This window comes from Quercus suber, unplaced genomic scaffold (genome assembly GCF_002906115.3).
Source record: "Quercus suber isolate HL8 unplaced genomic scaffold, Cork oak 2.0 scaffold_653, whole genome shotgun sequence".
Classification (NCBI taxonomy): Eukaryota; Viridiplantae; Streptophyta; class Magnoliopsida; order Fagales; family Fagaceae; genus Quercus; species Quercus suber.
Window position 1 is genome coordinate 28559 of NW_027070094.1, and position 51242 is coordinate 79800.

A 51242-nucleotide genomic window follows, 5' to 3' on the forward strand; every position below is an offset into this window, starting at 1 on the left:
TATTTTTTTTTTTTTTGTTTTTTTTTGTTTTTTTTTTTTTTTTTTTTTTTTTTTTTTTTTTTTTTTTTTTTTTTATAAGCTAATGCTAAGTTCTTTGAAAAATTCAAGGGCCATCTTTCTGTGACGATTATTGGGGATTCAAGTCAGTCTAGCATAACTAGAGAACATATAAAACAATGAAAACAAAAATAAAATCTCAGTAATAATCATTGCTTCAGTTCAACTGGAGAACATGTTAAGTGCTTCTTTTTTCTTTTTTCTTTTTGTGTTGCTAGCGACCTAGCCGTAGAGGTGGAAAAGCCGTGGAGGAGATAGAGAAAGGAGCGTGCAAAGATAAAAAGAAAGAGACATGCAATGGAGAGAGTAAATCATCCGTATAAATTTTTTTGGGTTTAGAAATATGTATGAAATGTATTAAATAAGGGATAATAAATGAGATTAATTAAAATATTAACATTAATGATGGTCTTTTTTTAACCGTTGGATGTACTTAAATCCAATGGTTTAAAAAATGCATAACTCTAATGAGGGTGTAACTCTAAAGAGTTACACCTTTTTTAAACCATTGGATTTAAGTAGATTCAACGGTTAAAAAAAGACCATCATTAATGCTAATATTCTAATTAATCTCATTTATTATCCCTTATTTAATACATTCCATGCATATTTCTAAACCCAAAAAAATTAATACAATTGATTTTCTCTCTCCACCGCATGTCTCTTTCTTTTTATCTTTGCACGTTCCTCTCTCTATCTCCTCCACTGCTTTTCCACCTCCACGGCTAGGTCGTCGGCAACCAAATAAAAAAGAAGCACATAACATGTTCTCCAGTTGAACTGAAGTAATGATTATTACTAAGATTTTATTTTTCTTTTCATTGTTTAATATGTTCTCTAGTTATGCTAGACTAACTTGAATCCCCAGTAATCATCACAAAAATATGACCCTTGAATTTTTTCAAAGAACTTAACATTAGCTTATAAAATATATATATATATATATATATAATCACATCAAAGTTATTATAGTCTCCAAATTAAAATTTTGCTTTATAGTCTCCAAATGAAAATTTTGTATTCTCTATTTCTTTAATTAGTACTAACCACAACTCTTTCATTCATCAATATCTTTTATCTCCTGTGACATTTTCTTTTTATGATATGTTCAGCCAACCATGCCACTCTCTTATGGTCATCAGAGTTGTTGCCGACAATCCACTATTTGTCGTTGTCCATATTGTCAATGTTTGTCTTACATGCATATGCAATCCTTGAGCCAACGTTCTTCTATTGGTATCCTCTAGTCAATGGTGCATTGTCCTCCAACCATACTAGTCATCTTTTGGCCCCCATCCATCATTAATTAATAGTTGTCATTTACTATGATCTTGGGCATTTCAATTGATGTCAAGCTCAATCCATTCTACATCTGATTGGGTCATTTATGGTCCGTGGTTAATTTCTTTCTACAAGAACTTTCATTCCAAACTCATGACATCTTCAAACTTTCATCTTGAATTTGAGAGGGGATATTCGAATATATTAGGATGTTATTATAACTATGTAGACCATAGCTTTGTAGAATCCTATGAGCTATTAGGACAATTGAGTTCAAAACTAGCACACGCCCATTCATCAAAAAAAAAAAAAAAAAAAAAGGGCACACAACCTATTGTTTGTGAGATTAAAGCGTGAACCCATCTCATATGAGATTAAACCAAGTGAGATTAAAGTGTAGTTCAGATTAAAGCATAGTTGAGTTTAATTTACATATCAAAAAGAAAGAAAAAAAAACAGCACACAACCAGATAAGATTAATGTAACTAATACTTGTTTGTAGTGGGTTCTTGTTGAAAAAACAACCTTCATGATCATGAGAAAAGATCTAGAGTGTTCATTTTGATGAGGCAAGGAGCATGGTTGTGAGATTGGAATTAAGAGAAGGCAATGAAATTGATTTGGAGAAAAGCAATGGAGGAGAAAGAGAGAGTAGAGAAAAACGTGATGAGAGAGAGAGAGAGAGACGTAGACTTTTTTTTTGGGTTTAGAGATAAGTATAGAATGTATTAAATAAAGGATAATAAATGAGATCAATTAGAATATTAGCATTAATGAGGGTCTTTTTTTAACCATTGAATTTACTTAAATCAAATGATTTAAAAAATGAGTAACTCTTTAGAGTTACACTAAGTGTAACTTGAATCCATATATATATATATATATATATACATATAGACACATACATAAAGAGTAAAGAGAGAGAAACTAAGAGAAAGTAAGGAATAAGTGTGGATAAGAATAAAGGAAATAATGTCCATTGGATTCTTGTTTAAGACCAAAATGCTCATCACTCACAACTTGAACTTAAACCTATATGGACACTGAAAACAGCTTAGATGAAGATGTGACCAAAGCTTTGCTCCACAGAAAAAGTAGGAAGGGATTAAATGACGATGTGACAACTTTTCCATATTTTAATAGAGCATTTATGTATCAGAATGCCGTGGTCCACACAGAAAATTAATTATTGGCATTTTATCTTCAAATGAAACTTTACTTCCTTGTCACATTAAGATTGTGAGTAAGAGCATTCTTATCAAACATGTCAAAAAATATAACATTTAGCATCTCAAAACTCAATTTTATAACATATAACACACTACTTTTCAATATAACATATATCAAAACTTTTATTTTTTTTACCATTTCATTTAAATAATGTTTCTTTATTATTTTTCAATAATTTTTTATTTTTCCTCTCTCCTCTGTCTCTCTCTCTTTCTCATAGCACCGCTAGTGCCACACTACCAACAATCACCACAAAACCCACCACCCACCAAAAACCCACCACCCATACCATAACCACCACTAACAAAAAAAGAAAAAAAAAATCACAACAAAAAGAGACCTCCACATCCACATCCACTCACCACCACCACCAACCACAATAGGCAAAAAAAAAAAAAAAACCCCTCCACCATCACCACCACCAACCCACCACAAACCATACCCATCCAAAACCAAATCACAAACCCACCACCAAAACCAAATCACAAACCCAGCAAAATATGCCCAAATCAGAACCCCTGTACAAACCCATAACCTGCAAATCAGAACCCAAGGCATGAGAGAGAGATAATCATAGATCTAAACCGATGAGGGCAAATCAGAGGTAGCGGCGACGTTGCAACCAAAGAGTAGAGAGATCGAGTGACTGAGAGTAGAGAGATTGGCGACATGCTAGTGACGTTGCAGACGAAGAGTAGAGAGATCGAGTGACTGAGAGCAGAGAAATCAACGACAAGCAGAGACCGGCGATAAGCAGAGATCGGTGTCGTGCAAAAACGGTGACAAGTAGAGATCGGCGACAAGCGCAACAAACCATGAACCACAGAGAGAGAAGAGAGAACAGAAAACAGAGATGAAAGAAGTGAGAGAGGAAAGAGTGAGAAATGAGAAAGAGACGTTGTGAAAAAAAAAACATTTTTTTATTTTACAATACAGCTATAGTGCGCTCTCAAAAATGAGAGTACACTGTAGCAGGATTGTAAATTTTATAACATTTACCAATTTTGATGGAGAGTGTTTTTTGGGATTCAGCTGCTAAAAAATAGGATTTATGACATTTAAGAGGCTTGATAAGAATGCTCTAAAAATGCATGCTCTATGAAAAAAAGGACCCAGACATGGTCAAAACTAAAGAGTTAGGAATTTTTGTCTTGACGACGTAAGCATTCACGTTGGTTATTGTAAATGATATATGTTAAAGGATTTTAGCATCAAAATTATAGAAGTGTGCAAAAGTGTACATTATCTGATATGATAAATGTAAAAAAATTATAATTGTGCTACAATTGCATCTTATTATATGATGCTACTATAACACAATGGTATTCTAAAAAATTATTTTTTAATTGTCTCTCTCCTACTTTTTATTAATAATTCCAACAAAATTTCTCTCTCCTACTTTTTGGGTTATATATTTGATTGTATAAATATATTATTTTAATGTGTTGTATAGGAAAATAAAAGTTGAGATATTGAGTGTGTTACAAAATAGTATTGTGTTATAAAATAGTATGGTATAACTGATAAAGTAAGTTTTGAGATGGTAAAACAGAATTTTTTGAAGAAACTGAATGTGAATGCTCTAGTACGCAGGCTCATGGAGGAAAAGTTATAAATGAATTCTTTTTTTTTTTTTTAAGTATAGTCGAAATGGTATTCCTAATATAGAATTTGTAAATTAAACACTCCTTATGTATTATTTGAAAATGTTTTTGATTTTTATGAGACTTTTTTGGGGGAAGTTTTGTAAATTTTCTTTGATTAACCCCCCATTCCCCCCCCCCCCCTTTTTTTGTATTCTTCCTTTCAATTTTAATCATTTAGTTTTAAAACTCAAAGGAGTTGTAAGCTCATTAGTTGAGATCTCAAATTTAATCCATCATATATTTGATTTATAGTGTTTCAAGGTGTCATATAGGTAAGGAGTAATTAACCACCTCCTTTAAAAAAAAAATCATTTAATTTAAAACACACAATGATGTCTTTTATCTCAATAGATAAGACGAAATTTCTTACGCTAAAAGTAGAGGTGGCAAAATTTGACACAACCCGTAAACATGTCATAACTTGACATGAAATTAGTAAGTTATGGATTGAGACTTAACAAGTTCGTGTCATATTTGGATTGACACAACTGACCCATTTAATAAACGGGTCGGGTTAGTGTCCAACCCATGGAACCCATTTGACTCGTCTGACTTGTTTAATTAAATGATATTTCACCAATATACCCTTCAAAGCCTAGGTATATAAACTTATTAGTTGTTGTGGTTTATTTTCCTTAACATATTATGATTTATTATTTGTGATATGAGATATGTTTTAATTTTAAATGATTATTTTGTGATGCATTTACTCTTTAGTTCTAGATTTTATATATATTTTTTTTTCATAATTAGATCAATTTGGTTAATACTAAACTTTATAATTTTTTCACTTTGATGAAATTTGATAAATGGGTCTACACAACTGATCCGTTTAATAAACAGGTTGTGTTAGGGTTAAGGAATTTTGACCTGTTTAATAAACATGTTAGATTAGTGTTGACCCATATAGTCAAATACTCATTAGTCAACACAACACAAATACAAATTGCTACCCTACACTAAAGAGTGCGTTTGGAATCAGATTTAAGCTTTAGATTAAATCAAATTTTAGCTACACTTTTGGCCATTTCCCTCTCTTTTGTGTGTGTGTATGTTTGTTTCTTAGAAAAAAAAAAAAAAAAGTAATTGTTCCACATTGCTTAAGAGAGTATGTTGTGTGTAGTATAACTTGCTTCACCCCTCCTTAAAAGTTACCATGACTTTTGAGTGGAGTTTATGATGTGTCTTTGTGTTAAAACCTCCTTTCCCTTTCCCTTATGTATGTGTGTTTGTTTCTCAAAAAAATAAATAAATAAATCAACTTTTAGCTTTCTTTGGGTACTATTCATAAGTCTCATTGCATTATTTATGAGCCCATATTGTTGGAAAAAATCAACTTCTTTTGTGTATGTGCATCAGCTATTGTGGTCATGGAAGCTCTCTTCAGTTTCAATGCGACAATGTTTTTGGATACTATTCATAAGTGACAACATTTTTTAATATTATTCATAGGTTTCATTCCTACGGTACTGTTGTTATAATTACCATTCATATTACGGTATTTGTTGTCAAACTCTAGTTGACTGTTGTTATAATTACCATTAACATTATGGCTTTTCGAAAGTCATTTCTTCAAAGGTTAGGATTTGTGTAATTTTCCCTATGATTTTTAAACTTTAAAATTGGGCTTCTTAAGAGGCTATTTGGCACCACTTTTTTCATCACTCAATTTTCATCACTTATCACTCATCACCCATCACTCTAAAATATAACACCCATTTAGCCCCATCACTCAAATACCATCACTCAATATTTTCACACTGTTTGTGAGCCTCATACCTGTCATTGGTGTAGCTTTTTTTTTTTTTTTTTTCAGTACCCAAAAACCTGAACCCAGTGAAAAAAAAAAAAACCAGGTGAAGACCGAACCCATTGAAAGAAGAAAGGAAAAAAAGGAAGAACTGAAGAAGAAGATGAGCTAATCAAAAAAAAAAAAAAAAAAAAAAGGTAGATTGGTCAAAAAGGTGCGGCTGAGTTATGACAAGTGGGTACCCCATGTACGTTTAATTACAAAAATGATATTGAGTTATGAGTTATGGAAACTGAAAATAGTCAAAATGTGTTTTCAGTTTCCATAACTCATAACTCAAAAATCAGATAATTGAGTAATGGAAACAGAGTTACCGTGCAACCAAACGGATATTGAGCTATGAGTCTCACCATTTTTAAGTTATTAGTTATAAAAACTGAGAATTGAAATACAGAAACAAAGCAACCAAACAGCTTCTTAGAATTCAGCTGATTAAAAAAAAAAAAAAATTATTTCCTCCACGTCAGAAGGCAGCCCAAAATGCTGACCCAAGAAATCCCAATAGTTTGGGTCAAATGCAAGTGGACCCAACGGATAACACAACCGGCTTCTCATTAAGCACTTGGGCCCAGCAAAAAAGCCCATAAATCCAAACTCCTATAACTCTCTCTTTTCGTACAATTTTCCCACTCGTTTTCGTTTTCGTTCTCTCTCTGTGAAAGAGAATTAGAATTTGGAGGAGAAAGTATGAAGTAGATCAAGCTGGTAAGCTCTCTTTTTCTCAGATTAGATTTCAACCTTCTATGTCTCTGAATTTTCTCTCATTTTATTCGTAAAGTTCATTTCATGTTCCTCAGCGCTTTCTTCGTAGTATTCAATTCGAAGTAAAATTTGCCGTTTGATTGAATTGTGTTAATCAGAATTCAGATCGCGATTAGGTTTCGGTGAGTCTTTATTTCATTTTCCCGCATTTTCTTGGCAACCAAACGATCTTTTGTGCAATCGTGATTTTATTTTTAAGTTTTTTAAACCGCACCGAGTATTGTTAATTAATTATTATTATTTTTAAGATGATGTTGCAGTTTAATTAAATAAAAATAAAAAAGAAAGATTTTGTGGAGTATAATTCTGCTTTGTCTGATTCAAAATTTCCGAATTAGTTAGATTTTGACAAATTGAATGCTGTTTTGTAAAGCATTAGAGAGTAGACATGACATTGCAATTATATGCTTCTTTATATGATGATGATGATACCACATGCATCTTTTAGTTATTACGATTTTGCTACAGTTGAGCTTTGCGTGCTCTTGATAAATGTATCGGCCCTCTTAAAGAATGTGGATCCCATATAATTGTAGGGTCCATTCATGTGAGAGGAAGATGCATATAACTTATGTATGAAATAATTATTACTATAGTTGAGTTGCGTGTGTGCATTTCCGCGTATAAGAGTTGGTTGTATGATTTGGGTCATAAGCGGTTGTGATTCATGTTGTGATATTTATGAGGTTGACAAGAATGTTTTATTCTTTAGGTGCTAGATGCAAGTACAAGTACAGTGTTAATTGCCTGCCTTTTTCAGCTGGTCTCTGTGGGTTCTCGTTTCCAATCAACCAAGATGGTATGAGTTTTTACTTTATTTTATATATATATATATATCTATATATATACATATTAATCATTTGTTTTTCTCATTTCTGAATGCTGTTGCTTAAAGGAGACAAAACTGAGGAAAGTAAAGAATTTATCATATAATACCAAGATTTAGACTCTCCACTCCATAATCCATATTAATACCCAGTTTATCATTCAAGAAATTATCTGCCCCTAGGTATAGACTGGAAATCAGGAGATGATTTTTATAATACCGTAATTTCATAATGTTTTAAGCATTGACAAATTTTATACTCCCTCTGTACTAAAATGTTGGTCATGTTTAGAAAATCCAAATTTAACCATGCTTATGTTGGTCATGTACAAATTTTCAAAATTGTTCTCATTAATTTAAATTATATAGAAAGAATGACTTTGTCTTTTTAAATAAAGTAAAGCTTAAGATATAAATTTTATTTATTAATTTTGGAAAGAGAACTTCATTACTGGACAATCCCGAAATAAAATGGAGGGCTTACAATTTGGGATGGAGAGAGTAAATTTGAACACCGGTCTTTTATTCGATGACATAAAATTTTACCAGTTGAAATAATTAAAATTTATCTACCTTTTAGAATTAGATCTCTTGGATTGAGAAGATTGAAATTATCTAATCCAAATTAGTCTTTAGAATATGTAGCCCAAAATGCTAGCCCAAGAAATCGCAACCGTCTAGGTACTTGGTCCAAGAAAAAGCACATAAAACCATACTACTATATCTTTCTCCTTTCCTAAAAGTTTTCCACTTGTTTTTCTTGTCACTCTTTCATCTCAGTCTCTTAAGCTCTCTTTCTCAAATCAGATCCCAGCCAACTATATCACTGAATTTTCTTTCATTTTCCTCAGTGCCCTCTTCATAAGTGCAAATAATTAAAGGTCCTTAGGTACCAATAGAATTGACATAGCTTACTTGAATGTAGGAAATGTTTACAGATTATAATCATGAACATGATTCTGTATTGATAATTCTCTACGAGTTTCATTAGTACAAAGTTCTTACCGAGCCTCCAATAATGTAGTTGTTATTTCATTGGTCGAAGATGATTCCTGCTTACTTGAGAAACAATGTGCTGCATTTGAATCTTTTTCCAAGAAGAAACCAGGTTGTTTGGGCTGAGGCAATGCACTCTCACTGCCTAACATCACAATCACAGATGACATGCTAGGCCTATCGTCAGGATGTTGTTGCACACACAAGAGGCTAATATGGATGCAACGGAGAACCTCAGACAATGTGGACGATTGTGCTAAGCATTCATCAGTCAATTCTAATGGCCTTCCCTCATTCCACAATATCCATGCCTAAAAGTTTAAAATTTTCTGTTAGCAATACAAAATTTTCATTGACTTTTTCACGATTACTGAAATAGTCAACAACATATTGTGAAATTGGGTCTCTATAGGCTTAGAATGTAAAAACATGATTTATCACTCATTTGTCCAACATATCTAGATAAGAAATCGTGTGTTAGAAACTTACATATCCAATGAGGTTATGGCTATGGTTTGGATGAAAAAACCCTCTACTTTTCTTCCCGCTTATGATTTCAAGTAACAAAATCCCAAAGCTAAAGACATCAGATTTTGTTGAGAATTGCCCATCAAAAGCATATTCTGGCGCCATATAACCACTACAGGATATCACTAGTTTTACGTGAGAAAGACTAATTAGGAAAGAAAGTAGATTTACATTAAAAGCGTGTCAAGATATACTTACTAAGTTCCAAACACTCTATTTGTGTTTCCTTCTGACTGATCTCCTCCAAAAGTTTTGGCTGCTCCGAAGTCTGAAATTTTAGGATTCATCTCACTATCAAGTAAAACATTACTTGCTTTGAGATCTCTATGTATGATTCTTAATCTGGAATCTTGATGAAGATATTGAAGCCCCCGAGCAATTCCGCATATAATATTAATGCGCATGGACCAATCTAACAGTTTACTTTTTGTTTGATCTGGTAAGTTTCAAATTCAAATTAATTATATATCCTTAAATTTCAATCAAAATTAAAAATTTTCTTTATTTTATAAAAAAGCAAGACTTAAGTACTATTCCTTAAGTTCCCCTTTTAAAATTATGTCATGTGGATTTTTTCTCATGGGATGAAAGTGTAATTTTTAGTCAAGTAGCCACATGTCTAAATCTTAAAAGGGAAACCTAAGTAACAGTACCTAAAATACTATACCTAAATTTTGTCCTTTATGAAATATTGATAACATAGTTACATAAGCTCAACCAAATGTATTAGGTTTAAGGACTCAAACCAAAAAGGAAGGAGTCTAGACTTTTATTGGGCATGTATTCATAAACCAGCATTTTCTCTTCTCCTTGAATGTAACAACCAACAAGCTTTACAAGATTCCGGTGCTGAAGCTTGGCAATCAATCTTACTTCATTTTTGAACTCGTTCAATCCTTGTCCAGAACTCCTTGAAAGCCTCTTGATAGCAATCTCTTGTCCATCTTCTAGTATACCCTGAAATTCTCATATGCAGAAAGATTGCTAAAATCTGTAACAGAAATAAAATAAAAGATTGCCTCATCATCTGTCATTGTTTTTGTACTAGCATATCACAAGTTTACCTTGTACACAGGTCCAAAACCACCTTCACCAAGCTTGTTGTTGAGTGCAAAGTTGTCAGTGGCACCGACTATTGTGGATAGGTCTAAGAAAGGAAGCTCAAGGTCTTCCTTTTGACCTTCATTGTTCTGATGACTTATAATTCCATTCGACTCCTTTTTTACTAAAATAGAAAGGAAAATTAGAAAAAAAAAACAAAACAAAAAACAAAAAACAAAAAACAAAAACAAAAACAAAAGGAAAGAACTGAGATATGAACAAAACATGAAGTAATATATTGAGGATGACAGGGTTTAGTTGAGCTGCAATAATTACCACAATCTCATATTTAAATTTCTATCATAGCAACAATGATAATGACTTATAAACGCAGATTCTTTCTCTCAGAAAGATACTATCGAACTTGAACAGTGAAATTAAAATGAAACTGAATCCTATACATAGTGATATGAGCAAAGTCATGCTTATATAGTGATTTAAAGGAAATCAAGGTACTATTAACCAGAAATAAATAAATAAAAACTATGCTAATCAAACTTGAAAAGCTTCTTTTTTCTTTTTTCTTTTTTTGAGAATAAACTTGAAAAGCTTTTAGAATTCAACTTGTATTAATTAAGACCAAGCCAAGTCTAACAAGCATCTTGCTAATTTAACCATTGCAACTGATATATACTAGAATGAGCACCTTGGCCTATCCATTCAAGAATGTCCACTTGGAAGTTGGAACCGAATATTTTGCCTTTTTCCTTTTGCCAAGTAATTAAGGATAACGGGACGAGTGGATGAAGGCCTTATAGGTGTAAGCCACAAGCCAACCTCAAAAAGAAAAAGAGTACTCTATTCAAGAATGTCCACTTGGAATTCAAGATCGTTAAACGTCTATATCATACCATTCACCAAGCAACAAATTGCCTAAGTTTGCGTAGTTTGATGACACTACACGGCTCAATTTGTGAAATTGTTTTGCAAAGCACCGACAAACTTTGAACAAGATTTTATCATACATCATTATAATCCTAGTTCAAAATATTGTATTATGAGATGGGAATAAGTTAACTTGATTCTGTTTATATTACTAATAGATTCCATTTAAAAAAGCCTTTTAAGTAGTTCCATAACTCATTGTCAAAGTAAAGTTATGTTACCTTTTAAGTTTGTCCTGATTCTGCAAATATAAAAGCCAACTAAGAGTGTGCCTGAAACTACAACAAGGGCAGCAACAACTGACACTGCAATCTTGATCTTAGGACCATGTTTTTCCTCTTCATAATTGAATTTGACACAACAACAGAAATATGGTTAGAATACAGCTAAAAGATATGAAAAGCCAAGGGAAGCATTAAACATAATAAATTTAAAAAGTTAAAACTGTAACAAAATGGTGAATTACATAGCTTAAGCTTAATTATTTAACTATTAACACTCTCCTTCACATGTGGGTCCAACACTTGAGATTTTTAACTTTTTAAATAGAAAATAGAGTGGAGGCAAGGTTCGAACTCAGTTTCATTGAGAAAATTTGCCATTTAACATGATTCTGAAACATTTCCGTTGGTAAGCACATTTTTTAAACTATTTTGTAAACTAGAGCTCTAGTGTTGACATATGTGACGTGGAACTCTATAGAGGCGGAGGAAGAAGAAGAAGAAGAAGAAGAAGTGTGGAGAACGGAAGAAAAGAGGAAGAAAAAGATTTGATAGATTTGGAGAATGGCTGGAACTCGACATGAATTTTTTCTTCCACATTAGATTACCACCACTTGCAACTTAAGTAGTTTTAGAGACTCAAATTTCACATTAAACTTGAGTTTTAGAGTCTCGAGATGCTAGTTTACTAAATAGTTTTACAAACTTGGCAACTAACTAAAACATTCTTGTAAAGTTGTGATTTACAATTATATTTTATGTTGGCTTTATTCTATAAGAAAAAGTGTTGTAATTGTAATAAATTTTTTTTTGTATTTTGTGGGATTTTATTGTATTGGGTTTAGTATTAAGTTAATGAAGAATCAAGCATGCAATGAAAATCAATGTAGTTTCACAATTAGCTCACGAGAAGCTCACAAGTAAAGGTACTCATAAAAAGGTCACATGTGAAGCACATGATTAGAAATTGAAGAGTCATGCCAGCCTATCATTTCGCGAGTACTTCGCGAGAAAGGCCATCTCGCTAAGTACTTGCAAAACTCTCTGTTTGGCCAAAATAAAGTGTGACTTTCCTACCTTTCACTCATACTATATATACCCTCACTAACTAGCAAATTATAAGGAATGTGTTGGCTTTATTCCGTGCCAAATTTGCTTATAATTTAGCAACTAGATACCTTGTATTTAGGTGGGATTTATGTAAGGGTAGTGTGTAAGAGAGTGCGAAGAAAATTCAAGATGTGTGCAATTTAAAGGTGTCTCGTGACTAGATCTCACGACTAGCTTGCGACTGGCAAGTCGCCAAAATGGCACACGTTTGAAGCATATAGGGGAGTTGAAGGGTCACAACAGCTGGAGCACTACAGGACAAAACTTCCAATTTGGCCAAGCAGTTAACTCGTGACTCAGACTCGTGACACGTTCCAGTCGTGAGGTTGAGTCACCAGAATGCCCTATTTGATGAAAACTGACTTTTCGCATTCCTCATACACACTACTATAAATACCTTTATACCCACGAAATATAAAGAACTTCTAGAGAGAATTTTGAGAGAGAAATCCTAGAGAAAAACAAGATTGACTCATCCATAATTTTCATCACTTGATTCTGTAAATTCATCTACTCTCACCCTCTTCATTGACATATCCTTGAGAGATATATTTGCCAAATTCTTATCTTGCCATACCCATATCAGTGAGAAGGTATTTTGGTGCTTAGGAAGCAGTTCAGAAAGGGTCCAATTCATTTGGTTAATGCAATGGGCTTATTATAGGATCCAGTAAGCTAAAGAAGATAAGGTTCAGCGTAACCCTATTCGAGCAAGAAGCTTAGAGAGCTTAGGTGCACTAGGTAGATTAGGCTTGAAGAGTCTTTTACTATTCATTATCCCAACTTCATTCTCTAGTGGATTATTGACCGCTTGGAAGGCGGCGGAGAAGTTTTTCACCGAGTACTTCAGTTTCCTCTTCGATAACACATTGTCGTGTTATCTTTGTGTTTGCATATCTCTTTTCTTTCTTTTTACCTTTTAACTACTGCTATGTTGGTTATTAATTATGGTTTAGAGTGTGTTACAATTTGGATATAGTTTATATTTCATATCGCACATATACTATTTGATTATAAGCTTAAGTTGGTATTTTGTAATTGGGAGTCTAAACATTCATTAGTGTTTTATACGCTTTGAAATTTCATCATGTTTCATCATTAGAAACATGTTTGGTTTATTGGTTATGTATTTTACACACCTTGCCCTACATGTGCATTTCTCGTACTTTGTTCATGCTATACACATAGCCACCTCTTGCACACACCTTTGTTGCCTTAGTCATGCCTAGGTCTATATCTTATTTTTTTCATCCTTAGTATGTCATGTTTACTTTATACTTTGTAGCATTTTGTTTTCATAATGTTTTGTTTTTTGTTTAAGTTTCATTTTCTCATTCATATTGTACCCCTCATGCATCTTTACTCTTGTTCATATCTTCTTTTCTTTTCCTCCTTCCTCTTGATTCATTTGTCTATTCATGACAAAAATGGAGAAAGTATACCGGACTGTATCGTCATTTCTATATGACTCTTGTGCACATCCGTAGGGAAGAAATTCTTAGGGGAGATGCATATACCAAGGGAGAGAAGACATAATTTCTTTTCAAGAAAACCATGCTTTGTTTGTTTTACTCTTTGTTTTTTTTTTTTTCTTTTTTTCTTGTTTTTTCTTTATGGTGCTTTAAGTTATGTTTTTTTATCTATGCTTTGTTGTTCTCATCGCGTCGTGTTTATATGTTAAACATACATACATCCTTATGCTATTGTGCTTTAATGATTGTATGTTCGAATGATCATTTGTTTTGCTATGTGATCATTGTAGTCATTTTCATATGACTATCATGTGTTTGATCAAGTTGCTCATATGTTTCACATCTTGTTTACTTGATCATTTTTTACTTGTTACATTATACTTGTCCTTTTATTACATACTTTACCTTAAAGGTCTAATGTGTTTTGTGCAAGTGTTTCAGGATACAGGTATTTTGTTCCAAGTTATCACAGGTTTTAGATTTAGGTGTGAGTTAGTTTTGCCATTATTCCCAACCTCACATTTAAATCTAGAGTCTGTTATAGGATATTTTTATCATGGAATAGCCAAATGGGGAGATTGTAAAGTTGTGATTTACAACTATGTTTTATGTTGGCTTTATTCCATGACAAAAAGTTTTGTAATTGCAATAAATTATTTTCTTGTATTTTGTGGGATTTTATTGTATTGAGTTTAATATTAAGTTGGTGAAGAATCAAGTATGCAATAAAGATCAGTACAGTTTCGAGATTAGCTTGTGAGAAGCTCGCGAGTAAAGGTATCCGCGAAAAGGCCACGTATGAAGCACATGATTAGAAGTTGAAAAGTCATGCCAGCCTGTCATTTCTTGAGTACTTTGTGAGAAAAGCCATCTTGCGAGGTACCTAAGAAACTCTTTGTTTGGCAAAAATAAAGTGTGACTTTCCTACTCTTCACTCATTCTATATATACATTCATTACTCACAAAATTGTAAGGAGGCTATTTCAGAAGAAAACCCTAGAAAGGTTTCTACAACACACTCACCTTTTAGAGAGAGCTACTTATCCTTTAGTGAGAAATCATTGTACTCTCTTTTCATTCCCTCTTCCATTGTTATATTTTGAGAAGAGATTTGTATCCAAACACAACTCACACTTATTCAGTGTGTAAAAAGTGTTTTGGAACTTAGGAAACATTTGGGATTTGTCAAAAAAAGCCAGTGAGGCTTGGCAGATGCAATTGGGTGGTACTGCAAGATCCGGATAACTAGTGAAGACAAGACTCCGAGAAATCCGTTGATAATAGGAGCTTGGAGGACTCAAATACATTGGGTAAATTAGGATTTGAGGGTTTTTTTGATATTCGTGTACTCTAACTTATTCACTAGTAGATTAATTTCGACTTGGACAGTCGCGGAGAGGTTTTTTGCCGAATTCTTCGATTTCCTCTTCAATAATATGTCTCGGTGTTATTTTGTATTTGCATCTATCCTCCCTACTCTTTAACCTTTACTTTTACTGCTCGTTGTGGTTGCTTATGGCTTAGAGTAGTGTTACCGATTTATTGCGCCTTATTTACTCTTATTCTGCACTTAGATAAGTTAGAGTAAAAGTAATTTAACCGTAATTTAAAATTGGAGGTCTGAACAAATTTTAGTGTATTCACACTAATTGAGCTTTCAATTTCAAAAATAATGTTAAATGCCAAAAAATATCTTAGTTTCTTTGATTCTAATATCCTAATAAATTACTTATTGTCTAAAAAGTTTAAGTTATTAAAACTAATAAAATTTAATAATTTAACTATTATTCTTTTTTTTTTTTCTTTTTTGAGAAAGACACAGGACTGAACACGCACACAGGGGAGTGGAAACCCGAGTTTAATATCACACAACTCACAGCATACAAAAACCGGTAACTCTTGAATGTTGTGTGAAGGCTTTAAATCCATTGGGAGACACATGTGAGACAAACCCACTTGATTGCTTTTTTTGAGAAAGACACAGGACAGAACACACACACAGAGAAGAGTGGAAACCTAGGTTTAATATCACACAACTCACAACATACAAAAGCTGGTAACTCTTGAATAGAAATAAAACAAACAAAATATTCTAACTAAACAAACAAAATAGAAACAGAATGCAAAGCATAATGGAAACAGTAATTTAAATCCAAAAGTAACCCCATACCTAGTAGCTCTGACGCCGACATTCTGATATATAGATCTTGCCCACCTGCCGGAAATTGTCTAATATCCATTAAATCACCAAACCAGATGGCGCAGCCACTACCTCCTCCGCTAATATTCGAGTTTGTATAAGCCATACAGGAGCAGTTTTTCAAGCATTTGACCCTGCATTCTTCAAGGCTCATACTTTTGTTCACCCAAGAATATGTAGTATCTGGCAATTTCAAGTCAACAAATTTAACAAACCCATCTGTATGGCAGCTCAATGGCGTATTGCGGACACAACCTTGAGACCATTCCATTAAGCTCCACAATTCTGGTGATTTAGGCTTGAATGCTTTTAGACATTGGCAGACCGGTGAAGCAGTAAGGACACAATTTCCATTGGCTCCACAAAGGCCATAATTGTCACAGTAGTCCCTAGGTCTCGATGAATAAACCCTCCAAACTTTCTCTGTTTCAATCCATGTATAGCGATCACGGGTATGGCTGGTTTGGTTCACAACTACTCTTGAGATTAGAGACTTATTTCTGAGGGTGTACATGAAGTAAACTTCATTCTCATTAGACACAAAGTTGTAATCATAAACTGGATTGGGGTTTAAATCTGGTGAACCACTGAACCTAAGGCCATTCCATGGACCAGCACGGTAGAACTTTTTGTTGCCTTTCCAAACATAAGCTTCAGGGTATGAATGAATTCCCATTTCTGATAGCCCATGAGTGAAATCTCCAGGAGATGGATCATCTGGTTTTTTCCATGCTGTAAAAAGGCGGTTAATACCTTTCTTTAAGTCCCAGCCGAACTTCATTCCTGGTAAAAAAGTATCAGTCGGATAGTCGAAGCTTTCCCACAAAGAGATTCTTAAATTTTCATCTTTCTCATCTGTTACAGTTAGTACAAGATTTCCAGAGTCTAAGAGCTGTAACAGTGGATTATTAGCTTGTCTTTGTGAACTTGTTGACCAAACAACAGCACTCTTATTGTGACTCATAAGCACAACACTGCCTCCACTACTATTTATCATCAACAAGCCAGAGGAGTCATTGATCGGGTATAGTCGATTTGCAACCCAAACAATAGTTTTAACTGGGATATTCTTGTACCATATTCCCAAGTAACGGTTGTTGGAACTACCAGGACTGAAGAAACCCAGTTCGAAGCTTCCATCTTTGGAAACTAAGGTGTTTGCTTCACTGATAAATTGGGATTGATTAATGCTATCTTGTGCAAAGGAAACTTTGGAGGATAAAAATAGTAAATAAGTAGGGATAAGAACAAAGGAAATAATGTCCATTGGTTTCTTGTTTAAGTCCACCATGCTCATCATCACTCACAACTTAAACTTATATGGACACCAAAAACAGCATAGGTCGTTAAATGAAGATGTGACCAAAGCTTAGCTCCACAGAAAAAGTAGATAGGGATTAGATGAAGATGTGACAACCTTTCCATGTTTAAATAAAGCATTATCAAATTGCCGTGGTCCACACGAAACATTAGGACGAAAATGTAATTTTACATTTTCGCCCTTATATTTTTAAGTGATTCACACATTGATTTTCAGATTTTATTTTTATTGTTTTTAGTCCATATCTTGAAAAAGGTTTTCCGTTATGGTCCCTACCATTACATTAAAGACGAAAAATGCACACGTGACAAACAATAGAATTAAAAATATTTTATTTTATTTTAAAATAAAATAAAATTTTAGTTATCAATAATTTTAAAATAAAAATATAAAAAATTTTAGTTAAAAATAATTGTTTCTTCATGTTCTTCCCCCAAGAATATGGTTGATCAGAAAATAAGAAATTCAAGATTTTCTTCTCTTTTATTTCATTTTCTTAGCATCCAAACAAGCAAAAACATATACAAAACCATGATCAAACTCAGATAAAATACAATCAACTAACCAAGCAAGGTAATAAAATACACCAAAACACAATTATGAGAAATCGGCAATCTCGATGACGTTGATTTGATCGCAGAGAGAGGGAGAGTGAGTGAGTGATTGAAAAAGACAGAAAATGATGTCATCGCACGCGGATCTAGACCGTCAGATCAAGCATCTGATGGAGTGCAAGCCATTGCATGAGGCAAAGGTGAAAACACTTTGCAATCAGGCGAGGGCGATTCTCGTCGAGGAGTGGAACGTACAGCCAGTGAAGTGTCCGGTGATAGTTTGCGATGATATCCACAGCCAGTTCTACGATCTTATCAAGCTCTTTCAGATAGGAGGAAATGCTCCCGATACCAATTATCTCTTTATGGGCAACTATGTAGGTCAGTATGAAACAGTTTTTAGCTTCTTCTTTTTTCCCAATTTTCCTTTGAATTTTGCTTTAGATGCGTTTAATTTATTTGGTTTTTTCTTTTTTCTTTTTTTTGAAAATTTGTTCTTTTTAGCTATTGAAATTTTGAGGAAGAAATGTCTTAGACCTGTTTATGGTTGAATATAAACATATATTTGTGTATAATTATTTGTTTTGTATATATATATATATATAAGTAATTAGATTTAAACCCAGATGGTCACTGTGGTTCTCTGAGATCTAATCTTCTCTCTCTAAACCCAAATAGTCATCGTGGTTTGATCTGGCTAGCTCATAATTGTGTTTTGGGTTTTGTTAGTTGATTGTGTTAGTATCTGAGTTTGATCATGGTTTTGTATATGTTTTTGCTTGTTTGGATACTAAGAAAATGAAATAAAAGAGAAGAAAATCTTGAATTTCTTATTTTTTTTGGGCAACCATGTTCTTAGGGGAAGAACATGAAAAAAAAAAAATTTAACTAAAATTTTTAATATTTTTATTTTAAAATTATTGATAACTAAAATTTTATTTTATTTTATAATAAAATAAAATAAGGGGATTTTTTGACCTAACCCACTATGGTGGGTCAAAAAAAATTTAACCCAACCCAACCCATTACATAAGTCCAACCCAACCCAACCCGGGTTGGGTTGGGTCGGGTTGAACCCATGGGTTAGAAATTTTTTTTTTATTACTATTATTATTAAATTGAGTAGAAAAAAATATATCACACTTGCCACCTGAATTGATAAACAAAATATACATTAATATATAAACTAATATTCCAACTTAGTTGTAAAAAAAGTATATTTAAGTATCCAACTGAGTTGATAAACAAAATATAAATGAACTAGTATCCTAATTCACTTATAAACAAAATATACATGAGTTCCTAACTCAGTTATAAACAAAATATATCTAATTTTTTTTTATTAATTATATAATATATTTAATATATATTAAAAGAACTATTAGGATTTTATATTATATATGATAGTAGGAATCGAGGAAGTGCTCTACAGCTGTTTTTATTTTTATTTTTATTAAATATATAATATATTTTAAACATATATTAAAATATGGGTGGGTCAGGTTGGGTTTGGCGGGTTTGTAATTTTATGACCTAACCCAACCTGACCCGCTATAAAAAAAAAAAAAAAAAAAATTTGTAACCTAACTCAACCCACCAAACCCTAAAAACTGACCCAGCCCAGCGGGTCGGGTTGGGTTTGGTGGGTTTTTTGCACACCCCTAGAATTATTAATAAAAAGTAGGAGAGAGACCATTAAAAAATAATTTTTAAGAATACCATTGTGCTACAGTAGCATCATATAAATAAGATGTTATTGTAGCACAATTGTAAATTTGTTTACATTTACAGTACCGAATAATGTATATGTAGGGACTGAGTTTGAGCACTTCTTCTACTAGATGAGTGGACTTAGACCCAATTAGCCCAATACAATGAATTTGTAGAGAATGGGTTGAAGAACTAAGCCTTATTGAGGGTTACAACAACTAAACATAGTTATGAGTAGACGAATAACCAAGGCGTGGACTAAAGTGTGAAAGTTGTCCTCGGCCCTCCTCTGAGGAGCTTGCTATTCTTATTATTTCTTCAGTGTCTAGTTACAAGGGTTTTGAAGACAATACAAATTGTTGCTGTGTTTTTGTTTCTCGCTCCCCCTTTTTCTTGGAGGATTCCTTATATTATATACCCTCTTCCGTTGATCTTGGCCCTCCATTTGTTTATCATGCAGGTCACTACTCGAGTGTTTGTCCTATCAGCCACCCTACCAAACTTCCTATGAGTTGCAGTAACCAAGGCAGCCTGTTCAGGGATCACTTCCTTATTAATGTTGTCAAGATGTTAGTTGTGGGAATTTAATGCAGAGGTGACAGCTTCTTCTTGAATTGCTCCTCCACCGTGCTCCCATGACTGACCCATTGTACCAGTCCTTTTCCTTGGAATGCTCTAGAAGGTTGCCTTTGATGGCATGCCAATCTTCCTTTTGTGATCTCGATTGGCCGAGGACAGGATCGTCTTCGGCGATATTTCAGGGTACTTTGGACTAGCTTCTTTCATCCTCGGCCATTTCTTCCTCCTCAGCGTAGGCCTTGGGCTTAGTATAAAGTGGGCTGCGGTCCGTAAAGGTGTCAATTCGGGTTAACGTGTCGGGTTCGTGTCGTGTCGAGGTAGGAGTATTCGACTAAATGGCTTAACCTTAACTCGACCCATTTAATAATCATGTCATGATCCTTCAACCCTAACCCGACTTGTTAATAAGGTGGGTTGACCTGACCCAATCTATTTGATATGCTTAATAAACGAGTTGTGTTGGGTTGACATGAATGTAACACACCCATTTCAACTTGCATAATATTAAATATAACATCCATTTAGAAATAAATTTTTTACATCCCAAAAAGTAGTGCATACACTTCAAGTTTTCAACCCATATTCAAAATAATATAGTTCAACAAAAATATAACATTCATCTAGAAAATAAGTTCTTTACACTCCAAAAGAAGTGCACACACTTCAAGCCAAATTCAAAATAACAAAGTTTAACAAAAATAAAATAACATAATTCAACAAAAATATAATATCCTAGGAACTCGCCAAATGCTAAGTATCAATATTGAAAGAATTTGAGCAAACAGTAAACTAATCATGACTATGACCACGATTATCATCCATAAATTCTTTGTTGATGTCCAAATTCATAACATCTTCCACAAACTCATCCAATTTCATTTGTACAAGTTCCATGCCAAAATATTTATATATATATATATATATATTATATATATTAGTAGTTCTAGGGTCTGTAAAGTTTCAATTTCTAATTATATCCCTTGTAAATTTTTGTAATTACTCACTTTTCTTTTTAAATTTAAAATATATATTAGATATAAAAGGTATTTGACAAATGTAAAATAAAATAAATGTTTATTTGTTATACAAGTTAAATAGATTGTGTTAAGTGAGTCATTTTGAGTTGACACAAATAAATTGATATGTCAAACGTGTCTATTGCGAGTTACGCGGGTTGACTTGTTTATGACACATTTCTTATCGTGTCGCTTTCAGGTCGATCCGTTTATGACCCAAACCCATTAAGGCCCAATCCTAACCCGAAAAAACCTGTGTCGGGTTCGTGTTATGTTCACGGGTTGGTCGAACATTGACACCCCTTGCGGTTGCCAAATTCTTTGATCCCACAGTATACTTTTGAACACTTTTATAATTTTAATGCTTAAATCTTCTAACATGTACCTTTTGCAAGATCCAATGTGAATGCTCAGGACAAAAATTCCTAACTCTTGAGTTTTGACCATGCCTGGGTCCTTTTCTAAAAGCATGCATTTTCCTTGGCAAGGAAGTAAAGTTTCATTTGAAGAAAAAATGCCAATAATTAATTTTTGTAGAAATCACATTTTCGTCCCTACATTTTTAGGTGATTTCTACTTTGGTCCATAGATTTTATTTTTACCGTTTTTAGTCCTTATCCTGAAAATGCTTCCCGTTTTGGTTCCTATTGTTACATTAGAGACGGAAAATGCACATGTGGCAAACGGCATAATTAAAAAAATATAAAATATTNAAAAAAAAAAAAAAAAAAACAAAAACAAAAAAAAAAAAAAAAAAAAAAAACAAAAAACAAAAAACAAAAAAAAACAAAAAGTAAAACAAACAAAGCAAGGTTTTCTTGAAAAGAAATTATGTCTTCTCCCCCTTGGTATATGCATCTTCCCTAAGAATTTCTCTTCCTATGAATGTGCACAAGAGTCATATAGAAATGACGATACACTTTGGTATACTCTCTAGTAAAACAAATAAGATGTGAAACATATGAGCAACTTGATTAAACACATGATAGTCATATGAAAATGACTACAATAATCACATAGCAAAGCAAATGATCATTTGAATATGCAATCATTAAAGTACAATAGCATAAGGATGTATGTATGTCCAACATATAAACATGATGCGATAAGAACAACAAAGCATAGATAAAAAATATAACTCAAAGCACCGAAAGAAAAAATAAGAAAACAAACAAAGCAAGATTTTCTTGAAAAGAAATTATGTCTTCTCTCCCTTGGTATATGCATCTCCCTTAAGAATTTCTCCTCTTACGAATGTGTACAAGAGTCATATAAAAATTGCGATACACTCCAATATACTATCTAATATACTCTCCCCCTTTTTGTTACAAATAGAAAAATGAATCAAGGGGAAGGAGGGAAAGAAAAGAAAAGAAAATATGAACAAGGGTAAAAATACATGAGGGTACAAGATGAATGAGAAAATGAAACTCAAACAAAAAACAAAACACTATGAAAACAAAATACTACAAAGCATAAAATAAATATGACATGCTAAGGATGAAGAAACAAGATATAGACCTAGACATGACTAGGGTAGCAAAGGTGTGTGCAAGAGATGGCTATGTGCAAAGCATGAGAAATGCACATGTGGGGCAAGATGTGTAAAATACACAACCAATAAACCAAACATGTTCCTAATGATGAAATGTGAAAAACCTCAAAGTTTGGTACTCATTAGAGTCCAAAAGAGTGAAAAAATACCATAAAGTCATTTTATCAAACACCTAGTATGCACACATGAACAACTAAGAATAGCAATGCATGAACATGGTAAAATCTGCCCTTAATACAAGTTACTTTTGCCACAAAGGGCCAACATCCAAAGCAAATAGATATTTAAAACAAAACCCAATCACTAAGATTGACAAAAATTAAACTTTCTAACCCCTATTTGAAAAAATCCCAACTATAAACATAAAACCCCCCAAAACATAATCTAATGATTAAAATTAATTAAAATTGTTAAAGATTACCTTAGAGATATTTATGGAATGTAAAATGATAGGCCAAAAACGTATTGACCACTTGTGATGGATTAATTGATTAATTACCCAAGTTTATTAATTAATCAAATTACTATGCAAAGTACGTGGTAGCACAAACAAATCAACAATAACTAAAGTATACAGCGGAAAATATATTGACACAGTGATTTGTTTACGAATGGGAAAAACTTACATAGCAAAGACTTCACCGGGTGATTTTAAGGTTACTAGTCCCGAAATTTTACTATTATCACAATAAGTGGTTACAAGTAAAAAGGAATTACAGTACCTTATTCCAACCTACCATTGAACTCTTACCTCAATACCCAATTGGACTTGCTTTGTAGTGACAATTTCTCTTTTTGATGCACGGCTCCCAAGTACGTGACTAACCAATTACGCAGATCCCAGTACGTGACTTCAATAACCAATTAGAGAAAGTTGTTGGCTACAAAGTTCTTCAGTTCATCCACACGATGAAGATCAAGAAGATGCTTAGTTACAAAACCCTACAGTGTACAAACACAACAACTTCTTCAGAATTTTTTTTTTTATCTATGCTTTGTTGTTCTCATTGCATCGTGTTTAAATGTTAGACATACATACATCCTTATGCTATTGTGCTTTAATGATTGCATGTTCGGATGATCATTTGCTTTGCTATGTGATTATTGTAGTCATTTTCATATGACTATCATGTGTTTGATCAAGTTGCTCATATATTTCACATCTTGTTTACTTGATCAATTTTTACTTGTTACATTATACTTGTCCTTTTATTACTTGTTTTACCTTGAGGGTCTAATCTGTTTTGTGCAAGTGTTTCAGGATACAATTATTTTGTTCCAAGTTCATCACAGGTTTTAGATTTAGGTGTGAGTTAGTTTTGCCATTGTTTCCAACCTCATGTTTAAGTCTAGAGTATGTTATATGGTGTTTTTGTCACGGAATAACCAAATGGGGTGTCAAGATACTTGGGTGTGCTAGCTTAGTAGTGTGTATGTTGTGCCTAACAACTGGCTCAATAGTGTGTGTGTGTGTGTGTGTGTGTGTGTGTGTGTGTGTGTGTGAGGTGCCTAACAGCTGGATTAGTAGAGTGTGTGTGTGACGTGCCTAACAGTGTGATGAGGTGTGCCTATTGTGGTGATGATGGGTGCGTGTACTGGTGCTATACAGAGGGCATGTGCAGTTAAGTGATCAGTTAGTGAGAGTTAGTTAAGGAACTGTTAGAGATAGTTACATTTGGGTAGTTACTAAGATTGTAATTGGTTGTAATTGTATATAAGCTCCAATTTTTGAATAATAAAGGACGCCTAGAATTACTCAGTTACTCTCCTTTTCTTGTTCTCCTTTTCTTGTTTTGACTCTGTTTGGAGGTGTTCCCCTTGAAGTGGCCAATATCTCTTCTTCCCCATTTCTCTATTCTTCTCAGTACTTCCTTCCATATTCTAGCTCTTAATAATTGGTATCAGCGCCCTCTTTCTTGCGACCATGACTAAAACCCGTTCTACAGCCTACATCAATGAGTCCATTGCATCCTTACATACTACCACAGACCACCATGCCCACTCTCTTCAAGAAATCACGAAGCAATTGAATGCCAATACCCAACAGTTGAATGCCATCAGCATTGCTTTGCAGAAGTTAATGGAGGCTGAAGAGAAGAGACAACAACCATCATCTCCTAAAACACCATCGTTCCCAGCTATGTCCTTGCCATTACAGAGTTTGGCTAAAAGTGTGAGACTTGAATTTCCAAGATTTAAAGGAGAAGATCCAGCAACTTGGGTATACAAGGCTAACCAGTATTTCAATTTCTATCACACCCCACTGAGTGAGAGGCTTTCAATGGCTTCTTTTCATATGGATGGTGAGGCTCTAGTATGGTTCCAAGATTGTGAAGCATCTGGGGTATTTGTGGCTTGGGAGAGTTTTGTGGAGGCTCTGTTAATTAGGTTTGGTTCGTCTGCTTATGAAGATCCTATGGAGGCTTTGACAAGGTTGAGACAGACCAGTAATGTGATTAATTACAAAGCCCAATTCAAAGCTCTCTCTAACAGAATTAGAGATTTGACTGTAAATCACAAATTGAGCTGTTTCCTTAGTGGCCTTAGAGATGAAATTAGATTGCCTGTAAAAATGTTTAATCCAAAATCTCTTAATGAGGCTTTTGGTTTGGCTAAGATTCAAGAGGAATATGTGATGAGTAGCAAAAAATTTCTAAAATCATCATCACTAGAAGTGACTAACTTCAATTCTTGGACCAAGACCTAATACTAGGCTGGATTCCAAGTTCAAGTTGCCCCTGCAGAAGTTATCACCAGCATAGATGGAAGAGAGAAGGAAGAAAGGACTCTGCTTTAATTGTAATGAGAAATTTCAACCTGGATACCATTGTAAGTCTGCTAAACTCTTTTTATTGGAAGGTCTTTGCCCCTTTCAAGGGCCTAGCTCTAGTGTACAATTGATAGAGCTTAATGAGGGTGATAGTGCATTGACTTATAATTCTAATATGCCTCATCTTGCATTTGTTGAGTCTGAACATAACATGCTTGAACTAGAGATTACATTATATGCCCTTTTAAGTAGCCCTTCGCCCGGTACCATGAGAATTAGGGGCACAATTAATAGTCATTGGGTTATTATTTTGATTGACACTAGCAACACTCATAACTTTCTTGATGCTGCCATTCTTTCCAAGTTACAACTACATTTGGACCTGAATGTTTCATTTGAGGTTAAGGTAGCTAATGGGGAAACAATCAAGACTAAGGATGTTTGTTTAGATGTTAAGGTGGTTATGCAAGGTCATGTCTTCTCTGTGGACTTGAATGTCTTACCCTTAGGAGACTGTGAGTTGGTCTTAGGAACTCAGTGGCTCAGATCTTTGGGTCTGATACAGTGGGATTTTTTGGAATTGTCAATGCAATTCATGCATCTTGGCAGACCTGTTACATTGTTTGGATTGCATCCTACTAATTCCACTCTCTAAGGTGATCACTTCTTTAGGACGCCTGTCACAAAGGGAATGTTTTTGTAGATAGTTTCTTTGGGTTCAGGAACTTCTCCATCTCAGCTAGATTGTGATCCTTTGATTGAGAAGTTGTTGGTGGAGTTTGCATCAGTTTTTGATACACCTACTAGATTGCCTCCTTTTAGAGGGCATGAACACCAAATCCTTTTAAAGGATAGTACTGCTCCAATCTGTCAAAGGCCTTATAGGTACCCACACTTTCAAAAAATTGAAATTGAGAAGATCATTGCTGACTTGTTGGAAGCTGGTTTTATTAGGCTTGGCCACAATCCATTATCTTCTTTAGTTTTGTTGGTAAGGAAGGCAGATGGCTCTTGGAGGATGTGCATTGATTACAGGGCTCTGAATCGAGCTACCATCAAGGATAAGTTCCCTATACCTGTAATTGATGAGTTATTGGATGAGCTTGCTGGTGCTACCATCTTCTCCAAGTTGGATTTGAGATCAGGGTACCATCAAATCCGTATGAAGAAGGAGGATATCTCTAAAACTGCCTTTAAGAACCATGATGGGCATTATGAGTTCTTGGTTATGTCATTTAGTTTAACTAATGCCCCATCTACCTCTCAGTCACTCATGAATGATGTTTTTAGGCCTTATTTGAGAAGGTTTGTACTAGTATTCTTTGATGACATTCTTGTTTTCAGTCCTACCTTGGAGTTTCACCTTCAACATCTTAGATTAGTTTTGGAGTTGTTGTAACATCATCAGTTGTATGCTAAGAAGAGTAAATGTGCATTTGGGTGCTTAGAAGTGGAATATCTTGGGCATATCATCTCTGGCTAAGGTGTGAGCACAGACCCAAGGAAGATTGCAGCAATGGAGGCTTAACCAATTCCTACTTCTGTCAAGGCTTTGAAGGGGGTTTTTGGGCTTGACTAGGTATTATAGGAAATTCATCAAGAACTGTGGACATATTGCTACCCCCCTGACTGCCTTGCTTTGAAAGAATGCCTTTACCTAGTTTGTTGAAGCTAAAACAGTTTTTAACCAACTCAAAGCAACTGTAAGTAAACCCCTTATCCTAGCTCTATCTGATTTAAATCAAACTTTCATTATTTAGTGTGATGCATCAGGTAGTGGTTTAGGGGCTGTTTTGATACAGAATCATATACCAATTGCTTTTCATAGTAAGGTTCTTAAGGGTAAAGCACTATAATTGTCTACCTATGAAAAAGAGTTATTGGCATTGGTCACAACTGAGCATAAATGGAGACCTTATCTATTATGTAGGCCCTTCATTATAAAAACTTACCAAAAAAGTTTGAAGTACATCCTAGAGCAGAGAATTGCTACTCCTGCCCAACAAAAATGGTTAACTAAATTGTTAAGGTATTTGCTTGTGGTGGAGTATAAGCAAGGGTGTGAGAACAAGGTAGCCGATGCCATGTCTAGGAGGTCAGGTGCTAGTTTTAAGGATTCAGTTGTTTCCAACACTGCTATGGTCTCTCCATGTTTGTGTTTAGTTTCTTTCACAAGTCCTTGGATTGAAGAGTTAAAGGCTATCCTCCACTGTGATGCAGCAGCTGCTACAGCAGCTACAATCTAATTCAACCGGTCCTAAGTTCTTTTCTTTGCACAATGGGTTGATTCTGTACAGAGGGAGGGTCTATTTGGATCCACAAAACAATTTGAAGTTCAAGGTGCTTCACTTGGTCCATGACAGTCCTTTAGGTGGCCATTCTGGTTTTCTCAAATCTTTCCATAGATTAAAACAAGATTTTTTTTTTTTTTGGTGGAGATGAAATCAGACTTAAAACTATATATCAGAGAGTGTGGGGTTTGTCAACAAATGAAGCATGAAACTTACAAGCCAGTTGGGTTGTTACAGCCTCTTCCCATTCCTCATAAGCCTTGGACTGCTGTTAGTATGGATTTTGTCAATGGCTTACCCCTTTCTCAAAGGTTGGACAAAGTAATGGTGATTGTGGATAGGCCTACTAAATATGTCCACTTCATTGGATTGTCTCATCCTTATTCTACTGCTAAGGTGGCTGCCTTGTTTACTCCAAATGTCTTCAAATTGCATGGTATGCCAACCTCTATTGTTTCTGATAGGGATCCAGTGTTCACTATTAAATTTTGGGCTGAGCTATTCAAATTACAAGGGTTTAAACTTGCTATGTCCTCAGCATATCATCCATAAATGGATGGCCAGACAAAAGTGGTGAATAAATGCTTAGAGTAGTACTTGAGATCTTTTTCTGTAGATAGACCTACTGAATGGTCTGATTGGCTTTACTTAGCTGAGTATTGGTTTAATACCAATTACCATTCAACTACCAAAGTAACTCCATATGAGGCTATGTATGGATTTCCCCCTCCTTGTTTGTTGGATTACATTCCTGGAACAACTCAAGTGGCAACTGTGGATTCTCTTCTTCAATCTAGGCAGCATATCTTGACCTTACTTAAACAAAATTTGGTAGAGGTCCAAGCTCGTATGAAGCAGCAATGTGACCTTCACAAGTCTGAGAGAGCTTTCAATGTTGGTGACTGGATCTATTTAAGGCTATAGCCTTACAAGCAGCAGTCAGTGGCTCATAGAGCTTCTCATAAGCTCTCTCCTAGGTTCTTTGGACCCTACCAGGTGTTGGAGAAAATTGGAGAGGTTGCCTATAGGTTGTCCTTACCAACTGATGCTGCCATACATCCAGTATTTCATGTTTCTTGCTTGAAAGCTAAGCTTGGACACAATCATGTGGTTGTTGCCTTGCTTCCATCAGTGAACTCTAATGGCATTCTTACACCTAAGCCTGTTGCTGTTCTCCAAACCCGGTCTCACAAGCTTAGGAATAGGCTTATCACTCAACACTTGATTCAGTGGCAGGGAGGAACTACAAATGATGCTACTTGGGAGGATTTGCTTGTCCTTCAACAGCAATTCCCTCATCTTGTGGGCAAGCTGTTTTAAGGAGGGAAGAGTTGTTAAGATACTTGGGTGTGCTGGCTTAGTAGTGTGCATGTTGTGCCTAACAGTTGGCTTGGTAGTGTGTGTGTGTGTGTGTGTGTGTGTGTGAGGTGCCCAACAACTGGATTAGTAGAGTGTGTGTGTGACGTGCCTAACAGTGTGATGAGGTGTGCCTATTGTGGTGATGATGGGTGCGTGTACTGGTGCTATACAAAGGGCATGTGCAGTTAAGTGATCAGTTAGTGAGAGTTAGTTAGGGAACTATTAGAGATAGTTACAGATAGTTACATTTGGGTAGTTACTGAGATTTTAATTGGTTGTAATTGTATATAAGCTCCAATTTTGGAATAATAAAGGAAGCCTAGAATTACTCAATTACTCTCCTTTACTTATTCTGACTCTATTTGGAGGTGGTTCCCTCGAAGTGACCAAATATCTCTTCTTCCCCATTTCTCTATTCTTCTCAGTACTTCCTTCCATATTCTAGCTCTTAATATGGGGAGATTGTGAAGTTGTGATTTATAACTATGTTTTATGTTGGCTTTATTCCATGACAAAAAGAGTTGTAATTGTAATAAATTATTTCCTAGTATTTTGTGGGATTTTATTATATTGGGTTTAGTATTAAGTTAGTGAAGAATCAAGCATGCAATGAAGATCAGTGCAGTTTCATGATTAGTTTGCGAGAAACTCACAAGTAAAGGTATTCGCGAAAAGGCCATGTGTGAAGCACATGATTAGAAGTTGAAAAGTCATGCCAACCTGTCATTTTGCGAATACTTTGTGAGAAAGACCATCTCGTGAGGTACCTGTGAAACTCTCTATTTGGCAAAAATAAAGTGTGACTTTCTTACACTTCTCTCATACTATATATACTCCCATTATCCACAAAATTGTAAAGAGGCTATTTCAGAAGAAAACCCTATAGAGATTTCTACAACACACCAACTTTTTGAGAAAGAGCTACTTATTCTTTAGTGAGAAATCATTGTGGTCTCTTCTCCTTCCTTTTCCCATTGTTATACTTTGAGAGGAGATTTGTACCCAAACACAACTCACACCTATTCAGAGTGTAGAGAGTGTTTTAAAGATTGGAATGCATTTGGAATTTGTCAAAAGAAGCCGGTGAGGCGAGACAAATGCAATTTCGCAATATTACAGGATTCAGATAAGTAGTGAAGATAAGACTCCAAGAAGTCCGTTGGTAGTAAGAGCTTACTTGGAGGGTCGTAGAGATGTTTTTTGCTGAGTTCTTCGATTTCCTCTTTAATAACACATCTCAATGTTATCTTATGTTTACATTTCTTTTCCCTACTCTTTAAACTTTACTTTTATTGCTCGTTGTAGTTATTTATGGCTTAAAGTAGTATTATCAGTTTATTGCGCTTCATTTACTCTTATTCCACATCTAGATAAGTTAGAATTAAAGCAATTTAGCCGTAATTTAAAATTGGGAGTCTAAACAAGTTTTAGTTTTTTCACACTAATTGGGCTTTCAATTTCAAAAATATCTCAGTCTCTTTGATTCTAATATCCTAATAAATTAATTATTGTCTAAAAAGTTTAAGTTATTAAAACTAATAAAATTTAATAATTTAACTATTATTCTAACAAAACAAACAAAATAGAAACTGAATGCAAAGCATGCTGGAAAAAGTAATTTAAAGCCAAAGTAACCCCACACCTAGTAGCTCTGAAGCCGACATTCTGATATATAGATCTTGCCCACCTGCCGGAATTTGTCTAATATCCATTAAATCGCCAAACCAGATGGCGCAGCCACTACCTCCTCCGCTGATATCCGAGTTTGTATAAGCCATACAGGTGCAGTTGTTCAAGCATTTGACCCTGCATTCATCAAGGCTCGTACTTATGTTCACCCAAGAATATGTAGTATCTGGCAATTTCAAGTCAACAAATTTAACAAACCCATCTGTATGGCAGCTCAATGGTTTATTGCGTACACAACCTTGAGACCACTCCATTAAGCTCCACAATTCTGGTGATTTAGGCTTGAATGCTTTTAGACATTGGCAGACCGGTGATGCAGTGAGGACACAATTTCCATTGGCTCCACAAAGGCCATAACTGTCACAGTAGTCCCTAGGTCTTAATGAATAAACCTTCCAAACTTTCTGTGCTTCAATCCATGTATAGCGATCACGGGTATGGGTGGTTTGGTTCACCACTGTTCTTGAGATTAGAGACTTATTTTTGAGGGTGTACGTGTAGTACACTTCATTCTCATTAGAGACAAAGTTGTAATTATAAACTGGATTGGGGTTTAAATCTGGTGAACCACTGAACCTAAGGCCATTCCATGGACCAGTACGGTAGAACTTTTTGTTGCCTTTCCAAATATAAGCTTCAGGATATGAATGAATTCCCATTTCTAATATCCCATAGGTGAAATCTCCAGGAGATGGATCATCTGGTTTCTTCCATGCTGTAAAAGACCAGTTAACGCCTTTCTTTAAGTCCCATCCCAGCTTCATTCCTGGTAAAAATGTATCAGTTGGATAGTCGAAACTTTCCCACAAGGTGATTCTTGAATTTTCGTCTTTCTCATCTGTTACTGTTAGTACAAGATTTCCAGTGTCTAGGAGCTTTAACACTGGATTCTTGGCTTGGTTTTGTGCTTTTGTAGACCAAACAACACCGTTATTCTGACTCATAACCACAACACTGCATGTACTATTGTTTATCATCAACAAGCCAGAGGAGTCATTGATCGGGTTGAGTCGATTTGCAACCCAAACAATGGTTTTAACTGGGATATTCTTGTACCATATTCCCAAGTAGTGATTGTTGGAACTACCAGAACTGAAAAAACCCAGTTCGAAGGTTCCATCTTGGGAAACTAAGGTGTTTTCTTCACTGATAAATTGGGATTGATTAATGCTATCTTGTGCAAAGGAAACTTTGGAGGATAAAAATAGTAAATAAGTGGGGATAAGAATAAAGGAAATAATGTCCATTGGTTTCTTGTTTAAGACCACCATGCTCATCACTCATACCTTAAAAAGTGTTTGGATATAGGTGGAGGACCATATTTCTCTTACCCTACATTCAGATTAGTTTCAATCTATAAAGCTGCTATTGCTTTTACTGTTCTTTTCCTACCTAACTTGCTTTTTTAAGTCTTTGCTCGCCACAAACTAACAAACAATAATTTTTTTTCTTCTTTCTTATTTATTTATTACTATTATTTTAAGTAGCGGTAACCACTTTTAGATTCAAGTTTGGACATGGGCGAGTCTTCTTTTCCTACCTGACTTGCTTTTTTAACGAGTCTTTGCCCGCAACAAACGAGCATAACAGTAACCAATAGTTAGATTCAAGTTTGTTTGTTGTTGGTGTTCGAGCATAACATTAGCTATAGTAACTGTGTATATTTACACGGTTATTGTAGTTCATCTATTTATTAATTTATTATTTGTTTCTTTTTCCTCACCTCACTCTCTCCTTTCAGTTTCTACTCTCACCTCTCTCTCCAGTCCCTCAGTCCCTCAATCTAGCCTTATCGACATGATCAATGCAAGAAGGAGAATCAGAACCACAACGAGCGATGACATCTCGACCTAAGCAATGACATCTCAACCCAGTGAGGCCAATCATGGAGGGCTAAGCTCGTTGCTTGGACAGTTCCAATGCCTCCTCCGGTGCCGTGGGGTTTTTGTGTGGGATCGAGGTCACAAACTCTAGCACCGCCGAGGATTGAGATGATGAGAGTCGTTGATGATGGGGTTTAGGGGTCTCGATTTTTTGTGGTGTTTGGATTTACTGTTTGGATTTTTTGTGGGGTTTGGATTTTTAGTTTGGATTTTCTGTGGGGTGATGGTGGTGTGATGGTGGTGGCTAGGTGGGTGTGGATTGATCTGAAGATGAATATTTTATTTGAATAAATGTGTATAATAAACAAACTGATATGGGTGTTTTGTAAAAATAAAAGTGTAAAATAGAAAATGTAGGTTTTAGATGTGTAAATTTAGAAAATTTTTGCACCCACTGATATGGATGCTCTAAAGAGGTATGTGAAGTAGTTAAAAAAGACAAAAACTAAGTGGTTGTTATGGAAACATTGATGTAATTGATTCAAACCCCCTCCCCCAAACCAATAGAAAGAGTCAAAAAGAGAAGGAAAGAAAATTATAAATATAATGATTGAAAGGGTGATATGTCATTTTAAACATCACATTTTTTTCATCTTTAAAGTTTGGGGGAGTTAAAAAATTTTCCCTAAAGTTTTAAAATTTTGGATCCATGCCGTAATATTATATATCGTTTGGATTTAAGTAATTTTATTTATACGTTATGATAAGGTGTCTGCTAAGTTCTACCTCAACTTAAAATGACATATATAGTTCTATAAATCTAAATTTTAAAATTTTAAGGTGTAAAATCTAAATGATTTGTAATGTTCGGAATTTGAATTCAAAATTTAAAACTTTAAGTAAAGGTGCAAGTTGTAATTTAATCTTTTCTTTTTTAATGGTTAGAAAAAAAAAAAAAAATATCACAATTATGTTTCGTGTATGATCCACACAGCTCATTCCGATGAAACTTTCTTGAAACCACTAATTGAACTCAATATCTTCTTTTGTAACATGCTTCTCATGTATTATAGCTAAAGAGGCTCTTCTCAAAGATTCTGTTGGGATATGGGTGGAGGACTATTTTTTGTACCATACATTATAAGTTCTAATAATCAACAATAAACCTGCTAACGTTTTCATAATTTTTTTTTTTTTTTTTTTTTTTTAAGTCTTCTTTTCCCACATGACTAACTTTTTTATCTTTAAAAAAAGACTTGCTTTTTAGTTTTTTAAGAAGACTTACTTTTTTAGGTCTTGTACTCGCTAGAAACGTGAAACGTGTTACCACTAGATAGATTCAAGTCTTGACGTTGTTGAGTCAATGAGTCTTCTTTCGCTACTTGACTTACCTTTTTAATAGGTCTTTGGTCGTTTCAAACGAGTAACCAATAGTTAGATAACTTAGAGCTTGTTTGGATGGAATGAATTTTGAGTGATATCACTTAATTTTCTGTTTTTATCATCTAAATTGTGTGGGTCCCACGGATGAGCATTTGTTTGGATGAGTTTTGGATCATTGTTTTTATCACATAATTCTTTGATTTTTGAGTGATGAGTTATGAAAATTGAAAACACATTTTAGGTGTTTTCAGTTTCTATAATTCTGTTTTCAATGGCATTTTCGTAATTAAACATACATTAAGGGACCCACTAGTCAAGTCAACTTTTTTCCTCACTGGGTTCGGTGATTTTTTTTTTTTTTTTCACTAGGTTCAGTGATTTTTTTTTTCTCACTAGGTTCGGTAATTTTTTTTTTTTCACCGGGTTTGATGAGTTTGATTTTTTTTTTTTTCCACTAGGTTCGGTGAGTTTGGATATTAGGGGTTGAAGGAAAAAAAAAAAAAAAGTAAAACCTGCGCCAAGTGATAGGTATTGGACCCATAAACAGTTGAAAAATATAGAGTGATGACAAGTGAGTGATGGTGCCAAATGGGTGGGGTGTATGGAGTTGGGGTATTTTAAGTGATGAGTGATGAGTGACAAAAATTGAGTGATGAATGATGAGTGACCATTTTTTTAACCAAACAAGCCCTTAGATTCAAGTTTTGACGTTGGCAGAGCCAGGGTGCTTTTTGTTGGGGTGGATATTGCACTCTCAATCTCTCGTCTTGCCAAAACGAGTAACCAATAGTTCTAATCATAATTATTGATTTGGACCTTCACAAGAATTGCTTTTTTTTTTTTTTAAGTTAGTTACAATATGCTAATTTTGTAGTTCGAATACTTTCCATCTTTTTCTTTTAAACTTCTAAGCACTTTGTGCATAGAAAGATGCCAATTAAAGCTCTTGGCTTCACAAGAACTTGGCATAAATGTATATTTAGTATTTAGAATGAATAATTCTAGTACATGTTGATTCTCCAAAAAAAAAAAAAACTCTAATACACTTTGCCACAACAATTCTACGTGGTAAACTGTGAGTGGTGGAGAATGAAGATTAATGATGAGTCTATATGATAGTAATAGACAACTGATCATAGTCTGTCATGTAAGACAATTGTAGCAAAGTGTGTGGTACTAGAATTATTCAATTAAAATTTCAATCTTGAACAATTATTAAAAAAGAAAATTCTTTTGCTAAATAAAACAACTAATTGATGTGTAACGGTATGGTTTGAATTGAGAAGATTAACCCATCCAAAAAGAAAAAGAAAAAAAAAAGAATTGAGTATATTAAAATTATCTGTTTCCCATTAGATTCTACTCTCTATACTATGTAGCCCATAATGCTGGCCCAAGAAACCCCAACATTTTGGGTTGTATACAAAAGTGTACCCAACTGATTACATAATCGGCTCATTAAGGCACGTGGGTCAGAAAAAAGCCCATAAACCCAATCCCATATATCTTTCCCCTTTCATAAAATTTTCCCACTAGTTTTCGTTGTCACTCTCAATCTCACTGCAAGAGAATTTAGAAGAAGAAGTCATTCAAGCTGGTAAGCTCTCCTTCTAAGATTAGATCTCAACCGTCGATATCACTGATTTTTCTCCCATTTTGTTCATAGATTTCGTTGATTTGTGCTACTCAGATGAGTTTTTCTTTGATTTTCCTGAATTTTCTCGGAAACCAAACGGTCTTTTATGCTATCCGGAAAGTTCCGTCCGCAATTTTTAGCTTCGTGATTTTATTTTTTAAACCACACCGAGTACTGTTTGTAGTATTAATATTGCAATTATTATTATTATATTGAAAATGTTGCAATTTTTTTTTTTTGGTGGACTTTGTGGATTATAATTCTATTTGATCCGGTTCAAAACTTCCGAGTCCGTTAGATTTTGACAAAATTGAGCGCTGTTTTTTAAAGCATTAGAGAGTGGACTTGGCATTGCAACAATTTTCTGCTTTATATGTAATGTTGTGACGATGATATTGATGATGATGATGCCTATAGTTGAAGAAGGTATTTCATTCATCTCTCACATTGTTACGGTCCCACTGCGAGGTTCACACATTGTGAGGGACAAATATCCGTTACGTGAGATAATTATTACTAATTTGCCATAATTGAGCTTTTTGTGCTCTTGGTATATGCATCATCATTCTCAAAGAGTGTGGATCCTATATAAGTAAGGCCCATCCACGCTGAGAAGGAATTATTGCTATAGTTGAGCTTTGTATGTGCGCTTGCACGTGTAAGAGTCGGTTGTATGATTTGGGTAATGATCAGTTGTTATTCATTTTTTTAAATCATGTTGTAATATTTATGAGGTTGACAAGAATGTTTTATTCCTTAGGTGCTAGATACAAGTACAGTGTTACTTTCCTGCCTTTTTCTGCTGGTCTCTGTGGGTTCTCATTTCTGATTAACCAAGATGATAAGAATTTTTACTTTATTATATATATTATAACTGTTTGTTTTTCTCACTTCTGAATGCTGTTGCTTAAAGGAGACAAAACTGAGGAAAGTAGACAATTTATCATATAGTACCAAGATTTAGACTTTCCACTCCATAATCCATATTAATACATATTTTATCACTCAGGAAATGATCTGCCCCTCTAGGCATAGACCGGAGATCAGGAGATGATTTTTTCTTTTGCAACAATACTATTTACCTTTAGGGTCACCTCTAAATCGGTCTGTTGAATATGAAAACTAGTCATTTACACCATTAAGTATTACTACAATGTCAATGTATCCCTTCTATCAGCATTCATTAGAATCTTTGATGTGAACACACCCAAAAACAATGTTGTTTTGAACAAAAAATAGAAAAACAGAGGAAAAAAAGTGATGTTTTTGGGCAGGTTTCATGATGAAAATGTGATGACCGACCATAACAGAAGGGGCTCATGGATATCATTATAGTAGTCAATGGTGTTAATTGCAAGTTTTGAAAGTCGAGGGACCAAAACTTAGAGGTTGTAAACTGCATTTTAGCCATAAATTTTCTATACTTATAACAGACCACCTTTCATGATAAGCATGCATCATTTAATGGCAACACAAACATGTATGAAGATTACAATTCTGTGGGTGGCATTGCAATTGAAAGCAATATTAGGCAGAATGGAGAACTACTACAAATGCAACATCCTGTAAACAGACTCAACTCATTCCAATTAGTGAATTATGGTATAAAAGAAATTTTAAATCTCATTCCAATTTTCATTCAAGACTGAATCTATTTGGGTGTTGATTCAATTCTTTTTTTTTTTTTTTTGCTCTTCCTATATTCGAAGTATATATCTGAATAGGATTTTGTTTGTTTCTTTGTGTCGTGTTTGATATTGCTTCTTAGTCACTTTCATTTGTGATATATGTTGTTCTTGCCGCATCCATGGTAAGCAAGTCCAGGAAAGGTGAGTTCTTTGCTTGTCACTTGCACTTTTTCTTTGAGTTTAGTAATAAAAAATCTTTGATTCCCTTGCTATCAATCTCAACAACCATCCACATGATCAACAGTCTTGCTATGATGCATCTAACAAAATTTATTGAATTTATTTTTGCCTTTTTTTTTTTTTGGAGGCTTTGAAGATTGCATGTTTCCTTGATGCTCGCTTTATTTCAAAGTCATGCTATTCTTTTCACCTCATTTCTATATTCAATTTTCATTTGTGTGTGTGTATGATATTAATAACCAAAAGATGGAATTCCAAAGTCTGCAATAGTCTATGATAGACAAGAAGCATACTAGACTACTAAAGAATTACAATCTCAAAGTTTTAAAAGATCAACAAATTCTACAAAAGATGAATGAAGACTAATTAGCAAACATGCAATCATACAAAGTTGACAGGAACAGAGATTTAAGACTTATCAAATAACCCAGAATATTAATTTACCCAAGGTATGTGATTCGAAATGAGCCAGGCATAACCAAGGTTCTGTTTAATATTCACATAAGTAATGGAGAGTGTTAATTTACTTAAGGCCTGTGGTCTGAAGGACCAGACATAACCAATGTTCTGTTTAACACTTAAACAAATAACCCAGAATATTAATTTACCCAAGGCATATGGTCCGATGAGCCAAGCATAACCAAGGTTCTGTTTAATATTCACATAAGTAATGGAGAGTGTTAATTTACTTAAGGCCTGTGGTCTAAGGGACCAGACATAACCAATGTTTTGTTTAACACTTAAACAAATAACCCAGAATATTAATTTACCCAAGGCATGTGCTCCGAGGAGTCAGGTATAAACAAGGTTCTGTTTAATATTCACATAAGTAATGGAGAGTGTTAATTTACTCAAGGCTTGTGGCCTGAAGGACTAGACATAACCAAGGTTTTGTTTAACACTTAAACAAATAACCCATAATATTAATTTACCCAAGGCATGTGGTCCGAGGAGCCAAGCATAACCAAAGTTCTGTTTAATATTCACATAAGAAACAACACATAATGCTAGAACGAAAAACATGGCAGAGCTACCTTTCATTAATAATAATACCTTCGCAGGTTATTTACATTCTAGGGGCGTGGTATAACTTTTTCGCCCAAGTCCTCTAGGAAGTATACCCCAAGGTTCTGTTTAACACTTAAACAAATAACCCAGAATATTAATTTACCCAAGACATGTGGTCTGAGGAGCCAGGCATAACCAAAGTTCTATTTAATATTCACATAAGAAACAACACATAATGCTAGAACAAAAAACATGGCAGAGCTGCGTTTCATTAATAATAATACATTCGTAGGTTAATTACATTCTAGGGGCATGGTACAACTTTTTCATCCAAGTCCTCTAGGAAGTATGCCCTTATATCAGTTACCGAGATGATACGGTATGGCCCTTTCTAGTTGGACCCTAACTTTCCCCATGCTGAGTTTTTTGCAATGCCCACAACCTTTCTCAATACCAAATCCCTCGAAACTAATGGCCTTAACTTCACGCTTGAGTCATACCCCTGTTTGAGCTTTTGCTAATAATATGCCAGTTGAACTATGCCATTTTTTCCTCCATTCCTCAATCAAGTCCAAACTTTTCTCCAACAAGCTATCATTGCTGTTTGAGGTGAACGAGCTTGTCCTCAGCGTTAGGAATCCAGACTCCAGAGGAATCACGACCTTAGCCCCATAGGTCATTGAAAAGGGTGTCTCCCTTATTAACCTACGACGGGTAGTCCGATATTTCTAAAGAACATGTGGCAGCTCTTCCACTCATATACCCTTTGCATCATCTAGCCTCTTCTTGAGTCCACTCACTATGACCTTATTGATAGGCTTAGCCTATCTATTTCCCTGTGGATAAGCAGGGGTGGAGTACCTATTCTTGATGCCTAAATCACAATAGTACCTCCTAAAAGCTCTACTATCAAACTGAAAACCATTGTCAGAGATGAGGGTGTAAGGGATCCTAAACTGAGTGACAATATTTTTTCAAACAAATCTCTTGGCATCCACATCTCTGATGTTGGCAAGGGACTTAGCTTCAACCCACTTGGTGAAGTAATCTATGCTGACCAACAACCACCTCCTATTTCCAGCTGCTTTAAGGAAGGGTCCCATAATGTTCAAGCCCCATTGGGCGAAAAGCCAAGGGATGGACTAAAGATTGAGGACACCCCCTAGCTGATGAATATTTGGGGCGTACCTCTAGCATTGGTTACACTTCTTCACGTATTCTTACTCGTCCCTTTGCATATTCGGCCACCAATACCCTTGTGTAAGGGCCCTATGAGATAGTGACTTGCCCCCTATATTATTTCCACAAATCCCTTCTATAGCTCCTCTAAGAGTGGGTCCACTATCTCAGGATGAATGCATAGCGAATACGGCCCAGAAAAAGAGCGCTTGTATAATTTTTTATCCTCAGACAGCTAGAACCGGGGGGCTTTTTTTTGCACCTTATCAGCCTCGGCCTTCTCCTCAGGCAAAATGTCATCCTTAAGGAACAACACAATAGGATCTATCCAGCTAGGCCTTACCTTGATTTGTTGAATCTGAGTCTTCTCTCTCTTCGTCTCAATAGGCGTATGTAAATCCTCCACCAGGACAACCCGAGGTAAGCTTTGTACCGAGGAGGTTGCGAGAGTAGCAAGAGAGTCAACATGCATATTTTTGCTCCTTAGGTTTTGTTGTAGGGAGAAAGATTCGAAACTTGATTGTAGGTGCTTAACTCGACTCAAACAATCCTGCATTCTCACGTCCCTTGCTTCTAGCTCTCCCTTTACTTAGCCTACAACCAACCTCAAATTCAAAAATATCTCCACCGTTCTTCCCCCCATTTTTTGAACCATAGACATTCCTACCAACAGAGCCTCGTACTCAGCCTCGTTGTTCGTGGCCGAGAAGCCCAATCTCAAGGATTTCTCAATAATGATCCTTTAGGGGATTCCACAACTAGCCCTACCCCTGATCCCCTTTGATATGCTGCGCTATCAACGTGCACCTTCCAAGATAGAGGTTTTTGGAAAGAGATCACCCCAACTGATTTTCTATCCATGCCCGGCCTCTCAGCATTCTCTTCTAGCGAAGACTCAGCAAACTCGGCCACCAGATTTGCAAGGACTTGGCCCTTTATAGAAGTGTAAGGGATATATTTAATATCAAAAGCTCCCAAGATCGTCCCCCATTTTGTGACCCTCCCTGTGTAATCAGCCTTCTGAAGCAGTGATCGAAGAGGGAGTTAGGTTAGAACCACAATGGTGTGAGTTTGGAAGTAATATGGGAGCTTCTGTGTAGCATGTACTACTGCCAAGATGGCCTTCTCCAATGGTAAATAGCGGACCTTTGCCTCATTTAGTGATTTACTCACATAATAAACTGGTCTCTACATCCCATCATCAACCCATATTAGTACCAGACTCACCGCATGTGTAGCTACAGCAATGTAGGCAAACAGAATCTCCTCTTCCTCAAGTTTGGACATAATAGGTGGCCGAGAAATATATTCCTTCAACTGTCAAAAGGCCAAGGAAAATTTCTCTGTCCATTCAAATCCTTTCCACTTATGCAACAACTGGAAGAAAGGCCTGCATCTGTCCACTGATCGAGAAATGAATCAATTCAAGGCGGCAGCCATTCCTGTCAACTTCTGGACCTCTTTGGGATTCTGAGGAGGCTGTAGGTTGTTAATCACCCTAATCTAATTAGGGTCAACTTCAATTTCACAGTGGGTAACCATATAACCCAACAACTTGCCAGAGCCTACACCAGAAGAACACTTAGCGGCATTAAGGTGCAATTTGTGCTTTCTCAATATTTCAAAGATATTCCCGAGGTCATATATTTGCTCAGACTCTACTTTGCTCTTTACCACGATGTCGTCTATGTACACCTCAATATTCTTGCCTAACTAAGGTTCAAACATTCTGGTTATCATCCTCTAGTAGATAGACTCTGCGTTTTTCAACCCAAATGGCATACTTTGTAGTGGTCGTTCCTCGTAGGCATAAGGAAAACAGTCTTTTCCTGATCGTCCAGAGCTAAAGGTATCTAGTAGTAGCCTTGGAAGGCATCCAAAAAGCTCATCCAATGATGGTCTGCCATTGCATCCAACAATTGATCTATCCGAGGCAGGGGGAAAGGGTCTTTTAGGCAAGCTTTATTCAAATTCGTAAATTCTACACATACTCACCACTTTCTAGTCTTCTTTTTCAGCACCACTGTGTTGGCTAGCCACTCAGGGTAAAATACCTCCTTTATAGCCCTTGTCTACTTAAGCTTAAGCACTTCTGCCTTGACAGTGTCGGAATGTTCCCTAGATGAGCGACGAGCCGATTGCTTTTTGGGGACGGTAGATGGATTGACATTTAAACAACGGCAAATGAAATTTGGATCCACTCCGGGAGCCTCGTAGGTGTTCCACGCGAATACATCAATATTCTTTTTGAGAAAATCTTTCAGCTCTTGCCTCTCCCGAGGGGGCAGCTGAGCCTCGACCCGAAAGAACTTCTCTTCATTGTTGCCAATAACAACTCTTTCCAACTGCTCGCACTCTGCTCCTCCTACCTCTACCTCCGTGGATAGTGCAGACGCCTTTGATTGCTATAAGTCCCGCTTAGCAAGGGCCGAGGACTCACCTCCAGCCTGATGTCTAATCGCAGCTACCATGCACTGCCTGACCATAAATTGACTCCCCACCAGCTCCTCAACCCGATCCCCAGACGGATACTTTACTTTCAAGTGCAGGGTGGAAGGTACGGCTCCCATGGCGTAAAGCCAAGGCCTTGCCACAATAGCAGTGAAGGGAGAGTAGGCGTCTATCACGATGAAGTTCACCTCCATGATCTCTATCCCTGTCTGAACAGGTAGTCGGATTTGTCCTCTTGGAAAGACAAACTTCTCGTCGAACCCTATTAGGGGGGAATCATAGCAAGTTAGGTCTTCAGACCTCAGCTTCAGCCCCAAATAGGTCAGGGTACATTATCTTGGCACCGCTGCCTTAATCTACCAATACTATTTTCACGCCGTACCCACTTATCCTGAGGGTGACCACCAAGGCATCATCATGTGGCTGTAAGGTTCCAACCTTATCTTCATCCGAAAAGCTCAAAGTCGGCCGAACCTCCACTCTACTCCTCTTCGGATTGGGGGACGAGCCCTCAGCAGGTGGCCGAGCCACAGACATCACCTTGGATGGCTAAGAACTAGTCCTTCCCGGAGCAACAAGAATGACGCTGATTATACCCAGAGGCAGTCTTGTAGAAGCGTCTCTCTAAGCCCTCGACCTAGCCTAGCCACCCTATCCGTTGGGCTGATAAAGGAATTACTTTAACTTCCCAATTTTAACCAACTACTCCAAGTAACGCCACAATGTCCTACAATCTTCAGTGGTGTGCCCTCGTTCCTGGTGGTTTTGGCAGTGAAGACTTTGGTTGCGTCTCGTGGGGTCTCCTCCCAACTTGTTTGGCCATTGAAAGTATGGCTTATTCTTAATTTTCTCCAAGATTTGGTGTACTAGCACTCGGAACATAGTACTGACCACCTGAGCAATAGCAAATCCAGAATGCCCCGTAAAATCTCTCCAAGGTCGGTTGTTATTGTACTTATTTGACCTAAAATCCATTCTATCCTATGGGACCACTTTAGCTTTCCCCTTTCCCTATTGTTGGTCCTCCTTAACCCGCTTATACTCATTAATACGGTCTATGAGCTAACGCACACTCCTAACTGGCTTCCTAGTCAAAAACTTTCTCAAATCATGCTCGGTGAGCAAGCCGACCTTGAAAGTCCTTATAGCCACGTCATCAAAGTTCCCATCTATCTTATTGAATATCTCCCAGTACCTGTCAAAATACATTTTCAAGGTCTCCCCCTCTCGCATGGTCATAGATAGTAGGGAATCCAAAGGTCAAGGAACCCTATTGTAAGTCACAAAACGAGCCCCAAACGCCCTAATAAGCTCCTTGAAGGAGCTAATAAAACCTTCTTTCAGGCCGTCGAACCATATCATCGCCACGGGCCCCAAACTAGATGGGAACACTTTGCACATCAAGGCTTCATTCCGGGAGTGAACGGCCATTCTCTGGTTGAAGTGGCTGACGTGCTCCATAGGGTCTGTTCTGCCATTATACATGGTGAATGTTAGCTGAGTGAAATGTCGAGGAAGCTCTCCCTCTTCAATTCTACGCGTAAATGGTGACTTAGAGATCTGGTTAAGAGCCTTGCTCATGGCATCAATGCCCAGACCTCTGCGAGATGGGCTCTTACTCCTCCGCTGGTAATGACAGTCCTCATCGTACAAAAATGACTTACTGGGAGGAGTCTTGGACCTGGGCCTATAGCTACCATCTCTATCGCCGCCAGAAGAAGGGTCAAAATCTAAGGGAGTCCTTCTCCGTCGTTGGTGGTGTAGCCTTCTGCGAAGATGGTCAATCTCCAACTATAGGGCTTTAGTACTTTTTTCATGAGAGACGTGACTCTTGCCTCGAGACTGGCTCCTGCTAGTTTGTGTCGTGTGCACGCTAACCTCACAGTCCCTTCTTCATTCAAGGTTGAGAAAATGGTCGCGATATGGGGAACCCACAGACTCTTCCCGATTAGGCCTTAAACCTACCATGGCTGAACGTTGGTCCCACCAAAGCTCAAGCTATCCCCACAAACGATGCCAATTGTAAGGGCGTATTTTGGTTCCTAAACCCTAAAGATGAATGGATTAAGACCCAAAGAGCCCAATACAATGAATTTATAGAGAGTGGGCTTAAAGGCTAGGCTTTAATGGATCCAAGGACACGTATAGTGAACCAAGAGAGTAAGAAGGTAAAGAAGAACAAGCTTTATGAAAAAGAAAACTTTCCTCGGCAAAGTCCGAGGAGAACGATCTTATGATATATTTCTTTTAGATTTGGATATTATTACAGTTCTTGTTACTACAGTGTTTTTTCTATAGATTTCCCCATCCTTGTCCCTGGAGGATCTCTTACATTATATAACCCCCTTTAGATGATCTTGGCCCTCCATTTGTTAATCATCTAGTCCACTACTTGAGTGCTTGTCCCATCAGATGCCTTCCCAAACCCCTTGTGAGTTGCGGCAGTCAATGCAGCATTGTTCAGGAGTCTTCTCCACATAAATGCAGCCAGAAGGTTTAGTGGGATGCATTAAATGTGGTGGTAACCACTATCCCTTCAGTTATGTCAGTGTTAACCCCCTCCCTAAAACTCTCTCTTCACTATGGACTTCCCTAGTGACGTGCTATTGACATGGTCTTACTGTTCGTGGGCGTGGCCTCCTTAGCATGATAATGGCCCCTCTTGGCCATGGGTATGACACGTGGCACAATTACCTTATTCGAATTCCTGTACCCCACATGTATCACCTTTAAAGGATGCCAACAATATTGATCTTATGGGAAAAGTTACATAAAATATTGAGAAAAAAATGTTTTATATTACAATCTACTAATTTTTTTTAAAATATTTAAACCTTTTTATTTTTCATATCACTAACGTGTTTTACAACTACCACGTGTGTTAACCCACGTCTTAATATTCTTAAGTTGTTTTGGCAAAAAAAATGCAAAAGAGGAGTTCATGTAAAGTTTTTTGCAAAATAAAATATCTATTTTGTAAGGCCACCAAACTTGATAATTTGCAAATGATGGAACCACTCTCAACAATATTTCCATAGTTATATTGTTCCAGCTAAAACAATTGTGTATACTTTTAGTCTTCAAAAAACACACATCTACAAGTGGTCAAACGTTCATCTTGAGTAGTTTTAACTTTTCATATAATTTTACCTTTACATATTCATCTATTTTAATTTAGATTTTTTTTTAAAAAAAAAAACTTTAATTTAGATATTTATAAGTAAACAATGAAATAATGATTCATGAATAATAATAAAAAAATTATCTATTCATATTTTTCTTGTGCAGTTGTAACTTTACATATAATTTTGCATTTATATATTCATTTACTTTAATTTAGATGTTTATAACTTAATAATGAAATCTATAAATAAGGAAATTAAAACAATCATATTTCTACAATTCAAAAAGTCAAAATTTCTTTTTTCAAAAAAGGCCTTTTACATTTCCGTGAAATTATTTTTAAAATTTTTTTATAAAACATTTGACATACCACTAACCTAACCACTTCATACATTAAAAAAAATTTAAGGCTTATTATTACTTCCGTTAATATATTATGGATATCTTAATTGATTGATATCAAACTAGAAAAATGACTTTCATATTTTCTTGAAAATTCAAAATTCAAAATTCAAAAAAAAAAAAAAAAAAAAACCCTTTGACATACCATTAACGTAACTATACAACAATTTTACAACATTTTTACAACAAATCACAGGTGGTTAGTTGTTATTGATTCAAATTTGAAACTAATACTAAGATTACTTTTTTGCCCCAATAATAACAACCAGTAACAACCTGCCACTTAGGATTTGTTGTAAAAATGTTGTAAAATTATTATAAATATATCATTTCTCATAAATAAAATAGAGATTGCTATACAAAGAACATTGAAAACTTTATAGTGCAATAAAATCAACAATTAAATATAATTAGCTGTGAACCCGCACATTGAGCGTGATGATTATTTTTATGGTGGTTTTATTAAATTTTTTTTACAATTTAAACTAATTTAATAAAGAGTAATGTATTTCATAATCATATTTTTATTAATTATAGGAACAATCATAAATTTAATAAAGGAACAATCATAAATCGTAAATATAAATTTTATGTTACCGAAATGAAAACAATACAATTTTTCTCAGAAATTCAAAAGGCAAGTTAATGAAAATTTTCATTTTTTTTAATAAAATTTAGTTATAAAATTTTGTGAACCATTAAAAAATATATAAATTTCGAAAATTATTCTTTTAGTTTAAAACAAACTTTCTTAAACTGTATTTTTTTTTTTTTTTGCCTACAAACCAAAACACCAAAAAACGTAACTAAAAAAAAATTATAAAACTTAACAATGATTAATTGGACCAATTTGGAAAACAATTTTTTGTTGATAATCTATTAAGGTTATTTTCTTTGCAAAAATTGTAATTTCGTCCACCCAAAACATATTATCAAATAAAAAATTATTAGCAAAATCTAAGAATTAAATTACTATATATGCATTGTTATAAAATAATAATAATAATAACTAAAATAAAATTGCAAAAGCTAAAATATGTTACTGTGGGGCCCGTAGGCCTGATAGCCTCGGCCCATCATATAGCAGGCCCAAGGCCCATGCCGAGGAGCACAAGCTATTTCTGAGAGAGAGGGGGAGAGCCTATTTTCCTAAATCCACGCCGAGGATACCTTGTCCTCGGCCTGACAAAGGTGATTTTGGGGAGAGGCTAACCCCAAAGTAAGCTGTTACTCTCGCATTTAATGTACTCAACTAACCCTCCTGGCTGCATTAATGGGGAGGTATCTGTTATCCTTCGAATATAATCTAAATACCGCAGTATGGCTTAATTCTAAGTAACGCTCTAGTTTTTATCTAGACGGTTATCTTCTCTACGGGTTCGAGTCCGAGGACCATGCAACACACTGGTTATGCCCAGTACTTCTATTTTTGTAAATGTTAGATATAATCGGTGTGTGTAGTTTTACCATAGGCTTGAGTCCGAGGACCATGCAATACCTTGGTTCTGTCTACCACTTTATTTTTCCTGTAAGCATCTAGTTTCACCATAGGTTTGGTCCGAGGACCATACAATACCTTGGTTCTGTCTAGTACTTAGGTATAATGTGTGTGTAGTTTTACCATAGGCTTGAGTCCGAGGACCATGCAATACCTTGGTTCTGTCTACCACTTCAATTTTTTGTAAGTATTAGATATATCGGTGTGTGTAGTTTTACCATAGGCTTGAGTCCGAGGACCATGCAATACCTTGGTTCTGTCTACCACTTCTATTTTTCCTGTAAGCACCTAGTTTCACCATAGGTTTGGGTCCGAGGACCATACAATACCTTGGTTCTGTCTAGTACCCAGGTATAATGGTGTGTGTAGTTTTACCATGGCTTGAGTCCGAGGACCATGCAATACCTTGGTTCTGTCTACCACTTCAATTTTTTGTAAATATTAGATATAATCGGTGTGTGTAGTTTTACCATAGGCTTGAGTCTGAGGACCATGCAATACCTTGGTTCTGTCTACCACTTCTATTTTTCCTGTAAGCACCTAGTTTCACCATAGGTTTGGGTCAGGACCATACAATACCTTGGTTCTGTCTAGTACCCAGGTATAATATGGTGTGTGTAGTTTTACCATAGGCTTGAGTCCGAGGACCATGCAATACCTTGGTTCTGTCTACCACTTCTATTTTTCCTGTAAGCATCTAGTTTCACCATAGGTTTGGGTCCGAGGACCATACAATACCTTGGTTCTGTCTAGTACTTAGGTATAATGGTGTGTGTAGTTTTACCATAGGCTTGAGTCCGAGGACCATGCAATACCTTGGTTCTGTCTACCACTTCAATTTTTTGTAAGTATTAGATATAATCGGTGTGTGTAGTTTTACCATAGGCTTGAGTCCGAGGACCATGCAATACCTTGGTTCTGTCTACCACTTCTATTTTTCCTGTAAGCACCTAGTTTCACCATAGGTTTGGGTCCGAGGACCATACAATACCTTGGTTCTGTCTAGTACCCAGGTATAATGGTGTGTGTAGTTTTACCATGGCTTGAGTCCGAGGACCATGCAATACCTTGGTTCTGTCTACCACTTCAATTTTTGTAAATATTAGATATAATCGGTGTGTGTAGTTTTACCATAGGCTTGAGTCCGAGGACCATGCAATACCTTGGTTCTGTCTACCACTTCTATTTTTCCTGTAAGCACCTAGTTTCACCATAGGTTTGGGTCCGAGGACCATACAATACCTTGGTTCTGTCTAGTACCCAGGTATAATGGTGTGTGTAGTTTTACCATAGGCTTGAGTCCGAGGACCATGCAATACCTTGGTTCTGTCTACCACTTATATTTTTCCTGTAAGCATCTAGTTTCACCATAGGTTTGGGTCCGAGGACCATACAATACCTTGGTTCTGTCTAGTACTTAGGTATAATGGTGTGTGTAGTTTTACCATAGGCTTGAGTCCGAGGACCATGCAATACCTTGGTTCTGTCTACCACTTCAATTTTTTGTAAGTATTAGATATAATCGGTGTGTGTAGTTTTACCATAGGCTTGAGTCCGAGGACCATGCAATACCTTGGTTCTGTCTACCACTTCTATTTTTCCTGTAAGCACCTAGTTTCACCATAGGTTTGGGTCCGAGGACCATACAATACCTTGGTTCTGTCTAGTACCCAGGTATAATGGTGTGTGTAGTTTTACCATGGCTTGAGTCCGAGGACCATGCAATACCTTGGTTCTGTCTACCACTTCAAATTTTGTAAGTATTAGATATAATCGGTGTGTGTAGTTTTACCATAGGCTTGAGTCCGAGGACCATGCAATACCTTGGTTCTGTCTACCACTTCTATTTTTCCTGTAAGCACCTAGTTTCACCATAGGTTTGGGTCCGAGGACCATACAATACCTTGGTTCTGTCTAGTACCCATGTATAATGGTGTGTGTAGTTTTACCATAGGCTTGAGTCCGAGGACCATGCAATACCTTGGTTCTGTCTACCACTTCAATTTTTTGTAAGTATTAGATATAATCGGTGTGTGTAGTTTTACCATAGGCTTGAGTTCGAGGACCATGCAATACCTTGGTTCTGTCTACCACTTCTATTTTTCCTGTAAGCACCTAGTTTCAGTATAGGTTTGGGTCCGAGGACCATACAATACCTTGGTTCTGTCTAGTACCCATGTATAATGGTGTGTGTAGTTTTACCATAGGCTTGAGTCCGAGGACCATGCAATACCTTGGTTCTGTCTACCACTTCAATTTTTCCTGTAAATAGGGGTTTGCCCTCAGATCGCTTTACTGGAGATGATTACTCTTTGCGTCAGATTATGATCTTTACACGTGGCATTGATATCACCTCTAACTTGAGGCCCCATCTTTTTATTTAAGAAGCGCCCCTGTCTGTTCGTGTTCCGCGCTCAACGCTCCGATGCGCGAAACGCGCCTTCATTAATGCCCTCGTAAATTGACACGAGTCCAACCGTCCGTGGCCTCCTTGGAAATTGGGGACTTCATTACTGATCCAGCTGATAATACCCTTTTCAAATTCTGCATGAATTAATTCTCACCAAACTCCCATCCCCTATATAAAGTAAGGAGATGGTTACTCCACAACCCATGAACCTCTCAACACAAACAGAACAAAACACCTTCTTCCAACTTCACATGCCCTTTTAACAACCCCGCCGGAATTGTCGCCGGGACTGACAAAAACCGGTATGGCCGCAGCCCCCACTGGGCTTTCGGTGCGGCAGAGTCTAGGCGTAATCCTGATGGTGCCCTTCGAGGTATCCTAGAGGGATGTTGCTAGAGAACCTAACGTCTTTCCTCGGAGCACACCCCCGACGAGGAAAGCGTGCGAACTCACTTCATGGGCGGTGCTCGAGTGTTGCCGTCTCCAATGGCCAACACTCGAGAGGAATGGAGAGAATCGAGGGAACATCATGGAGGAGGGTACCCCGAGCCCCTGCGTCTGCTCCTCTCTTTGTTCCAGCTCTGCCTAGCCGAGGAAGGAGTGGTTGGGGGCCTGAGGGCATGATTGTCCTTCACCTCCTCCACCGTGTGTCAAGCTCTCCCATTCTCTTGGTGCCAAATAAAAGCACGAGTTGACACTTCCCTCCGGCTAGTTTTCTCTTGGGGCGGCTCCACCTGGGCCTCTGATTGTAGGAGTAGCTAGGAATAGCAGGTGGCTATTAGCTTGTAAATTAACTTGTAAAACAGGCCTACCTGAGCCTTTGATTGTAATATGTAATTTTTCTATGTATGAATTAATAATATCAAGATCTTTCGTTGTTTTTTTTTTTTTTTTTTTGCTGTAAAATGAATACTTAGAACTTAGAACTCTTATTATTTTTTCAATCTACTATAAAACAAATACTTAGAACTTAGAACACTTAACTTTTTCAATCTACTGTAAAACAAATACTTAGAACTTAGAACACTTACCTGGTGCGCCGGCCAGCACCCTAATCCTTCCCACAGACGGCGCCAATTGTAGGGGCTCAATTTGAATTGAGTGTTGGGTTTTCAGCCCAATAAGCCCAAACAATAAATTTATAGAGATTGGGTTGACAGGCTTAGGTGCTGGCCGTCGATCACCATGCACAAACTTTTCTTATAAAAAATGCTAAGTGTTTCCTTACGAATGGGGGAATGCTCCTCGGCCTGTGGCCGAGGTGGCCTCAATGTTCTCTCTTTTTCTCCCCCCCCCTTTTTTGCTTTACTAGCTTTTCTTTATAGTTTTCATCTTCCTATCTCTTGCTTCCATCTGTTGATCGTCTATTCGCCTTTCTTCTGGTTGTCCGTCCATCAGAGGCTTTATCGGTACTCAAGTGGCTCACTCTAACCAACGTTATCCTGCCAAGGGTTAACCTCCCCATTAATGCAGCCAGGAGGGTTAGTTGAGT

General features: G+C 36.1%; 3 protein-coding genes across 3 annotated transcripts; 1 reads left to right on the forward strand and 2 right to left on the reverse strand.

Moving 5' to 3' along the window:
* Positions 1-8492: 8492 nt before the first annotated feature.
* Positions 8493-17408, reverse strand: LOC112015727 (G-type lectin S-receptor-like serine/threonine-protein kinase At4g27290). Its single transcript, XM_024048156.2, has 7 exons — positions 16096-17408; positions 11344-11460; positions 10201-10361; positions 9883-10093; positions 9335-9572; positions 9098-9248; positions 8493-8919 (listed from the first exon to the last, which is right to left on the reverse strand). Exons 1-7 carry the CDS (start codon positions 17390-17392, stop codon positions 8614-8616), a joined length of 2481 nt encoding a protein of 826 aa, XP_023903924.1. The 5' UTR covers positions 17393-17408; the 3' UTR covers positions 8493-8613.
* Positions 17409-28119: 10711 nt separating this feature from the next.
* LOC136064253 (uncharacterized) lies at positions 28120-29241 on the forward strand. The gene is made up of 3 exons (XM_065765783.1): positions 28120-28357; positions 28538-28815; positions 28918-29241. Exons 1-3 carry the CDS (start codon positions 28120-28122, stop codon positions 29239-29241), a joined length of 840 nt encoding a protein of 279 aa, XP_065621855.1.
* A 1658-nt stretch (positions 29242-30899) lies between these two features.
* On the reverse strand, positions 30900-32216 carry LOC136064254 (G-type lectin S-receptor-like serine/threonine-protein kinase At4g27290). Its single transcript, XM_065765784.1, has one exon. The coding sequence runs from the start codon at positions 32214-32216 to the stop codon at positions 30900-30902; it is 1317 nt and encodes a 438-aa protein (XP_065621856.1).
* Positions 32217-51242: the final 19026 nt, after the last annotated feature.

Bases quoted from the DNA above. Each gene is read 5' to 3' on its own strand.
- LOC136064254 (XM_065765784.1), bottom strand. From the start codon at position 32,216: ATGGACATTATTTCCTTTATTCTTATCCCCACTTATTTACTATTTTTA.
- LOC136064253 (XM_065765783.1), top strand. From the start codon at position 28,120: ATGAAGCATGAAACTTACAAGCCAGTTGGGTTGTTACAGCCTCTTCCC. The intron at 28,358-28,537 runs GTATGCCAACCT...CTTTTTCTGTAG, and splicing joins AAATGTCTTCAAATTGCATG to ATAGACCTACTGAATGGTCT. The intron at 28,816-28,917 runs GTTGGTGACTGG...GGACCCTACCAG, and splicing joins AGTCTGAGAGAGCTTTCAAT to GTGTTGGAGAAAATTGGAGA.
- LOC112015727 (XM_024048156.2), bottom strand. From the start codon at position 17,392: ATGGACATTATTTCCTTTGTTCTTATCCCTACTTATTTACTATTTTTA. The intron at 10,362-11,343 runs GTAACATAACTT...TTTCTATTTTAG, and splicing joins AATCAGGACAAACTTAAAAG to TAAAAAAGGAGTCGAATGGA. The intron at 9,249-9,334 runs GTAAGTATATCT...GATATCCTGTAG, and splicing joins AATAGAGTGTTTGGAACTTA to TGGTTATATGGCGCCAGAAT.